Source organism: Zingiber officinale, chromosome 4A (genome assembly GCF_018446385.1).
Source record: "Zingiber officinale cultivar Zhangliang chromosome 4A, Zo_v1.1, whole genome shotgun sequence".
Taxonomy (NCBI): Eukaryota; Viridiplantae; Streptophyta; class Magnoliopsida; order Zingiberales; family Zingiberaceae; genus Zingiber; species Zingiber officinale.
In genome coordinates this window covers 13,775,876-13,847,600 of record NC_055992.1, presented here as the reverse complement: position 1 = coordinate 13,847,600, position 71,725 = coordinate 13,775,876, and the positions used below count along the sequence as shown (strand labels likewise).

General features: G+C 37.4%; 4 protein-coding genes across 9 annotated transcripts; 2 read left to right on the top strand and 2 right to left on the bottom strand.

The window, feature by feature from the left end:
* Nucleotides 1-43,516: 43,516 nt before the first annotated feature.
* Nucleotides 43,517-47,664, top strand: LOC121969587 (NAC domain containing protein 52-like). Its single transcript, XM_042519762.1, has 5 exons — nucleotides 43,517-44,096; nucleotides 44,204-44,389; nucleotides 45,776-46,495; nucleotides 46,571-46,709; nucleotides 46,898-47,664. Exons 1-5 carry the CDS (start codon nucleotides 43,611-43,613, stop codon nucleotides 47,329-47,331), a joined length of 1,965 nt encoding a protein of 654 aa, XP_042375696.1. The 5' UTR covers nucleotides 43,517-43,610; the 3' UTR covers nucleotides 47,332-47,664.
* A 636-nt stretch (nucleotides 47,665-48,300) lies between these two features.
* On the bottom strand, nucleotides 48,301-51,428 carry LOC121969586 (superoxide dismutase [Cu-Zn], chloroplastic-like). 4 transcript variants are annotated; one of them, XM_042519759.1, is made up of 8 exons: nucleotides 51,142-51,428; nucleotides 50,303-50,364; nucleotides 50,188-50,227; nucleotides 49,871-49,966; nucleotides 49,741-49,772; nucleotides 49,496-49,571; nucleotides 49,340-49,393; nucleotides 48,301-48,578 (listed from the first exon to the last, which is right to left on the bottom strand). In XM_042519759.1, exons 1-8 carry the CDS (start codon nucleotides 51,371-51,373, stop codon nucleotides 48,529-48,531), a joined length of 642 nt encoding a protein of 213 aa, XP_042375693.1. In that variant the 5' UTR covers nucleotides 51,374-51,428; the 3' UTR covers nucleotides 48,301-48,528. The 4 variants fall into 4 exon arrangements, with proteins under 4 accessions (XP_042375693.1, XP_042375692.1, XP_042375694.1 ...); XM_042519758.1 differs by having other exon boundaries at nucleotides 48,301-48,456; XM_042519760.1 differs by having other exon boundaries at nucleotides 49,496-49,543.
* A 3,048-nt stretch (nucleotides 51,429-54,476) lies between these two features.
* LOC121969585 (protein SOSEKI 3-like) lies at nucleotides 54,477-58,047 on the top strand. 3 transcript variants are annotated; one of them, XM_042519755.1, is made up of 7 exons: nucleotides 54,477-54,588; nucleotides 54,664-54,976; nucleotides 55,089-55,158; nucleotides 55,234-55,349; nucleotides 55,427-56,375; nucleotides 57,155-57,478; nucleotides 57,560-58,047. In XM_042519755.1, the coding sequence occupies exons 2-7, from the start codon at nucleotides 54,763-54,765 to the stop codon at nucleotides 57,630-57,632; spliced, it is 1,746 nt and encodes a 581-aa protein (XP_042375689.1). In that variant the 5' UTR covers nucleotides 54,477-54,588; nucleotides 54,664-54,762; the 3' UTR covers nucleotides 57,633-58,047. The 3 variants fall into 3 exon arrangements, with proteins under 3 accessions (XP_042375689.1, XP_042375691.1, XP_042375688.1); XM_042519757.1 differs by having other exon boundaries at nucleotides 54,477-54,976; nucleotides 57,233-57,478; XM_042519754.1 differs by having other exon boundaries at nucleotides 54,477-54,976.
* Nucleotides 58,048-59,891: 1,844 nt separating this feature from the next.
* LOC121969584 lies at nucleotides 59,892-63,361 on the bottom strand. Its single transcript, XM_042519753.1, has 6 exons — nucleotides 63,175-63,361; nucleotides 61,934-61,991; nucleotides 61,506-61,750; nucleotides 60,906-60,993; nucleotides 60,218-60,284; nucleotides 59,892-60,135 (listed from the first exon to the last, which is right to left on the bottom strand). The coding sequence occupies exons 2-6, from the start codon at nucleotides 61,987-61,989 to the stop codon at nucleotides 60,082-60,084; spliced, it is 510 nt and encodes a 169-aa protein (XP_042375687.1). The 5' UTR covers nucleotides 61,990-61,991; nucleotides 63,175-63,361; the 3' UTR covers nucleotides 59,892-60,081.
* Nucleotides 63,362-71,725: the final 8,364 nt, after the last annotated feature.

The following is a 71,725-nucleotide window of genomic DNA, read 5'->3' as shown; positions in this document are numbered from 1 at the left end:
AATATATATAAAATAAGTTTGATATGTACACTTAAATGATTTTGAATTATCATGATGACATTGTTTGACACAATTTGGTTATAAAATTAGATTGTTAGTGGTGGTATTTGTAGCGGTATTGGGAATGAATTTGGTAGCAATAGCGATATTAATATTGGTGCCAAAAAAAGTGGTGATTTTGGTCATGTTTTTCAGGTGATTATCATAAAATTATGTATTTCTGAATCACAAAATTGTTACAAAAATATATATGATTGAATTAATAACTTTGTATTGTTTATTTACAGTCAAATTCGAGAAATGTGAGTCGTGGAGATATATGTGCTAATACTAAATGTAAGCTGCTTCATTGGTCTGCTGATGAATTAGTTGTTGAAGAAGGTCAAATTGCATCCACAGATCCAAATACAAAAGTGCATCACGTTATTCTTGGTGGATCATGTTGGAAAGTTTGGGTTGATAAAGTTTTGGTGGAAAAGGTGGACCTAATTCGACCAAATGATGAAATGCAGTTTCTTGATGATGCAATAGGAAACACGGTTGCATGGTTATTGAAATTTATAGTATTGTGTGATTGATACATAATATACTAATTTGTGTCAATTGTAAGTTTAATTGTTGTTATGTAATAACTAGTTTGATAGAGATTTTGTATCTTGTTTAAGATCTTTAAATTTTTTTGGTATAATGAAAAACTATGACTTTTGTTAATTTTGTGGATTTATTTGCACTAAATTTATTGTAAAATTTTGGTTTATTATTTTCATCAAATTAATATTTTTTTAATATACTTAAGACTATCAACAGCGTACATTTATAAGCTGTAGATTATTATCCTTAGTGCATAAAAATGCTTTCCGCGGCGTGCTTTGTGCGCTACGAATAATATTATCTGCAGCGTGCAAAGCACGCCGCGGAAACTACTATTTGTAGCGTGCTTTGCGCGCTGCGGATAATACATTCCGTAGCGCGCAAAGCACGCCGCGGAAAGTATTATCCGCGGCGCACAACGCATGCCGCGGAAAGTATTATCCGCGGCGCGCAAAGCATGCCGCGGAAAGTATTATCCGCGGCGCGCAAAGCACGCCGCGGATAATATTATCCGCAGCGTGCAAAGTACGCTGTCAATAATTTAGGAGTTTTAACAGCTTTTAATTGTGCAGCATGCAATGCGCGCTGCGGAAAGCGAATTTGCGTGCTGCGAAAAGCTATTTTTGTTGTAGTGATTACTCATTACACGTTGTAGTAGCTAATCGTCAATAGCTGCTACAACGTGTAACAACTTATCGGCAGTAGCTACTCCAACGTGTAGCAGCTTATCCGCAATAGCTACTATAACGTGTAACAACTTATCGGCAGTAGTTGCTACAAGTAGGGGTGATCGCGGATCGGGTTGACTGCTCACCCCTAGGCTCAAGTGATCCGAAAACAGAGAAAGAAAGGAATCTCATGCAAAGCTTCGGGAACAAGGAGAAAATCAAGGATTAAACGTCGGAGCTATCTTACTGCAGGTGAGTAGCAACTTACCATGCTTTCTTGGACCTACTGCCGAGAGGGAGAGGCTGCTAGGGTTCCGGGTGCTTGCAAGCTTCCGGCCTCTTCTTGTGCCCGCGCGGTCACCGTGCCGAGAGGGGCTCGGATCCGTGAAGGACTCGCGGAGGAGGGCGCTCGCCGGCTGCCGGAGTGGAGCCCTAACGCCGACTTCGGTTTCGCCCAAGCAAAAGTCGCCGTCGCGTGAGAAGAGGAGAGGAAATCGAGAGTTTTTTTTTTTTTTAGGTCACGGTAAATCCTAAGTTCTCCCTTTATAACTCCATTATTCCATTAACCAACTACTACATATATAAAATCCACTCCTTCCTTAATTAGCAAAGCCCGCTAGCGTAGTCGGTTGGATGCGTTTTGCTTAAGGCTCGGTTTGCGGGTTCGAAACTCGGCTGCAACCATTTTCTGCCCATTAATTCTTGTTATTAACTTCTACTCATTAAATACAATTCTCCCTTTATTTGATTAAGTAATAACTGCTAGCCCAGTTGGTTAGTCGGGTTTTGCTCGGGTCAGGGGTTGCCGGTTCGAGCCTCGGCTTGGACATTTTTTTGTCACAACTTCTTTCTTTTGGTAAAAATACCAAACGACCTCCAAAAATTCCATAAAAATACTCTAAAAATCTCTAGAATTTTTCTATAGCATTTTAAAATATTTTTAAATTACTTTTAGGACTCTAATTGAGAAAATTTGGGTCGTTACAAAACATGAGCATGAATGTAATGAAACATATGCTATGCTCCTCCTTTCATTTTGTTTAAATTCTTAATTTACTTTTTCATTTTTATTAAATCTTAATTTGCTTAACTTTTGCTTAACTTTGACTTTTCTTTCCCCCTTTGACATAAATCAAAAAGAAAGAGTAGAGAAAAAAATAGAAAAATATTCTATGTAATTCTAAGCTCCCCTGAAGAGTATCACTTAACTAAATTTAGCTTTGAAAATACTTAACTAATTTAGAAATGCTTTGAAAAATATTTAATTTTTTCAACAAAAACTTAGATAAACATAAGTTTTGAAACTCTTATATCTTTTTTGAAAAACAAACTTAGCTCAATTTTTAGCTTTAAAATGGTTGTGTTGATAAAACACCTTGCTAAATAGCTAAGTTTAGAAAACATTTTAATTAAATTTAATGTTTAATTTTGAAAATTACTTAGTTAAAAACTTAGCTGAAAGGGAGTTTAATAAACACTTAAGTTTGAAAAAAAACTTAGTTAAATTTTTGCTTTGAAAACACTTTTATCAAAGTCTTAGCTAAACTTTTGAAGATAATTGTTTTGTCAAGTATTTAGCCTTAAAAAGACTTGCTTTAAAAAGACTTTGAGAATTTAAATACTTAGCTTCAAATGTAAAGGTTTTGAAGAAGGACTTACTTAAAAGTACTCAACTTAAAACAGATTTTGATAAAAATTTTAGCTTAAAAAATATTTTGATAGAATCTTAGATTTAAAGTTAAAAACTTAACTTAAAAAAATATTTTCTTGTAAAAATACTTAGCTAAGTAAGTGATATGAAAAATACTTAGCAAATACTTAGTTTTTGTAGATAATTTATTTTTCATTTTTTTAAAATAAATTGGAATTTTGAACTTTTAAAAAAAAAAACTTAGCTCGACTCCCTTCACTCCCCCTTGATTAATGTCTTAATAATTTTGAGGATTCTAGAGTCCAAGCATATAATTAAAAAAAATAGTTCTTTTATATTTTTCTAATTTTCCATCTCACTCATTCTAGGTTATCAAGTATGTTCAGCTTATGAGTGAGTATGAGACGGAGTTAACTTTATTTTAATTTTATCGATATTTAAAAAAATATTGAGATTTAAAATATAAGTTTAAATTTTCAATGAGTTTGAATTTTTTAAAAAATGAGTCAACATTTAAATTTTTGAAGATTTTGAAAATATATTAAAAAAATTGAAATGATAATTGTTGAAAATTAATTAAGATTTTTGAAAGTCTAAGAATTAATAATTTAAAAACAAATAATTATAATAATTAAGATTTTTGAACTTTTACTATGATTTGAGATTTTAAATTAATTAAAGATAATTAACTTTTTGAAATTAATTATGATAATTATAATGATTTGAAAGTAATGATCATTTTGAAAAAATAATTTGAAAATATTTATAGAATTAAGTAAGATTTTAAATTTAATTATGATTTTAAAATTAATTATAAAAATTAAGTAAGATTTTGAAATTAATTATGATTTTAAAATTAGCTATAATTTTGAAATTAAGATTAAAATTAATTAAGTTAAATTTATTAAATTTATTAAATTGAATTAAGGTTGATTAATTAGATTAAATTAAATTAGGTTAAATAAATTCGATTAAGTTCACCCTAAGTCCATCTCACCTGATTCTAAGTTGTCAATCAGGAAACCTTGTATGTTGTGAGATGGTTAACTTTAATTTAAATTATGTCTAAGGATTAATTTACATTTGAGTTATACTTAGATTTACCAATTAGTCAATTAAATATATATTTAAAGATTGGCTTCCAGACTGTGGCGAGGCACTAAGCCTTCTTGGGTATGGGATCATCCACCACTTCTAGACAAAGTCTTTCAAAGAAATTACATATTTAATTTTCTTTTTGAAACTCCTAGGACTAACCAATCAAGTGTAAATTATGCTTGGGTCCTTAATTTATCCTAATCTAAGCATTTAATAAAAGCAAAAGAAACAAAGCAATCATCAAACAATTCTATTTATTTATAACGATGGTTTTTCTATTGGCTCCCCCGGGATCATAGCCTTAATATGGTCTATCAAGGTAATATATCTGATCCTTGGAGACCCAATATAGTCCAAGTCCAACTTGATTAACTAAGTTCAACTTGGGGACTCATGCTTGGACTTTGCTTCTGTTTGATCTATTCATAATTGACAAATACAATTTTTGTTTATACTTATATCCAAGTCCAGATTTATTGTAAACGGCTCTTTGTTTTCCAAGAATCAGATTAAGATTCTTGGAACCCAACGTGAACCGTTCCAACGTGTCCTTAAGTTCTTTAACTTGAGTTTTCAAATTAGAATTTTCTTCCTCAGGTTGTTGGACTTGAGTTGAACTTCTAATTTGAACTGGCTCGGTCAAAGGACTCGAGTTAGTCGCTTCCTTAAGGGTTGTTGCCTCCTTTTGGAGTGACTTGACCCAGACGTTGGATTTAGCCAATTTCTTTAACAAATAAGGAACTAAATTTTCTAGATTATCTATGTTAATACTAGAAATTAAAGAGCTTACAGTAGGTTTGGGTCATTTGAAAATGGATACGGATCCGTGGCTTCGCTTGGACTCAGTTTCTGATTCGCTCTCGATTTCAGACTCAAACTCGGACTCGGTTTCGACAATGTTTGCTTGTACTGGTAGAGTGAGGAAGCTTGCTTGTTCTTCTTCGTCGAATTCGGATTCGTCTGATGACTCAGACTATGTTGCCTTCAACACCTTCCTCTTTTTAGCCTCCTTTGTCTTGCTTGTACCTGCAGCCAACGCAATACCTTTCTCGGCCGGAGTAGTGTTAGTCTACTCATGCAATTCAAATTCAGTAAACAATTCGTCTAGTTTAATTAAAAATAGATCCTTAGATATCTTGTAAGCATCTACCATGGATACCCACAAGGTATTCCTCGGAAAGGCATTTAGGACGTACCTTAGGATGTTGTGGTTCTCCACTTTCTGTTCGATTGCATGGAGTCCATTGAGCAGATCTTGTATATGGGCATGGAGCTGGCTAGCCGTCTCACCTTCTTGCATTTTAATATTATATTATTTATTAAGTAGTAAGTCACGCTTACTTACCTTTGTATCAGACGTGCCCTCGTGCAACTCGATCAACTTTTGCCACAATTCTTTGGCGCTCGAGAACGGGTTGACGCGGTTCAGCTCCTCCTTGGTTAAGCCGCATTAAAGTGTACAGGTTGCTTTGGCGTTTTCTTCTACCTTCTTTATCAGAGTTGCATCCCAGTTCTCGCATGATATCAGTTTGTCGTTGCCATCAGTTGGAAGTTCAAGACTGATTTTGACGATCATCCAGACTTCGAAATGTATTTGAAGGTACGACTTCATTCGGCTCTTCCAGTAGCTGAAGTCTTCTTCGGTGAAGAGCGGAGGTCGAACTGTACTGTAGCCTTCTTGAAGAGCCATAGAAACTTGCACAAGGAAAACAACAAAAAGAAACTTGTCCCAGGACTTGATCCTGGATTAGTAGTGCGGGTTAAAAGAAAAAATAACAAGCGATCTCGAGTGGTGTTGCACCAACTTCAAGAAAAATTCGATTACGGAAAAACTAGATCAGAAGGCGGCAATAATACTGATTCCGATCGACTCCGAAAAACTGAAAATCACCATGAAAAAATGCTTGATTGGTGGTTGCACCAAATCGAAGCGACCCCGCCCTGATACCAATTGTTGGATCGAAACGCACTAGAGGGGGGGGAGGTGAATAGCGCTCGTGGCTTTCACTTTTCGTATTCAGAAAACTTATCGGATAATGCAGCGGAATAATAAATAAAGAAACACAGAAAGACACTAACATTTACTTGGTTTGGAGCCTTGGGCGACTCCTACTCCAAGGCCCACGCTTGTTGAGCGTTTACTTTGGGTAACAACTATATATAATTGCGCAACTATTATAAGAATTATTACAATGACAGTATTGAAAAAGTTATACCGACAACAAAGAATAGAAATTTCGCATCTTCAGGTCATCGGGATCTTGTTGTAGCTTAGCTGAATCGTCTCGGTGACAGTGCGCTGAAGAAAGATTGCTTAGAACTTGATTATCCAAACTGCTGCTCGAGATAGGTATATAAAGCCCGTTGAGGGCGCCTTCAACCTCCTTGAGGGCGCCCTCAACTCTGCCGATTCCGCAGCAAAGATAAGGGTTGAAGAAGTCACCGCTCATCCTCTTGAAGGCGCCTCCAATGCCATGGAGGGCGCCTTTAAGCCCATCCGAGGCGCCTCAGCATTCCTTGAGGGCGCCTCCAGCTTGACTTCACGCGCTCCTTCTGCCAAAGCACCCGAGGCGCCTCCAAGCTCCATGGAGGCGCCTCGGACACTGTTCATCCGAGAAGTTGAGTTCTTTTTACGTCCTGCAAGATACGTTAGTCCATAAAACAATAACATATCCTGCAAAACAAAGTTAGCACATAATAATAACATAAAAATAAATGTCCGACAGTCACCAGACTGTCCGGTTCTGACTTCGGATTTCCGACCGGAAACACTAGGTCGAATTAATGCCTACTGTTCCCTCAGCGGGGAATGCGTCCTCACCTACTCCACTCAGGAGAGTATACCTGTTGCCAGTTCGATCCTCCAGATCGACTGGGCTTTTGCTCAGCACCCGAGTATTCAGGTCTTTCTGTTGGACGCCCGCTCCACGACCTACCCAGACTTTCCACCCAATCCGCAACACCGGGATTTTCACATAGAGTATCCGACTCTAGGACTTTTGCCCGAAGGCCTTGACCCGCCAAGGCTTTCCGCTTAGGGTTACCACCCCCTAGAACCTAGGGTTATCACCCCTTAGGGTTTTTCCTTTGCCTAACTGCAGCTAGGACTTTTCCTTACCTTGGGTTACCACTCCCTAGGATTTTCTGGCTGCCTAATTGTAGCTAGGACTTTTACCTAAGTACACTTAGGACTTTTCTACAAACTCATTCACACATGTTAATAACAAGACAACTTAACTTTGAACCCTTTGACATAATCAAAACACAGGTTTGATCGTCGGATGCTTCCCGCACCAACACGAACTGTCTTCCGTTATTGGACACGAGTCGGTGCGGGATGCCGAACCGGCAAATAATATTTTTCCAGATAAATTTGGTGACCATCTGCTCGGTGATCCTTGCCAGTGGCTCGACTTCTACCCATTTGGAGAAGTAGACCACCACAACGAGTAGAAACTTCCGCTGACCGGTCACTATGGGGAAGGGTATGATGATGTCCATACCCAATTGATCGAACGGGCATGATACAGTGGATGCTTTCATTTCCTCGGTCGGTCGGTGTGGCATGTTGTGGTACTTCTGGCAGGACAAGCAGGTGGCCATCATCCGAGCGGCATCCTCCTGAAGGGTCGGCCAGAAATATCTGGCCAGAAGTATCTTTCGAGCTAATGCTCGGCTGCCTGAATGACCTCCGCAAGAGCCTTAGTGCACCTCCTTCAGGATGTACTCGACGTCTTCTGATCTGACGCACTTGATGAGGGGCCTAGAGAAGGCTCTCTTGTAAAGTTGGTCATCGATCAAGGTGAACCGCCCGACCCTCTTCTTTAATAAACGGGTTTCCTCCGGATCGGCTGGTACGGCTCCTGACCGCAAGAGCTCTGTTACGGTCATCCTCCATTCATTCGGGAAGGTTATCCCTTCTATCCGGTCGATGTGCACTACAAGCGAGACTTGCTCGATCGGCTGACCTATTACGATCGACATCAACGAACTGGCTAGTTTAGCTAACTCATCCGCCGCCTAGTTCTCCGATCGGGGCATCTTCTGGATAACGACCTCCTGGAAGTTGGCTTTCAGTTTCTCAAAAGCCTCTGCGTAGTGCCTCAGTCGTGCGTTGCTTATCTCAAAGACCTCGGATAGCTGCTGGGCGGCGAGCTGGAAGTCTGAGTGGATGAGTACTTTAACTGTTCCCACGTGTCGAGATGCTTATAGGTCGGCTATCAGCGCCTCGTACTCTGCTTCGTTGTTAGTGGCTCGGTAGTCCAGCTGGACGGACAACTGCATCTGATCCTTCCGTGGTGAGATGAGCAATATGTCGATCCTACTGCCTTACCGAGTGGATGATCCATCCACATGTATCTTCCATGTTGCTGCCAACTCGTCGCTCTGGACTTCTGTGACGAAATCCGCCAAGGCTTGAGCCTTGACCGCTGATTGGGGTTAATATTGAATGTTGAACTCATTGAGCACTATCGTCTATTTAGTCAGCCGTCCGGGTGCCTCTGGATTAAGGAGGACTCTTCCCAAAGTACTGTTAGTCATCACTATTATTGAGTGCACCAGGAAGTACATGCGAAGCCTCCACGCGGCGAGTACTAATGCATAAGCCAACTTTTTGAGACCAGTGTAGCGGGACTTAACATCTTTTAATATGTGGCTCAAAAAATACACAGACTGTTGCTCTGGTCCATTCTACCTAATTAGAGATGACCCGAGCGCCTGCTCATTAGATGACAAGTAGATCCAGAGTGGCTCACCCACAACTAGCTTGGCTAATACAGGTAGCGAGTTTAGATACTCCTTTAGCTCCTCCAGCGCCCAGTCACACTCGACGTCCCATTGGAATTTCGTGGCTCGGCGAAGCACCTTGAAGAATGACAGGCTCCAGTTAGATGACTTGGATATGAATCTGGACAGCGCTATGATCCGACCTGTTATCCTCTAAGCTTCCTTCAAATTCTGAGGCGGGAGCATGTCTTGCAAAGCTTGGACCTTGCTCGGATTGGCTTCGATGCCCCGCTCGGTGACGATGTAACCTTGGAATCGTCCGCTCTTTGCGCCGAACAAACACTTGCTCGGATTCAGTTTTATTTCGTATGTCCTTAGCGTCTGGCAAGTCTCGTCGATGTTTGCACATAGGTCAGTAGCTCGAAGGGATTTAATCAACATGTCATCGACGTATACCTCCATATTACGACCGATCTGCCGTCGAAACACCTTGTTCATCAACCTCTGGTAGGTGGCTCCGACGTTCTTAAGTCCGAACGACATGATATTGTAGCAATATGTCCCATCGATCGTAATGAAGTAGATCTTCTCTTGGTCTTCCCGAGTGAGCGACACTTGGTGGTAGCCTTGATATATGTCGAGCATGCAGATGAGCTCGCATCCCACAGCCAAGTCCACCATCTGATCTATCCTGGGCAGCGGATAGAAGTCCTTCGGGCACGCCTTGTTTAGATCGTGGAAGTCAATACAGACTGCCATTTATTGCCCGACTTGGAGACTAGCACAACATTAGCTAGCCAGCTCGGAAATTGGATTTCCCTGATATGGTCAGGCTCCAGTAGCTTCTCTATCTTTGTCCAGATGATCACGTTCTACTCCGCGCTGAAATCCCTTTTCCTTTGTTTGACTGACCGAGCGTCCTGTCGGACGTGAAGCTCGTGTCGAGCAACGCTTGGGGAGATGCCAGGCAGATCATGTGTCGACCAAGCAAACACATCGTGATTTTGTTTGAGGTAGGTGATCAACTCTGCCTTCTTTCTCTCCTCCAAGTCGGCGACGATGAAGGTTGTATTGGTTGCTATGCGGAATATCATATCGGTTCCCCTGTACAAAAATTTTGTACAAGTCCTGAACCTTTACTAACAACCTATTGTGTTCTTTAGAAATTAAATTAGGAATCGCAAACGGAACTTAACATTATTGATTGCAAATTTAACATATCTGTTCTTAGTGGTTTAGACTTGAATCACAAACGATGCTTAACATTATTGATTCAAATCCACCTATGTTACAAATTCAATTAAATATTAATTTCTAAAATTGGCTTCCAAGATTGCATGGCGAGGTACTAGGCCTTCTTGGGTATGGGATCATCCACCACCGCTTAAACAAAACCTTTTAAAGAAATCTAATACTTAATTTCCTTATATAACCCTAGGTTTAACCAAATAGAACAATCGAATCACATATTCGAAAAATAAAAAAAACACAAACTTGAATCACAAATTCGAAACCTAGAATCGTATGCCTCTTGTGTTTGGTATTTCAAAAACTATACAAAGAAAAGTAGTATGATGCGAAAAATAATTACTAGTTATACCTTTCTTTATAATCAACAACCTCTTGATCTTCTATCGTATTCCTCTTCTTATCTCGGACGTCGTGTGGGTGACGATCTACCGAGACGAGAACCACCCAAGCTTCCTTCTTTTTCTTGTGAGTTTTAGCCACCACAAGAATTCCAAGAATAGATGAGGTTCGGCCACACCACCAAGCTCCAAGGGATGCTAGAAACAAAACCTCCTTTCTCTCCTTCTCCAAGCAAAATCCGGCCACCAACAAGCTCCTTGAGAGTTGATGTCGTCGGCCACCAATGAAGAAGAAAAGGAGGAGAGGAAGAGGATGAGAAGGGCCGACCACCAACCAAAGAAATAGAAGAGAGGAAAACTAGAACATAAGTTATGAGGTGACACCTCTACCCTCTTTTTTATATTTCTTGGTCTTGGCAAATAAGGAAAGTTTTATAAAAAACTTCCTTATTCTCTTAGCCAATGAAAGGAAAGTTTAATAAAAATTTCCCTTTCAAACTTAATGTGGCCGGCCACCTCTCAATCATCCAAGCAAGGAAAGTTTTAAACACAAAATTAAAACTTCCTAATTTGTTTCCGGAAATAAAAATTTCTCTATTAATTTTCCCTTCATGGTTGGTTATAAAAGGAAATTTTATAAATTAAAATCTCTCTATTAAAACATGTGGATGATTTCCAAAAATGAAAGTTATCTTTAAAATTAAAATCTTCCTCTCAATCTACAAATAAGGAAAGATATCAAATCTTTTCTTAATCTTTCGTAGAAACTATAAAAGAAACATTTTAATTTAAAAACTCTCTTTTAAATTATGAGGATGGTTAAGAAAGTTTTATCAAAAATTAAAATCTTTCTTTCAACTACAAATAAGGAAAGATTTCAAACCTTTCACTTAATCTTTTGTAGAAAGGTATAAAAGAAAATATTTAAATTTTAAACTCTCTTTTAAAACTATGGAATCCATATAAGAAAAATTTTAAAAAATAAAATCCTTTTAATTTTATTGTGGCCGGCCACCTAAGCTTGGACTCAAGCTAGGGTCGGCCACACTTCAACCCATCTAAGTCATGTCTTGGCCGGCCCTTGCTTGGGCTCCAAGCTTGGCTTGGCCGGCCACATAAGGATGGGTAAGAAGGTGGGTATGGGTGGGTATAATACTTTATAAATAAGATGCTACGATAGGGACCGAGAGGAAGAATTGGTTTTGGTCTCCCGATGAAATTAAGCTTCCCGTGTTCGCCCCAAACACCCAACTTAATCTCATCAATAATAATTCATATCACTAAAGAATTATTATTAAACTACTGCACCAATCCCAAATTATATTTTGGGCTCCTTCTTATTATGAGTGTATTAATCTCCTTGTGTTTAAGACATAAAATGTCCACTAATTAAATGAGTTATTGACAACTTACTTAATTAATATCTAGCTCCAAGAGTAGTACTACTCAACTTCATTATCATATCGGACTAAGTCCACCTGCAGGGTTTACATGACAATCCTTATGAGCTCCTCTTGGGGACATCATCAACCTAGATTACTATGACACAGTTTCCTTTTATAATCAACAACACACACTATAAATAATATCATTTTCCAACTTATCGGGCCTTTTGATTTATCGAACTAAATCTCACCCATTGATAAGTCAAAGAAATAAATACTAGATATATGTGTTTATTATTATATCAGGATTAAAAGCACACACTTCCATAATAACAAAGGTCTTGTTCTTTTATTCAGTCAGTATAAAAAGAACTTATCTTAAATGGTTCAGCTCAATACACTCAGAGTGTACTAGTGTAATTTAATAGTTAAGATAAACTAATATCAAATTACAATACGACTACTCCAATGATTTGTTCATTTCCATCTTAGTCATGAGCTACTGTTTATAATTTATAAGGAATTGATAACATGATCTTCTGTGTGTGACACCACACACCATGTTATCTACAATATAAATTAATTGAACAACTACACTTAATATATAAATGTAGACATTTGACCAGTGTGATTCTTATATGTTTATACAAAAAGCTAGACTTTTAGTATACACTCTAACAATCTCCCACTTATACTAAAAGACTATGTTGCCATATACCCTGCCATACATCTGATTCCCAACCCTTCAACATGCCCATCAAAAGCTCTTGCCTTAAGGGCCTTAGTGAAAGGATCTCTCAGGTTATCATCTGATGCAATCTAGGCGGCAACAACTTCTCCTTGTTATACGATGTCTCGTATTGGGTGGTACTTGCGCTCTATTGTGTTTACTTGCCTTATGGACTTATGGTTTCTTCGAGTTTGCTACTGCACCACTATTATTACAATAAATTATAATAATTTTAGACAAATCAGAACTCATGTCTAAGTCCATCATGAAGTTTCTGAGTCATTCAGCTTCTATGGTTGCCTCAGAGGCTGCCATATTCTTAGCTTCCATAGTGGAATCTGAAAAAGTACCAATGCTTAATATTCCTCCATAGTTATGACTTTACTTCCTAAAGTAAACACAAAAACCCCGAGATCGACTTACTATTGTCCCTATCTGATTGGAAGTCAAAATTCGTGTATCCTATAAGGAGCAAATCATCTACCTTGTAAACTAGCATATAACATCTAGTCCCTCTAAGGTACTTTAATATATGCTTTACGGCAGTCCAGTGTTCCTGTCCTGGGTTATTTTGATATCTGCTAACCATGCTCATGGCAAAACAGATATCCGGTCTCGTGCATAACATAGCATACATTAGGCTTCCAACAGCCGAAGCATAAGGAACTGCCTTCATGTCCTCTATCTCCTTTGATGTTTTCGGAGACATCTCTTTAGATAAAGCTACTCCATGCCTAAAAAGTAAAAAACCTTTCTTGGAGTCTTGCATGCTAAAACGAGAAAGGATTGTATCGATATATGAAGCTTGGGACAAGCACAATATCCTTTTCTTGCGATCCCTTATTACTTTGATCCCAAGAATATGTGCGCATTCTCCTAAGTCCTTCATATCGAATTGCTTAGAAAATCATACCCTTACTTCCGACAATACTTTAATATTGTTTCTAACTATCAAAAATGTCATCTACGTATAGTACAAGAAATATCACCACGTTTCCATCACACTTCTTATATACACAAGGTTTATCCGTACATTGAATAAATCCATAAGACTAGATTAGTACTGGATGTTCCAAGACCTTGAAGCTTTGCTTCAGTCCATAAATAGATCAATTGAGCTTACATATTAGATGCTCTTTGCCCTTTGCAATGAACCCCTCTAGTTGCTTTATATGGATGCTTTCTTCAAGACTTCCATTAAGGAAATCTGTCTTGACATCTACTTGCCAAATCTCATAATCCATATGAGTAGCAGAAGATAAAGAATTTGGATAGACTTAAACATGGCTATCGATGAAAAGGTTTCCTTACCCTTTTCAACAAGCCTTACTTTGAAAGTTTCCACCTTCCCGTCTGTCCTTCTTTTTCTATTGTAGACCTATTTAAACTCAATGGCTTTTACACCATTTGGTGGTTCTATAAGCTCCCAAACTTTATTAGAATACATAGATTATATTTTTATATTCATTGCTCTTTGCCAAGATGCTGCATCTTTATCTTGGAGTGCTTCATCATATGTCCGAGGATCATGTTCATGTTTGCCAGGGATCTAGTCCAAAGACTCTCCAAAACATGAATCTTTCAGGTTGCCTAACAACCCTCCCACTGCGACGAGGCACTTTGTGCAATTGTGTATCATTTGTGATACGTGTTGCAGTTTCTTGTGATATTTCATCTTATACAGTTGGTACTAGATTAGACGTGTCCTTTATTATTTCCTTAAGAACAAATTTACTTATGGGTTTGTGGTTCATTACATAGTCCTCTTCTAAAAATCAGGCATTGATGCTTACAATAACCTTCTGATTTTTAAGGACAATAAACCTCCTTTCATTTCTCTAGGATAACCCACAAACAAGTGAACTCTTGTCCAACTTATCAGTGTCTCCCTTCAGCACATGTGCTGGACTACCCCAAATCCGAATATGCTTCAGACTAGGCTTACACCCATTCTACAATTCTATGGGAGTAGAGGATTTTGACTTTAGAAGGTACTATGTTCACTTCCGTTTCCAAAGTATATCCTCAAAACGAATTTGATAATTCTGAATAACTCATCATTGATCTAACTATTTCCATAAGAGTCATATTCCTTCGTTCTACTACACCATTTTGTTGGGGTATACCAGGTACAGTCAGTTGGGATTGAATCCCGACTTCTGATAAGTGACTCATAAACTCTCCTAAGAGATACTCGCCACTACGATCTCACCGTAGTGTCTTGATACTTTTACCTTGACGTTTCTCCACATCATCCTTTTACTCTTTGAACTTATCAAAGCACTTAGACTTGCGGCGCATCAAGTAAATATACCCGTATCTCGAATAGTCGTCTATAAAAGAGACGAAATATTTGAAACCACCTCTTGCCTGCATAGTCATAGGTCCACACAAATCAGAATTAACCAATTCCAACACTTTTTTGGCTCTATACCCCTTAGACTTAAAAGGCCTCTTGGTCATTTTTCCTTCTAAGTAAGACTCGCATGTTGGAAAGTTTTCCACCACCAATGAACCCAAAAGTTCATTGGCTATTATCCTTTGAATCCTACTCAAGTCAATATTGTAACGACCCGGCTCTCTTGGCCCATTTGGCGGCCCAATTGGCGACCCTCGGGTCGTCGACCGTCGGCCCTTACGTCGTCGGCCCATTTGGCGACCTCTCATGTCGTCGACCCTTGGCCGTGCCGTTACTCACTAGGACTTTCCACCCCTGGTCAGTGGATTTTTGCCTCCCCCAGGATTCGAACTCTAAACCTCCAAGCTTAAGTATTAGAGTTTATGAATCTTGGTAACCAAGTGAGATTCATCTCACTTGGTTACCAGGATTCATAAACTCTAATACTTAAGCTTGGAGGTCTAGAGTTCGAATCCTGGGGGAGGCAAAAATCCACTGACCAGGGGTGGAAAGTCCTAGTGAGTAACGGCACGGCCAAGGGTCATCGGTCGATGACATTAGAGGTCGCCAAATGGGCCGACGACATAAGGACCGACAGTCGACGACCCGAAGGTCGCCAATTGGGCTGCCAAATGGGCCAAGAGGGCAGGGTCGTTACAAATATGACCTAGCCTTAGATGCCAAAGATATGATTGGTTCATTTCCGAACGTTGCTTTCTCTTATTAGAGTTAGAAGATGTGTTATTAATTTCCATTTGTTGCATCGTGGGAGTTATTGGATTATAAATTGTCAACCAAGGTACCAGAACAGATAACTTTTCTATTATTCTTGATAACAACTTTGTTATCAAAAGAGACAGAATATCAAGTTCTTTGGTAGTTTAGAAACCGAAATCAAGTTCTTTCTAAACTTGGTACGTAAAGACAATTTCTCAAAATCCATATTTTATTCCTATCAGAGGATAAACATCTCTCACTGCAACAGTTGCTACTTTTGCAGTAGTGCCCATGTAGACAGTGTTTTCCCTTTCATATAGTTGTTGGGTTTCCTGGAACCCTGCAATGAATTGCAGACATGATCAGTGGCTCCTCATATCTACACACCAGGTACCGGTAGATAACACCACTAAACATGTTTCAACAACTAATGAATAAAATACACTTTTATTGTTCTCATTTCTGAGAGGGCAGTCCACCTTAGAGTCTAAGTTTTGTTTCCAATCATAATTGGGACTGCTAAGTCTATTCTATAGTATAACAGCTAGGGGATTGACTAACATTTGAAATCATAAGAATCATAAAAATATTTGGTCAAGACCAATACCTCAAAATTCCCGTGAATTTTGTATGTCACGTCAGTGTGGACGTATACAAATTCAATTTTTAAGAGGAGATTTTATCCATTAATTTTATTATCTCATCAATCTAACTTTATGACAAATAAAATTAATAGTTGGTCTGTCTTTAATCAAATATTTGGTCAAAACTTTGAATTTAAAATAATATTGATTCCTCAAAATAATATCATTTAAATTCACCAACACCTCAAATACCGTGAATTTTGTATGCCACGATAGTGTGGACGTATACAAATTCACACATTTGTAAGAGGAGGGTTTTACCCATTAATAACCTTGTCAACCTATCTTTATGACAAATAAAATTACCTCAAACACCGTGAATTTTGTATGCCACGATAGTGTGGACGTATAAAAATCCAAACATTTGTAAGAGGGGTTTTACCCATTAATTTTATTATCTTGTCAATCTGACAAATAAAATTACCTCAAACGCCGTGAATTTTGTATGTCACGATAGTGTGGACGTATACAAATTCAAACATTTGTAAGAGAGGTTTTACCCATTAATTTTATTATCTTGTTAACTTGACAAATAAAATTATCCCAAACACCGTGAATTTTGTATGTCACGATAGTGTGGACGTATACAAAATCTCAACATTTGTAAGAGGGGGTTTTAATTTTATTATCTTGTCAACCTATCTTTATGACAAATTAATAGTTGGTTTTCCTTCGGTCACACAAATAATAGCAATGATTCCGATAGGGAGGATACTATTAAATATGCCTAAGTGTATATCATTACTTGATACTTAGTCCATTAAATAAGATTGTGCCCCTTTCGATGGGGAAGATCACACACTCCTAATTAATTTCCTATAATCATCCAAAATGGAAGTTTGATCTAGTGATCTGCAAACAAACTCATCCGATGGGGAGGGAGGCACTCAGAGCCAACACGCAAGTTTGTCGCATCACTTACATACCAGTAATGAAGACCATGGAATTTATTTACTAATCCCTCTCCCACTTAGTTATTTAAGGTGATGAATTTTAAACTATGCACACACACATCACAGTAAATAAAAGCAATAAATATGGAAATTAATTTTCCAACTATTATGGTATTTTCCGTCACTGTTCTCCGTGTGCTGCTAACCCTAGCTGCTGCCATCTTTAGCCACCGCAATCGGGTCTAGTCGCCGCATCTATCTTGCTTCTTTTTTCGCTGCACCTCTAGTCCACAAATAGTACCACGCCTCGCAAGGATACAATCCGCGACAAAAAATAGAATTTTACATATATCAATCCTATATTCCACAAAGGAATGTACATATAATCTAAATCGAAACAAAAATGTAAAATCCTAATAACTAATACAGCTCCTGCTATATTTAATATTACAATCATGCACATACAATAAAATGCCCTTGACATGTCCAAGGGTCCAATCACACACAATATCTATAAGCCATAATAGTTGGAGCCTGCAACCACAAAGTTAGCACATCCTACTATTATCCTGCCTAAATTATGTATGACATGTGCATAATTAAATTGAAAATCAAACACACCGAGGCAAACTCTAACTCTGATACCAATTGTTGGTTGCTATGTAGAATATCATACCGGTTCCCCTGTAAAAAAATTTTGTACAAGTCCTAAACCTTTACTAACAACCTATTATGTTCTTTAGAAATTAAATTAGGAATCGCAGACGGAACTTAATATTATTGATTCCAAATTTAACTTATCTGTTCTTAGTGGTTTAGACTTGGATCACAAACGATACTTAACATTATTGATTCAAATCCACCTATGTTACAAATTCAATTAAATATTAATTTCTAAAATTGGCTTCCAGGACTATATGGCGAAATACTAGGTCTTCTTGGGTATGAGATCATCCACCACCACCTAGACAAAGTCTTTTAAAGAAATCTAATATTTAATTTTCTTATATAACCCTAAGTTTAACCAAATAGAACAATCGAATCACAAATTCGAAAAATAAAAAAAAATACAAACTCGAATCACAAATTCGAAACCTAGAATCATATGCCTCTTGTGTTTGGTATTTCAAAAACTATACAAAAAAACTAGTATGATGCGAAAAATAATTACTAGTTATACCTTTCTTTGTAATCAACAACCTCTTGATCTTCTATCGTATTCCTCTTCTTATCTCAGACGTCGTGTGGGCGACGATCTACCGAGACGAGAACCACCCAAGCTTCCTTCTTTTTATGAGTTTCGATCACCACAAGAATTCCAAGAATAGATGAGGTTCGGCCACACCACCAAGCTCCAAGGGATGCTAGAAACAAAACCTCCTTTCTCTCCTTCTCCAAGCAAAATCCGGCCACCAACAAGCTCCTTGAGAGTTGATGCCGTCGGCCACCAATGAAGAAGAAAAGGAGGAGAGGAAGAGGATGAGAAGGGCCGACCACCAACCAAAGAAATAGAAGAGAGGAAAACTAGAACATAAGTTATGAGGTAAGGCACCTCTACCCTCTTTTTTATATTCCTTGGTCTTGGCAAATAAGGAAAGTTTTATAAAAAACTTCCTTATTCTCTTAGCCAATGAAAGGAAAGTTTAATAAAAATTTCCCTTTCAAACTTAATGTGGTCGGCCACCTCTCAATCATCCAAGCAAGGAAAGTTTTAAACACAAAATTAAAACTTCCTAATTTTTTTCCGGAAATAAAAATTTCTCTATTAATTTCCCCTTCATGGTTGGTTATAAAAGGAAATTTTATAAATTAAAATCTCTCTATTAAAACTTGTGGATGATTTCCAAAAATGAAAGTTATCTTTAAAATTAAAATCTTCCTCTCAATCTACAAATAAGGAAAGATATCAAATCTTTTCTTAATCTTTTGTAGAAACTATAAAAGGAAAATTTTAATTTTAAAACTCTCTTTTAAATCATGAGGATGGTTAAAAAAGGAAAGTTTTATCAAAAATTAAAATCTTCCTTTCAACTACAAATAAGGAAAGATTTCAAACCTTTCACTTAATCTTTTGTAGAAAGGTATAAAAGGAAATATTTAAATTTTAAACTCTCTTTTAAAACTATGGAATCCACATAAGAAAATTTTTAAAAAATAAAATCCTTTTAATTTTATTGTGGCCGGCCACCTAAGCTTGGACTCAAGCTAGGGCCAACCACACTTCAACCCATCCAAGCCATGTCTTGGTCGGCCCTTGCTTGGGCTCCAAGATTGGCTTGGCCGGTCACATAAGGATGGGTAAGAAGGTGGGTATGTGGTGGGTATAAATCTCTATATACAAGAGGCTACGATAGGGACCGAGAGGATAAATTGGTTTTGGTCTCCCGATGAAATTAAGCTTCCCATGTTCGCCCCGAACACCTAACTTAATTTCATCAATAATAATTCATACCACTAAACAATTATTATTGAACTACCGCACCAATCCCAAATTACATTTTGGGCTCCTTCTTATTATAAGTGTATTAGTCTCCCTGTGTTTAAGATATAAAATGTCCACTAATTAAATGAGTTACTGACAACTCACTTAATTAATATCTAGCTCCAAGAGTAGTACTACTCAACTTATATATCATGTCGGACTAAGTGTGGGAGTGTATACTAAAAGCCTAGCTTTTGTATAAATATTTATAAGAATCACATTGGTCAAGTATCTACATTTATATATACCAAATGTAGATGTTCAATTAATTTATATTATAGATAATATAGTGTATGGTGTCACACACAAAAGATTGTGTTATCGGTTCTTTATAAATTATAAACAGTAGCTCATGACTAAGATGGAAAGGAACAAACCATTGGAATAGTCGTAGTGTAATTAGGCATTAGTTTATCTTGACTAATAAATTACACTAGTACACTTTAAGTGTATTGAGCAGGACCATTTAAGGTAAGTTCTTTTTATACTTATTTAATAAAATAACTAGACCTTAGTTATTATGGAAGTGTGTGTTCTTAATCCTAATATAATAACAAGCACATATATTTAATATTTATTTCTTTGACTTATCAAAGGGTGAGATTTAGTTCGATAAATCAAAATGCCCGATAAGTTGGGAAATGATGTTACTTATAGTGTGACTTGTTGATTATAGAAGGAAACTGTGCCCTAGTAATCTAGGTTGATAATGTCCCCAAGAGGAGCTCATAAAGATTATCATGTTAAACCCTGCAGGTGGACTTAGTCCGACATAACGATAAGGTTGAGTGGTACTACTCTTGGACTAAGATATTAATTAAATGAGTTGTGAGTAACTCACTTAATTAGTGGACATTCGACATCTTAAATACAGGGAGACTAACACACTCATAATAAGAAGGAGCCCAAAAATATAATTTGGGATTAGTGCGGTAGTTCAATAATAATTCTTTAGTGGTATGAATTATTATTGATGAAGTTAAGTTGTGTGTTCGGGGAGAACATGGGAAGCTTAATTTCATCGGGAGACCAAAACCAATTTCTCCTCTCGGTCCCTATCGTAGCCTCTTGTATATAGAGATTTATACCCACCACATACCCACCTTCTTACCCATCCTAATGGGGCCGGCCAAGCTAGCTTAGAACCCAAGCTAGGGCCGGCCAAGACCAAGTGGATGAGCCAAGTTGGTGGTCGGCCAAAGCTTGGGTCCCAAGCTTAGGTGGCCGGCCACTAGAATATTAAAAAGGATTTTTATTAAAATTATTTCTTATGTGGATATCATGTTTTTAAAAGAGAGTTTAAAATTTAAATTTTTCCTTTTATAGCTTTCTACAAAAGATTAAGAAAAGATTTGAAATCTTTCCTTATTTGTAGATTGAAAGGAGATTTTAATTTTGAGAAAACTTTCCTTTTTAACCATGATCATAATTTAAAAGAGAGTTTTAAAAATTAAATATTCTCTTTTATTAGTTTCTACAAAAGATTAAGAAAAGATTTGATATCTTTCCTTATTTGTAGATTGAAAAAAGATTTTAATTTTTAGAGATAACTTTCCTTTTTGGAAATTATCCACATGTTTAAAAGAAAGATTTTAATTTATAAAATTTCCTTTTTATTAACCAATCATGAAGGGATTAAAATTATTGGAGAAATTTTTATAAATTTCCGAAAAAAATTAGGAAGTTTTAATTTTTGTTAAAACTCTCCTTGTTTTGGGGAAATAAGTGGCCGGCCATTGATATTAAGAAAAGAAACTTATTTTTAATTAAATAATTTTTTCTTTTTCATGGCAAAGGAATTAAGGAAGTTTTTATTAAAATTTCCTTATTTGCCAAAACCAAAGATTATAAAAGAGGGGGTAGAGGTGCCTTCATGATGAACAACTCTATTCTTTTTTTCCTCTCTTTTTCTCCTTGGTGTGGCCGGCCCTTAGAGGTTCTCCCTCTCCTCTTCTCTTCTTCTCTAGTGGCCGGTTTTATCCCCTCTTGGAGCTCTTGATGGTGGCCGATTCAAGCTAGGAGAAGAAGGAGAGAAAGGAGGTTTTGTTTCTTGCATCCCTTGGAGCTTGGTGGTGGTGGCCGGACCTCTACTTCTCATGGAGAATTTTTGGTGGCCGAATCTAGCTTGGAGAAGAAGGAGCTTGGTGGTTCTCGTCTCAGAAGATCGTTGCCAACACAACGTCCGAGATAAGAAGAGGAATACGATAGAAGATCAAGAGGTTATTTTGCTTACAAAGAAAGGTATAACTAGTAATTATTTTCCGCATCATACTAGTTTTCTTTGTATAGTTATTTATGGAAATACCAAACACAAGAGGCATATGATTCTAGAGTTTTCAAAATAGTCTTTTCGAGTTTGTGTTTTCTTCTTTTTCGAATTTGTGATTCGATTGTTCTTTTTTGTTAACCTAGAGTTATTTAAGGAAATAAATATTAGCTTTCCTTAAAAGGCTTTTCCTAGGCAGTGGTGGTTGCTCCCATATCCAAGAAGGCCATATGCCTCGCCCTACAGTCCTATAAGCCAATTTTGGAAATTAATATTTATGGAATTAATAACTTAGGTAGATTTGAATCAATAGTGTTAAGTTCCGCTTGCGATTCAAATCTAAACCATTAAGAACAGATAAATTAAATTTGGAATCAATGATGTTAAGTTCCGTCTGCGATTCCTAATTTAATTTCTAAAGAACACAATAGGTTATTTAAGGAAAGGTTCGACACTTGTACAAAAAATTTTGTACAGTGGAACCGGTACGATTTTTTTAGGACTAACCAACACTAAGTCCACCTGCAGGGTTTACATGACAATCCTTATAAGCTCCTCTTGGGGACATCATCAACCTAGATTACTAGGACACAGTTTCCTTCTATAATCAACAACACACACTATAAATAATATCATTTCCCAACTTATCGAGCCTCTTGATTTATCGAACTAAATCTCACCCATTGATAAGTCAAAGAAATAAATACTAGATATATGTGTTTGTTATTATATCAGGATTAAAAGCATACACTTCCATAATAACAAAGGTCTTGTTCTTTTATTTAGTCAGTATAAAAAGAACTTACCTTAAATGGTCTAGCTTAATACACTCAGAGTGTACTAGTGTAATTTTATAGTTAAGATAAACTAATATCAAATTACACTACGACTACTCCAATGGTTTGTTCCTTTCCATCTTAGTCGTGAGCTACTATTTATAATTTATAAGGAGTTGATAACATGATCTTCTGTGTGTGACACCACACATTATGTTATCTACAATATAAATTAATTGAACAACTACACTTAACATATAAATGTAGACATTTGACCAGTGTGATTCTTATATGTTTATACAAAAAGCTAGACTTTTAGTATACACTCTAACATGTCGTGGCTCCCAACCAGCTTAAGTGGATCTGGACCTCCTCTTTTTCTTTATATATTAAAGGGGGAGGTTTTTCGGTGATAGCATTTACCTCTAGCCGTGGAGTCTTCCGAGCGGCCTTAGCCTCGGTTTTGACCATCTCCATATAGTAGTGTCGAGCAGCCAGTTGATTGCCCTTGACCTCACCCACCTGGTCGTCCATTGGGAATTTTATCTTCTGGCAGTAAGTTGATACTACCGCCCGGAACTCGTTAAGGGTCGGTCAGCCCAAGATGACGTTGTAGGCCGATGACGCATCCACCGCTATGAAGTTGGTGGTCCGAGTTCTCCTCAACGGCTCTTCTCCCAGCGGGATGACCAATCTTGCTTGGCCGATCGGTAAAACTTCGTTGCCTGTGAATCCATAAAGCGGGGTCGCCATGGGCAGCAACTCGCTTCGATCGATCTGTAGTTGATTGAACGCCTTCTTGAAAATGATGTTCACCGAACTCCCCATGTCGACGAAGGCCCGGTGAATGGTGTAGCTGGCAATCACCGCTCAGATGATCAGTGCATCATCATGAGGGATCTCTACACCTTCCAGATCGTTGGGGCCGAAGCTGATCTGAGACCCTTCGGCTTTCTCCTTACTACACCCCACGACATGGATCTCCAACCGCCGAGCGTATGACTTTCTAGCTCGGCTGGAGTCGCCGCCAATCGGTCCACCGGCTATCATGCCTATCTCTCCTCGAGAAGCATTATTCCTATTTTCTTCTTCCTGAGCGGATGGCCTATCTCGCTCGGCTGGTGCCCGGGACATATCAGTGTCTTCCCTCCGCTGATGCTAGCGGTGGTGATGATGGTCGAGCGTCCTTCTGTCGTCCTGATGCTCAGCGGATCTATGTCACGGTCGCCGATCGAGCGAAGGTGATTGGCGGTGGTATCCTCTTGGAGCCGGTCGGCTGACAATCGGTGTCGGTCCTCGACAATCCCAAGTGTTGTGCATCGCCAATTGGTGGAATGAACAAAACATAGGAGTCCATACCTTGTCCTTTAACTCCTTAGGCCGACCGGACGTCACATGTTGTACGACATGTGCCCTGGTCTCCTGGTGCGGTCGTGCTCCTTCAGCCCTCGGCCCCTTAGGTGGCAGATGGATGCTTACCAGTCGACACTCAGTTGGTGTCATACTCTCGGTCAGTGCCTCCTTTCTTCTGGCCGCATGTGCTTCTTCCGCATTGATGTATTCGTTGGCCTTCTTGAGCATATGGTCGAAGTCCCTGAGTGGCTTCCAAACGAGTGACCAGAAGAAATCTCCCTCGGCGAGCCCTTGGGTGAAGGCGTTCATCATGGTCTCGGACGAGATCGAGGGGATGTCCATGGTCACTTGATTAAAGCGCTAAATGTATGCTCGGAGCGCTTCCTTAGGCCCTTGCTCCAGGGTGAAGAGGTTGACACTTGTCTTCTGGTAGCGTCGGCTACTGGCGAAGTGATGCTGGAACGCGGCTCGGAAATACTTGAAACTTCATATTGAGCCATCCAATAGTTTTCTGAACCAGCGCTGCCCCGATCCGGAGAGAGTCGTGAGAAAAACTCTGCACTTCACTCCATCCGTGTACTGGTGCAGCGTAGCATCATTGTCGAACCGATCTAGATTATCATCTGGGTCGGTCGACCCGTTGTACGTCACAATCGCCAATAGGGTGTAGTGTTGGGGCAGAGGGTCTTGTAGGATCTCCTCTGAGAACTGCATGTTGATCTATTCGGGAGACGTGGCGTTTTGGGGTGCTTTACCTTTCCGCGCATCCCGAACGGGCGCATCGTTTGAAGATGATCTCCGCTCCTGATATGCTTATGCTATCTCCGAGGGGGTTTGGAACAGAGCCCGATAGAAGGAGATTGCCACGGGCGGCGCTTCCCCTTGTGTGTTGATCGACCTTCTGTTCTGTCCCCATACGGAGAGTTGCTCCGCTTAGTCTTCTTGCCCTGCTCGCCTATCAGCCGCTGATGTTGCAGGCTGCGATGCTAGCCGATCGGCTAGTGCCTATTGTTGTTGTTGCTCTATCATTTTTGTTGCTTGTGCTTGCACAAGCATCTCTAGCTCCTCTTGAGTGAGCGTCACGGTGGTTAGTCATCCAGCGTCTTCAATCTTCTCGGCTCAAATTCAGGTGACGTTCCCACAGACGGCGCCAAATATGATCCTGTCTGAAAGTCGGGGAGATGGATGCTGGGGATGTGGCACTCCTGCTGACCTCCTATGGACTTAGCTCCCACCTGTAACATAAGCAGCGTCAGTGTCGAGCCAGGGAGGGGGTCTCTGGCGATGGCCCTCCGACACTCAAGTCAATCTCCGACGAAGTAAGAAGAAGAAGAAACGAGAACTGTAGCGCAACTGTAGAAATCGCGTGTCAAAACATACCTCCGCCGATACTTGGACCCTCTTTATATAGAGCTCCGGGAGCGCGTGTGCATGCTTCCCAAGGCGAGCACGCATCTAAAGCTTTCCCTAAAACGACTTGTCAGTAAAGTGTCTCTGACACCGTACCTTAACGGGCCAAGCATATCTCTGAAGTGACAGTGAAAGTTTCCGTCATACGATCCATTGTCTGACCATGCTGCCTGTCAGCGGCACTAACTCCCAAAAGGATGTCGCAAGATATCCTATTGCGCTTTCTACCTGGCCAAGCGGGCTAGCCACTCGGCCGGAATTTCGTCGTCCGCGTGTTGTCCATTGTCGATCCGAGCGGGATAGTCGCTCGGCTGGAGTTCCACTGTCCAAGTGTTATCCGTCACGAGCCGAGCGGGATGGTCGCTCGCCCGAAAATCTATCGTCCACACGCTCAGTTGATGTTGAATTTGCTATTCGACCGAGCGAAGGAGCCGCTCGGCTCAGCTTCTGTGCGCCCCTTGAGCGTCGGTTTGATTACTCCCTGTGTCGAAGACTGGGTTGGTGCTTAATCCCCGGTCAGAATATGCTTCAACCAACCGGCCAACACCGTCCGCCCTTTGACCGTCTTAACTTTGACCTCTTTGACCTCCACCGTGGCAGCGGGATGGGCCCCCTCATCACCACCGTATCACTATCCATGCATTAGGAAAAAAAATTAATTTTTTTTATAAGGTTCAATACCTCAAGTGCGATTTTTAACTCTGGATTTATTATTTCTTTTAAAACTTTTAATTCTAAAAATAAATCTAAACCATCAATATCAGATAACATGTCATGTGTTAAAAAGTTTTCAAGATTTAAAGATTTTATTTTTAAAAACTCATCATCAAGCAATTTTAACTTTTCTATATCATATAAAAATTAAAATTATCTTCATATATTTTAAATTATTCAAATCTATTTTGAAGTGAAGAAATGACATGGTCAATAATATAATTAAAGTAATTAATTTTAAAAGATTATTCAAGTGAAAGCTTCACTTCATTAATTTTATTCTCATCAAATCATTTATTTCTTCTTAATTACACGTTTTTCACGAAATTTTGGTTCTATATTCATTTCATTTGCAATCTCTTTGGCAGAAATCACAGCAAATATAAATCTATTTTCTCTATAATCATTAAAAAAAAGAAACAAGATCTTTTAACTGATCTAATACAATAGCAATGTTCATATCTTTATATTGTAAAAATTTACTAACAGTGTTAACTACAAATAATATATCATACCAAATAACCATACCTAATAAAAATTCAAAATTTTCAAACTCATATGTTGCTAAAGAATTTGCTTCACTTTTTGTTTTAAGATCATCACTAATTTCTACAAGTTTATATAAAGCTTCTTTTATCTGTGGAGCTTGATATTTTATTGCTTTAACGCTTTCAAGATGACTTTCTCAACGTGTTTGTGATAATGGTTTAAGAGTTAAATTAGAAACATGGTCTTGTAAAATTTTTCATCTTTTTATAAAAGAAGAAAATAATGAGTAAATACGTTGTATCACACCAAAAAATGTTATAGCACTATGACAAGAATTAGCCATATCACATAGTACTAAATTAAGACTATGACAACCACATGGTGTATAAAAAGCCCTAAAATGTATATCTAACCATCTCTTTTGTACACCTTATTATTTACCTTTCATATTAGCCCCATTATCATATCCTTGTCCTCTTATGTCATTTACATCCAGTTTAATTTTCTTTATTATATTAATAAGCGTATCAAAAAGAAATTTTCCTAATGTATCATCTATTTTTAAAAATTCTATAAAATATTCTTCTATTTTAATTGGATTTGTTAAAATAATATCTACACATCTTAATATTAGAGATATTTGTTTTTAATAACTTACATCGGGAGTACAGTAAGTATAACTTAAAAGTATTTTACTTCTTTTACTTTTTTAATTATAATATTATTTACTTCTTTTCCTAATATGTTTATTAACTCATTTTATATATTATGACCAAAATAATGATTATAAATTTTACCATTTTGAATACGTTTAAGGTGTTCTTACATTATAGGATTAAATTCTGCTATCATTTCAATTAAACCTAAAAAATTTCCATTGTTATCATGATAAATTTTCTCATTTGTACCACAAAATGCCAAATTAATTTTTGCAAGATTTTTAACTATAACAATAATTCTTATTAATACATTCTTCCAATGTTCTTTTTCCTTATTTTATTTTTTCTTGTAAATTTTGATCAATGGTTTTATTTTTAAGCAATCTCATTTCAATATCAAACCAAATATTCATATTTATAATATGTTCACTACTTGTTTCATGACTTTTAAGCTTGGCCCTAAGATTTTTTCAATCATGACACCCTTCGTTTGCTAATTGAATTGTAATTGATTTTTGACTAAATAAATTACAACAAAAACAAAATACTTTATCTAATTATTTTGAATATATTAACCATTTTCTATCATTTTTTTCTCTATTTAGTAATTTTCGAATGTAATGAATCATAGAAAAATGTCTAGAATTTTCATCATTTGAAAAAGAAATATTGATTTCTCTAATTGAACCCTTTTCAACTAATAAATCTATTAAATTTGTATTTATATTTTTCCATTGTGCTGGATCATATATATTTTGATTAATAGTTTCATCAATATTATTAAAAAAATTATCTTCATGATCTATTAAATCGCCTTTTTCTTCTTCTGAATTATAATTATTTTCTTCATTAATATTAATATTTAATGAATTTTGATTTGTGATCATTAGAAAATTCTTGATAGATTTTGTTTGGTCCCCTCGGATATTTAATATTTAATCTTTTTTTTTGTCCCCTCGGATGGGTCTAGTGGCTAGCGCATGAGGTGTTGCCACAATGAGGCATGGGGTTCGAATCTCAGCAAAGCCGAGGTAAATACATCCCTTATGTGCTAGTCATTATTCCAAAGGCTAGTAGCCACCCGTGATTTACCTCCTCCGTGTTGGCCCTGGGACGGGTTGGCGGGGGCGCTGGGGGCGAGCGTATTCGTCTTTTGCCACAATTGATAGATTTTTTTTTGTCCTAAAGCATTATCTTCCTGTGAAAATTTAATTAGTTTTTCATTTAAATTTTCAATTGTATTATTTTCTGAGTTTTGATTTTGATTATTAATAATAAATCTATCGAATGCGTCTTTTTGAGATTGAATAAATTCTTCTATTTTCTTTTTTTTCATACGTTTCATATATCCAGAATCATATTTTCTTCATAGACATATTTATATTAAAATAATAAAAAAAGAAAATATAAGTCCTTATTATTTTATCAAAATAAAATTACTTACAATTAAATGAACAATAAAACCTTATTTACGTTGTGTAGTTTTAATTTGATGATATTTCAAACTGATGGCTGAGTATTGTTGGTGCAATCATGCCCTGGAAGTTTTAATGTATTGACAATTGTTTAAGTTTAGGTTAATACGTTGGATCTAACATGCATTGTGAGTTTGCAGGAGAAGTCCTTGTAGGTCGGAAGACCGGATGTAAGGCAAGAGAAGTCCAAGAAAGTCGAGGACTAGATTCTTGGCAAAAAAAGTCCTTGCAGGTCAGAAGACCGGATACAAGGCAAGAGAAGTCCAAAAACGTCGAGGACTGGATTCTTGGCAAGAGAAACTCCTGCAGGTCAGAAGGTTGGGTGCGTGTTGACTCACTTATCAGAAATCGATTGGTAAATCGATTTAGATATAGTTATAAGGCAGAATGCCTCTGAATCGATCAGCCGATTGATTGGAAGGAAACCAATCGATCGGCCGATCGATCGGGAAGTTTCTGCGCGAAGCAGAGAATGCTTCTAGATCGATCAGCCGATCGATTGGTGTAAACCAATCGATCGGGCGATCGATTCAGGAAGCTTCCGTACGAAGCACAGAATCCTCCTGAATCGATCAGCCGAACGATTGAAGTTATTCAATCGATCGGCCGATCGATTCACAGAGCATTGCGATTCTGCAATTCCACAAACGTGTGTCTGAATCGATTCAAGCACTACCCCAATCGATTAAAGATCAAACGAACTAATCTACACCGTTGATCTTGACGCGATGGCTTCCAACGGATACTTGTGAATCGATTGGAATATAAACACAATCGAGTCACGGCGACGTCTATGTGAGAAACGGCTAGTTATAATGAAGTTTAAAAAGCTAGAAGAAAGAGGAACAAGATCATCTGAGAAAAATACACTGTTCTATTGCTCTTGGGTGATCAATCTCTGAAGTGCTCAAGACCTCTCAAGGGTTTGAAGCTCAAGCTCTCCATCTTGCCACGTTTTCAAGTCTCACGTTGCAAGGAAGAAGGACTTCAAGTTTGTAATCCCTCTTTTCTTCTTCATTGTAGTGGGTGTGATCTTTTTACCTTGGAGAGGGAGAGTTGTAAGTCTTGTAAGGTTTCTCCACCTTCGGTGTTATTCCGAGAAGGAGAAGTTTAATAGTGGAAGGGTGACGGTGGTGTGGATCCTTGGACTAGTCACCTCCTTGAGGAGGTGGATACCAAGTAAATACAAGAGTTAGCATTGATTCCCAGTTTCCGCTGTGCAAAATCAAGTCGATCAACAAAACGAAGTGAGCCATTCACCCCCCCCCCCTCTAGCTCAACCAATCCTAACAAGTGGTATCAGAGCAACGGTTTGCTTTTGAGGATTCATCGCCAAGAAAGCACAAGTTAAGAGCTACAAGATGTCATTGAAGGAGGGGCATAGTACTTCACGACCACCGTTCTATGAAGGCAGCAACTTCGCTTATTGGAAGAGTCGCATGGAGCATTATCTCATGACCGAAATTGACATGTGGTTCTCAATCACGGAGGGATTCATGGCGCCAACCGAAAATAGAAAGATGCTTGAATCATCAAGGTGGACCGCTGAACAAAAAATGAAGGCCCAAGCAAATGCTAAGGCAATCATGACTCTCCAGTGTGGGTTGAGTTCAGAACAACTCAATAAGGTTGGTCCTTTCAAGAGTGCCAAGGATTTATGGGATAAGTTCATTGAGCTAAATGAAGGCATCAAGGATTCAAGAATTACAAACAGAGATCTCTTAATAAATCAACTTCAAAATTTCACAATGAAGGATGGAGAAACGGTAAGCTCACTACATGAGAGATTCAAGGAACTTTTAAATGGTCCCCATTCAGCTGGAGAGAGTGTGGAGAACCAGGATCTCATAAGGTATGCCTTAAAATCTTTCCCAAGAAATTCATTATGGTCATCCATGGTGGATGCCTATAAGGTTTCAAGGGATTTGTCAATAGTAAAATTGGATGAATTATTTTGTGAACTTGAATTGCATGAGCAAGCTAACACAAGCCACAAAGAGAAAGGTATAGCCTTGGTTGCAGGAGAAAAGAGCAAAAAGAAGCACAAGGAAAAGAAGAAGGAGAAGAAGGAGTCATCTTCAGAATCTGAGCAAGATAGTTATAGTGATAGTGATGAAAAGCTATCATCAAGTGAAATGGCAAACTTTGTTCAAAGAATGATGAGACATTCAAGGAAGTTTGACAAGAAGGATGTCAAGAAGATTTTCAATGACGAAAAGAGAAAAGGTAAATCTCTTGTGGATTCTAAGACTAAAACTGATGTAATTTGCTATGAATGCAAGAAAAAGGGGCACTATAAAACGAAGTGTCCAAAATTGAAGAAGCAAGAGGAAAAGATCAAGAAAAAGAAGAAGGCTTTGAAAGCCACATGGGACGACTCATCGTCAAGCTCATCGGAAGAAGATGAAAGGAAGAGCTCAAAGCACATGGCTCTCATGGCCTTGAGCCATGTTGAAGAGAGTGAAGATGAAGATAGTCATGGGGAGGATGTGGAGTCTTCAAGTGAGTCATCATCTAGTGATGATGAGGTAATTTCTCCCAAGCTTGATATGATGTATGTCACCATTGCATGCTTAACCAATGCACTAGCTAAATCAAAAGGGAAGGTTAAAAAATTACAAAATGAATTGAAATCACTTAAGGATGAAATTGTGTCATGTGAAATTTGCATGCTTCATGAAAATGACAAAAATGATTTTGATGATCTTAAAAAGGAAAATGCATCTTTGAGATTACAAGTTGATGATCTTATAGGTGTGCTAGAAAAATTTACTTCAAGCTCAAAATATTTAGACATGATTCTAGGAGCTCAAAGGGGTGTGTACAACAAAGCGGGATTAGGTTTTAAATCATAACATAAGGAAGTTAAATTCATATCTCTAATTAGTGGAAATCATGCTTCAAGGGCTAAGTTTGTTCAAGCTTGGGTACCCAAGCAATTTGTTATTGATGCTACCGGACCCAAAGTTTGGGTACCAAAACATTTGGTTCATCGTGTTTAAACAGGCATGCGCCAAGGGGGAGCATCCAACAACATGGTTCGTAGATAGTGGATGCTCTAAGCATACGACGGGGGACTCTTCAAAATTTTCATCATTTAGACACAAAAATAAAGGTACCGTTTCTTTTGGTAATAGTGGTGAATTAAAAGTTATAGGAATAGGAGATATTAGAATTTCTGAAAATTTTATTATAAAAAATGTGTTATTAGTGAAAGGCATGGTCCTTAATCTTTTAAGTGTTAGTCAACTATGTGATTCGGGTTATAGAGTTGAGTTCAATTCATCTCAATGCCTAATCAAGCATAGTGAACTAAATACCAATATTCTCATAGGCCATAGAAGAGAAAATATTTATCAAGTTGAACTATTTGGTGCTACTAATGTGTTTGCTAAGTGTCTCATGTCTAAAGAGGAGGAGACTTGGCTTTGGCACCGGAGACTTGCTCACACCAACATGAGGAATATCAAAAGACTTTCAAAGAAGGAGTTGGTGCAAGGATTGCCAAAGTTGAAATTTCAAAAAGACAAAATGTGTGATGCATGTCAAATGGGCAAGCAAACCAAAGCTACTCATAAAGGTAAAAATATTATAAGTTGCTCAAGTGCTTTGGAGCTCATTCACATGGATTTATTTGATAGTAGTAGACATATTTCTTTAAATGGTAGTAGATATTGCTTTGTGATTGTGGATGATTACACTAGATATACATGAGTGTTTTTCTTGAAACATAAGGATCAAACTCTAGATACCTTGATTGCTTTTTGTAATAGAGTAGAAAATGAAAAGAATCATAAGATAAATAAGATAAGAAGTGATCATGGAGGTGAATTTGAAAATGATAGATTCATAAGTTTTTGTATGGAAAAAGATTATAAACATGAATTTTCCACCCCTATGACTCCTCAACAAAATGGAGTTGTTGAGAGGAAAAATAGGGTTTTGCAAGAGGCCGCTCGGAGCATGTTAAATGAATATTCACTTCATAGTTTCCTATGGGGCGAAGCAATTAATACGGCATGTTATGTGCAAAATCGAACATTAATACATAGGTTTCTAGGAAAAACACCTTATGAGTTGTGATTTGGTAAACCACCTACAATTAAGCATCTTAGAGTGTTTGGATGTAAGGCCTATATTCTAAACACCAAAGATCATTTGGGAAAGTTCTCCGCTAAGGCGGATGAGGGCATTCTTGTATGTTACTCAAGTCATAGCAAGGCGTATCGAATTTACAACAAAAGATCTAAAATAGTTGAAGAATCATTAAATGTTGTATTTGAAGAGAATCCTTCTTTGAATCCTATAAGAGCAACCGATGAAGAATTGCAATTTGAGTTAGAGAAATTAACACTAAACAAATAAAATGATCAAGGGGGAGAAAATCAAGAGAGTGATTGTGAGAAAAATGAAACTTTGCCACTTGAACCAGAAAGTGTAATAAATCAAGAATCAAGACCTACTAGGATTCATGTAAACCATCCCTTAGATCAAGTAGTAGGAGACATTACTCAAGGTGTGAGAACTCGATCTTACTTTAGAAATGAAGGAAGCCAAGTAGTCATAATATCCCAAATAGAGCCAAAGACTGTTGATGATGTCTTGTTTGATCCGGATTGGATTTTAGCAATACAGGATGAACTATCTCAATTTGAGAGAAGTCAAGTTTAGGATTTAGTTCCTAGGCCTACCAACAAATCAATTATTGATACAAAATAAGTTTTTAGAAACAAACTTGATGATAAGGGAATAGTTGTGAGAAACAAAGCTAGATTAGTTGCTAGGGGTTTCAATCAAGTAGAAGGATTAGATTATGATGAAACTTATGCACCCGTAGCAAGATTGGAGTCTATTAGGATGATGTTGGCCTTTGCCTCCCACAAGGGGTTCAAATTGTATCAAATGGATGTGAAATCAGCATTTTTAAATGGTGCTATAAAAGAAGAAGTATATGTTGAGCAACCGCCGGGGTTTGAAAATTTGGAGTGTCCAAATCATGTATATAAACTTTAAAAGGCCTTATATGGGTTAAAACAAGCTCCCCGGGCTTGGTATGAACGATTGTCAACATTTCTAGTATCAAAAGAGTTTTATAGAGGAAAAACTGATCCCACTTTATATTTAAAAAACAGTGGTAATAATATGTTTGTGGCCCAAGTATATGTCGATGACATTATTTGTGGTTCCACATATAAAGATTTTTTAAATGAATCCATTAATTACATGGAGAGTGAGTTTGAAATGAGTTTGGTTGGCGAGTTGACATTTTTCCTAGGGTTACAAATTAAGCAAACAAAAGAGGGCATTTACTTTCATCAATCTAAATATGTCAAAGAGCTATTTAAGAAGTTTGGAATGAAAAATGCAAAGGAAATATCTACTCTCATGGCCACTAGTACTAGATTGGACAAAGACATTGAGGGGAACGAAGTTGACTCCAAGGTGTATCGTAGTGCTATAGGAAGTCTTCTCTATCTCACGGCTAGTAGACCCGATATACTTTTTGTCATAGGTATATGTGCAAGGTATTAATCTTGTGCCAAAAAGTCACATTTGAGTGCCGTTAAGCGAATTCTCCTATATCTTAAGGGAACTCAAAATGTTGGCCTTTGGTATCCTAGAACCGAAACTTTTGACCTAGTGGGCTATACCGATTCCGATTATGCCGGATGCAAATTGGATCGCAAAAGTACTAGTGGTAGTTGTCAATTTCCAAGATCCTCACTAGTAAATTGGTCAAGTAGAAAATAACATTGTGTAGCTCTCTCCACAACCGAAGTGGAATATATTACCATGGGAAAGTGTGTATCACAAATATTGTGGATGACTCATACTCTAGAGGACTATAAACTTACCTACAACAATGTTCAAGTTCTTTGTGATAATGTGAGTACCATCAACTTGACCAAAAATCTCGTCCATCATTTAAGAATGAAACACATAGAAGTTAAACATCATTTTATCCGTGATCATGTAACTCGAGGTGACATCATTTTAAATTGTGTTGAGTCAAAATCTAACTTAGCCGATATCTTCACTAAACCTCTTCCCGAAGTTGAATTTAGTTTTCTTAGAAGGGAATTGGGAATGTGTTGTATTGATTAAATCACATCCTCCATGATCACCTCATAGGTAAAGCTCTTTAAGTTTTCCTCATCTTAGTTTTGCCTCTCACAAAAACATAGGATTGTCCTCTTGATATGATTTAGATGGGGTGAGAGGTTAGGGGTCTTTCTCTTGGTCATAATGCTTGTTATGATGCATTATTTTGGTCAAGACAAGAGGTTTTCATATGAAACATTCATTTGTCCAATCATAGGGAAAGCTAGTGTACAATCCATGTGCATTTAGCCAAAGATTATGATTGGATATTTCTATTTTGAAATACATATCAAACTCATTTTTGAAAAATCCTGTTAAAGGATGTGTTTGGATAAGCGTTACTCGTGTGTTGTTAAATATGAACTTATAAAAATCATTGGCAGTTTAGATGAGTCCCAATTAGGTGTCAATCCTCGGCCACAAGCATAAGTTTTGTCAATATTTATTTTTCCCTGATCATAATCAACGTTTGTAGTGCTCACCTATCATTTCACAATTTTTGCCCTAGTGTAAAATTGTTCATGCATTTCTCAAATTCACCCTGAATGTATTCAGATTTGCAGCAGAACTCCCAATCGATTCGTCAATCGATTGGGACGCTGCTGCTCCCACGGAATGTCGCTGAATCGATCACTGGATCGATTCATCACGTATCAATCGATCGCTCGATCGATTCACTTGTTCTCTGGATCACACAGAATCTCCGCGAATTGATCGCTCGATCGATCCACTTGATCTCAATCGATCAAGCGATCGATCGGGAAGTTCGAAATTTAACTTAAAAGACCCTGTTGACCTAGGTCTCCTCACACTTCAACTTTTCCCTCTGTCGACTCAGCCCGTGCCCTAAGGCGATTCCTCCGGTGACACACCCACCCTCTTAAGTCGTCAACTCCGACAGTTTTCTCTGGCACCGAGTGCCATTTTTCCTCTCCCATTTCTGCTCTTCTCCTCTTGGCGAACAAGGCTCGCGATCTTTGACTCCCTCGTGTCCTCCTCGCAGACCTCACGATGCGGATTCAAAACCCTAGGTAACTCCTTCACTGCTTCTTTCCTTTTTCTCTCTAATCTTTGCCTTTATGATCTAAATATGGCTAATCTTCCTGTGTTTTTTTGGTGCATCTCATTCTTGCATCATGTGCACGGCATCACCTTCGTTGCATATTGTTGCATTGTGTTGTTTCTGTTCTTGTGCATTTTCTTTCCATCCACATCCTTTAGGAAGAAACAGAAGGTTGGAGAGTCCGGTGAGAGTTCCTCCCGCCCTCAGCCTCCTACTAATCAGCATTTTCCAAATGCTACCTTGCAACAAGCCTTTAACCGAAACACTTTCAAGTTGATTCCCCCACGTTCCATTGATCACAAATTCTATCACGACTCCTGCTTTGAAGTGTTTTCTTTAATAGAGCATTATCACCTTTCCTCCGTTGTATATTGTGAACGCAGTGTCAATCCCGGGTTTGTCTCCGAATTCTATAACAACTTGCATACCTCGAATGGCGTTCTTTATCGCACTCGTGTTGCTAAGCGCAGTTTGGATTTTTCTTATCAGATTCTTCAGGAGTTTTTAGGGTGTTGACCGTCGACGGATGATTTCGTATTTTATCCTACCCTGCCAGAGCTCTTGCCTCCGCCATTCGAGCATATCACCATTGATTCCATGCATCAAGCTCTTTTTGGTCGTCCCCGTCCAGATGATCCACTTGCGTATATCACCACTTTCTCATCTCTTGAATTATCTGCCCTGGACAATGCCCTATTCAAAGTCGTTATTAATTATCTTTTGTCTATCGTCTCTCGTGCTTTGGCCCTCCTCCGACCCTCTCACATGTTCTTACTGTTCACCATGCGGCACCGCCTTGATGTAAACATTGCCTTGAACATCTTTCACTGCATCATTCATTTCACTCAGCCTATGCAGCAGACAGTTCATATGCCTTTTGGCAATATCATTACCGATTGGTTAGAGTCCATGCATATAAATGTCTCACGAGGGAAGCTACAGCATATGACAGCTTCGTATTCCCGCATCTCTGCATGATCTTTCATGAAGGCCGGTATTGAGGCTAGGCTGGATAGCGTCAGATGGATTGACCGACGTGCTCTTGGTAAGGGACCACAAGCTCAACCTCGGGGGGCAGGACAGGCGCCGGCTCCAGAGGCTGCTGATCCTCCGGCGGATGTTGAGGCACCTGCTTCTCCAGATCCTGCTGTGGCTACTCAGATTCAGCTGCTTGAGGAGACTGTGGACACTCGCCTTGAGGAGCTGTCCATGGTTGTTGCTGAGATGCGCACTGAGATTGCCACTTTACGGACGAGCGTTGAGTCTTTGACCGAGCTGATGCGCTCTTGGATATCAGGCCGCTCTCCTCAGCCCCCTCCTCCGGCAGAGGATGTGCCCCCTGGTCCTGCTGATTCTTCCAAGAGTCCTGTTGCTCTTGCTAATGCTGCTACTCCTCCTGATCCTCCTGAGGGCACCATGATTGAGTTTTATATTCCCCTATGATTTTTGGTTTCCACTTTTTGTATGTTTTTTGCTGTTTGCCTCTTAGACTCTGGTGTGCCTTTTCGGTACTCTTTTGGGTGTGTATCTATGTTATGACTTGTCGATTGGACATTTGTGTTATGGCACTACTTGTTTTAGTCTATGGTATGCATGATTCCTCTATGTTTCTTTGGTTGAGGGGGAGTATCCGTCCAGTATATTGTCTTTGCTTCATGCACCCATTAAGGGGGAGTGGTTCTAGTTGCTTTTTGATATTTGGCAAAAGGGGAGATATATGTTGAATTTTATGCTTAATTTAATTAAAATTTTAAAAATGAAATTCAAGCTTACTGCTTATGTTCATGATTACTACTTATGCTTAATTTAGATGAATTTCATGTGTGGTTGAAGTTACTAGTTACCATTCCATTATTATTATGGTGTGTTGGAAATTAGCCTAAACTTAAATAGATTGTCAAACATCAAAAAGGGGGAGATTATTGGTGCAATCATGCCCTGGAAGTTTCAATGTGTTGACAATTATTTAAGTTTAGGTTAATACGTTGGATCTAACATGCATTGTGAGTTTGCAGGAGAAGTCCTTGCAGGTCGGAAGACCGGATGTAAGGCAAGAGAAGTCCAAGAAAGTCGAGAACTGGATTCTTGGCAGAAAAAGTCCTTGCGGGTCAGAAGACTGGATGCAAGGTAAGAGAAGTCCAAGAAGGTCGAGGACAGGATTCTTGGCAAGAGAAGCTCCTACAGGTCAGAAGGTTGAGTGCGTGTTGACTCACTTATCAGAAATCGATTGGTAAATCGATTTAGACACAGTGAGGCAGAATGCCTCTAAATCGATCAGTCGATCGATTGGAAGGAAACCAATCGATCGGCCGATCAATTGGGAAGTTTCTGCGCGAAGCACAGAATGTTTTTGGATCGATCAGCCGATCGATTGGTGTAAACCAATCGATCGGGCGATCGATTCAGGAAGCTTCCGTACGAAGCACAGAATCCTCCTGAATCGATCAGCCGAACAATTGAAGTTACTCAATCGATCGGCCGATCGATTCACAGAGCATTGCGATTCTACAATTCCACAAACGTGTGTCTGAATCGATTCAAGCACTACCCCAATCGATTAAAGATCAAACGAACTAATCTACACCGTTAATCTTGACGCGATGGCTTCCAACGGATACTTGTGAATCGATTGGAATATAAACCCAATCGAGTCACGGCGACATCTATGTGAGAAACGGCTAGTTATAACGAAGTTTAAAAAGCTGGAAGAAAGAGGAACAAGATCATCTGAGAAAAATACACTGTTCTATTGCTCTTGGGTGATCAATCTCTGAAGTGCTCAAGACCTCCCAAGGGTTTGAAGCTCAAGCTCTCCATCTCGCCACGTTTTCAAGTCTCACGTTGCAAGGAAGAAGGACTTCAAGTTTGTAATCCCTCTTTTCTTCTTCATTGTAGTGGGTGTGATCTTTTTACCTTGGAGAGAGAGAGTTGTAAGTCTTGTAAGGTTTCTCCACCTTCGGTGTTATTCCGAGAAGGAGAAGTTTAATAGTGGAAGGGTGACGGTGGTGTGGATCCTTGGACTAGTCACCTCCTTGAGGAGGTGGATACCAAGTAAATACAAGAGTTAGCATTGATTCCCAGTTTTCGCTGCGCAAAATCAAGTCGATCAACAAAACGAAATGAGTCATTCACCCCCCCCCCAGCTCAACCGATCTTAACAAGTATTACCTGCGCAAATATAATAAAAAATATAAAATATTAAATTTGATTTGAATCGATTAATTTAAGTAGTTTATATTTTATAATAAACTGTACTTAACAAATATATAATAAATGAGATAAATGCACTTAAATATTATTAAAAATATATGAATCATATTTTATGATTTTTTTAGTGCATAAATCAGGTTTGCGATGGTAGTAATTTGTTTGCATCGAGAGAAGAAAAATGAGAAAAAAATTTCATACAATTGCTAATAATATATCAACGATATTTGGGTCTATTTCATCCATAATTTATTATTTATATAGAACAATAAAGAACATTTCAAAAATATAGAAAAGATTAAAAAAAAATATTACCCGACGATTGAGGAATGCGAAGGGCGTTTTGTCGTATTCTGAGATTGAAAGAATCACCGAATGAGGGACAAAAAATACAGATTACAAAGGATGAGACTTAGAGAATGAAAATATGACTAGGATGAGACTTAGAGAATGAAAATATGAGCAAATCAAATTCTGCAGTGGTAGTTTTATATAGGATTCTAAGAGAATATAATGATTATAATTAATATATAATTAATTGAAGTTTCGTTTCCCATTGGAATAGATGGTTGTACCGTGTGCACTACTATGCATGAAAATCGAAGTGGCATTCTTGAAATTGAAGCATCAATACTAAATAGGGGTTCTAATTAGAATTAAGTTTCAATTATTAAATATATTTTAAAAAAATGTAATACTAATGGGCCCTAATTTTATTAGGGCCCTAGGCATAGGCCTATAGGCCTTATTGACCTATGCCTTCAGCCGGGTCTAGTTTAGTTTAACGAGCTGTTTAAGCTTGTTTGTTTAATTAATCTTGTGTATATTGAACGAACATAAATAAGCTCTTACCAAGTCGAACATCAAACTTGTTCACAAATGCTTGATTCATTTATAGCCCTAAATGAAATGTAGCCATTCTGTATTGATTTATTATTAAAAGAGCACTCATCCCTATAAAATGATGCAATTATCTTTTACTATAAATTAATAGTTTATTCTCATTATTATCTCTCCTATTTTTTTCCACCTAAATTGATGCTTTGTAGCAGCTATGAACTTATAGATGTTACACGGTCATAGTAATTATAGTATCGTAGCTGCTACAACTGAATTGTCACGCGATTATAATAGTTAATGTTTCGTAATTGCTAAAACATGAAAAAAAAATAAGAATAAAATTATTTAAAGCCTCCAAACAAAATTTAAATGATATTTTTTAACATAAAATTTGGTCGTTATGGGTTTCACCTCATAACAAGATGTAGATATTTGAACGATCTTCAATTTAATATATTATGCATCTCATGGTTCAACTCAAGTCAAAAGTTATGATATCTCAAAGTTTAAAGTTTAACATTCACATTATAACAACTACGATTTTGTAGTTGTTACAATTAAAATGTCACGTAGTAGTAGCAGCTACGATTTCGTAGCTGCTACAACGTGAATATTAAAACTCTAAACTTTAAGAGATTATAACTTTTTATTAGTGTGTGTACTTATATGTCAAGATACTCCTTATGTATTTTATGAATAATTATTTCATAAAGGTAAGTATTTATCGTTAATCATTTACTTTTCTGTACGTATATGATTAATAATAAAGTTCCATGGATTAATGAGTATATTAATCTTAAAGTAATCCTTGATCGAATAGATATCTAAAGGGGAGATGGATATTTAGATCAATGCTGAGTATGATTAGGTCAAGATAGACTGAGGGATGAATATCTAAATTGTATTTCGAGGTGCCTTAAGTTTAGAGGTATACTGGATACGACCTGCTTAAGAGGAGACCACATATTAAACATCATTAGTCATTCCTTTTATGAACGAGTGTAAATGATCTTTTGACTTGAGACCTTCATTTATTCTATGGGTAGAGTTATATACTTTGATGTCGTTAAAAATAATCTTTAATTGGATTGTGATTAATACAAAAGTTAGGTGTATGACAAAATGTAGAGAGAATAGTGTTGAGTCAATAAAAATTCATCGCTTTCTTGGATTAAGAGTTAACATCCTAACCGCTTGATAGAGATATTAGTGACTTGAAATTCATGACCATGGGAAGAATTATTTTATCATTCAAGAGAAGTTTATTATATCTTGAAAATCAAGTAAAATAATTAATTTGATAATGATGCATAATGTACAGAATTAATTGGGATGTAGGTTAAATAAGGAGATTAAATTACACAGTAATCGATTTATGGTGGTTTATAGATTAAGACTAATATTAATTTTATCATGTTAAGTGACTAAAAACTGTTACTAGATGGTTATCTTAGTCTGTGTATGGATTTATATTGCCTTCATGTATAAAACCTAGATGGTCGCATGCATAGCATAGACGTGAACATTATCTATAATTGATTATTTTAGTAGATACTAAAATTAATCAATAATAATTAATTAGATTTTTAATTAATTCTGGAATATTGGAAGCTAATACGAGTCAAGATCAAATATGATTGTATTTTATTCAAAAAAAGGGAGTAGAGAATTTAGATAGACACAATCATGGTGATCCTTGATAAATTTGAAGAGTCATAACTCTTCATCTTCCTTGAAATATTAATGGAGGTCATAATTCTACTTAAATGAAGAATTAACGGAGGTCATAACTCTTCATCTTCGTGATTAATGGAGGACATAATTCTACTTAAATAAAGAATTAATAAAGACCTTAACTTTTCATTTTACTTGGAGGCTATAAATAGCCACCTTTAGAAAGGTTGGAAGGATGAGCTCTTTTTTTTTTCTTCTCTCTTTCTTCCATCAAAAAGATTCGATAGTGCTTTCAAAATATTTTGTTGATCCAAGAGGTTAGCACTTAATAAATCGTATTAAGTTTGTGATCTAGTGCGCGTGGATACCGCTAGAGAAATCACACATGAGGCTCTTATGTGTTTGTGATATTATTCACGCCTATTAAGAACTCAAAATATATGTTTATGTTATTTTGTTTAAAACTATATGTACTATGAAGAGATCTATGATTCAAGAGAATTCTGCTACGCTCCGAATCCATCACTTTTTACTCGGGTTGAACCACAAGACTAAAAAAATATTAAATTAAAGCTCGTTCAGATATTTTTGATTTGACATATTGTGAGTTTTATAGTTCAAACTGAATCAAAAGTAATGTTCTCTCAAAATTATAAACTTTAGGAGACTTAACTTTGACTCTGATTGAACCATGAGATACACAATATATCAAATTGAAAATCTTTGAATGAACTTTAATTTGATATATTATACATTTCATAGTTCAATACAAAACAAAAGTTATGGTCTCTTAATTTTTTTACCATGTTATAGCAGCTACGGAATCATAGCTATTATAACTATGTAACAGTTATGATACTGTATCTATTACACTATATCGATTTAGATAAAAAAAAATAAAAAAAATATAATAATAAGAATAAATTATTATTTTACAGAAGAGGAGAATTGTATTATTTTATAGTAGAGGATAGGTGGCCTCTTAAAATAAATTAAGGAAAAATTTGCATACACTCCACGATCATAATTTTAATTTTACATGCATTGTCCATATCCTAAAAACTTTATTTCCATTCCCTAGCCAAAAATAATAGACATCTTATATTTTTTAGATGCAAAAGTCCAAAAATAAATATAATTCCTCTTAAATTCAGTACATTAAAATAGAATCTAGTATATTTTCTATCAAATTGAATATGCCTCTTTTTCTGCCTCAATTTGATAGAAAATATGTTAGATTTTTTTTAAATGATAGTCAATTGGATGGAAAATATATTAGATTATTTTTAAATGATACTGAATTTAGAAAGAAATTATTTTAAGCGAAAAAAAAATCATGCTCAATTTGATAGAAAATATATTCAATTCTAATTTAAAATATTGAATTTAACAAAAAGTATACTTATTTTTAGATTTTTTTTAACCTAAAAAATATAAGGGATAATTTAGATATAAAATATATTCGATTCTAGTTTAAGTGTTGAATTTAAAAGGAATTGTATTTATATTTAATTTTTTTACTTATTTTAGATTTTATATATTTAGGAATAATTTGATAATGATACTATTTAGAAAATAATTTTTTTTAAATAGGAAGATTGTATATAAAATTAAAATTATGATGGGAGATTTTTTTTTTCATTAAAATGCGAAAAGGTCTGCACTGCCCTGATCTGACCGCTCATCAAATGCATCACGACTCCTAAAGGCAACTACTTACGCAAGCGAAACAACTTGACATCTCACCGTGGAATCATCACACGATCGGACCCGATTACGTGGCATTTGAAAGAACCTTAGATGGTACGCGTAATATTTCGCGTAAGAAAGATAAGTGGGCGTAGGTTTCGTAGTCTCACGGGAATCAAAGGATCAAAGATAAATTAATGAGAAATTTCTAGAAGCTGTGGGTTCCGATCCTTTATTTCTTTCCTTTTTGATCGAGTCGGAGCCCTCGACTTTTACTTTCTTATCCAATCCCTAAATCGATCCGGCTTCCTTCCGATTCATGAACGCTGACGTCGCCTCTTCCTCCGATCTCCCGCCGCAGCCTCCGCCCCCTGTTGCGCCCTGCCTCGCCCCCGGCTTCCGTTTCCACCCCACCGACGACGAGCTCGTCTCCTACTACCTCAAGCGCAAGGTCCGCGGGCTACCGCTCCGCGTCGATGCCGTCGCGGAGGTCGACCTCTACAGGTGCGAGCCCTGGGAGCTCCCGGGGCTCTCTCGGATCCGCAGCCGCGACAAGGAGTGGTACTTCTTCAGTTCCCTTGGCCGCAAGTATTCCAACCAATCGAGGACCAACCGCGCCACCCCTCAAGGGTACTGGAAGACCACCGGGAAGGACCGACCCGTCCTCCGCGGCACTCACATGATCGGCATGAAGAAGACGCTTGTTTTCCACGCCGGCCGGGCGCCCCGAGGCACCAGGACCAACTGGGTTATGCACGAGTACCGTCTCGATGACGTGGACTTGATCAAGACTGGAATTCCTCAGGTACTTCTTATGACCGATCGATCCTTTTTTTCCCCCTTTTCAAAATTGGAATCAAACTGTTTTGATGATCGAATCAAGTATTGAAACAAGAGTCATGGGTGGGGAAGGACGCTTATGTTATTTGCAGGATCTTTGAAAAGAGTGGCTCCGGGCCAATGAACGGGGCTCAATATGGAGCACCGTTTCTTGAAGAAGAATGGGAAGAGGAGGCCGACGGTGTCGTTTTGTTGCCAGATAGTGGGGATTATGTAGCCACAGAACAGGAATATTTTGAGCTCAGCGATTTCATGCAGGTTTGAGAACTAGTTACTTCGTTTTCATTTGGATATTTATCTTTCGTTGTATAATTATAACATAAGTTATAGTACAGTTAATCATGCGGCCTGGAACTTGCATTTGTTGATTAATTTCATTTTGCTCGATAACATATTTTTCTACGTTTATATAAAATTTAATCGAGACAAATTCTCAATTCTTGGCGCCATCCCCTCTAACTCTCTCTCTCTCTTTGTTTGTAGATTATTTATGTTGCTGTTATGCCTCTATCGTTTTTTTGTTATTCATATAACGCATTAGTTCAACAATCATGAGTTAACTGCTTGTCCTACAGTCTATTGCTTTGTTTCATCTGTTGCAAGCTGATTCGATTTCGAGCGAGAAACAACATGCTATTTTTAGTTTATGCTTGAGTTTGCATAATAACTCCCTGCTCCTAGGCCTGATTGCACAAAGATCACTGTTGACTTCTCAATCTATCTAACATCCCTTTTCAAATTGTTGATTTATATTAGTCCGTGTGATAGTTTTCTGAATTAAGATATTAGTTTCAAGTTTGACACTTGTAGATGCGTAAGCAATTCTCTGATGTTGAACGTGTACACGACAAATTGGAATCTTCAAACTTTAGGAAGAAGCCTATTTGATGTATTAGTAGTCGTTGTATTTCAAATTAAGCCTCACATTCAAGTATCTGTCAAGCTTTGCACTATTATATCACAATGATAGAAGTATTAAGTTATGGGTTCATTTTTTTCTCCTGTACAATTTATAAAGTGAAAGATCTGCTAGATGTCTTGAAATGTTGATATTCTGAAACCAAACACTACTATGGACTGTTTATGGGAAAAAACATTACTTTGACTTTCTTCCAGTATATCTGTTACAAATCTGTTGGGATTAAAAGTGTGAAGGTTGGAGAGACCAAAAAAACTATATGTTATTTAAAGAGTTGTAAATGAGTTGGTGTCGCTGAAACGCCCTTAGATATATTGATAATTGGCTAGAAAAGTAATGTAACACCGGAAATAGTTAGGACTGAGTGTCTTATAGTGTGCAGATAATAACTCACTTTGTTGGATCAAGGGAGGAATTGCTTGTCTACACTTGTTGTTGCTTCAGCATTATTCATGTGGAAGTGCCTGCATCAGCATAACATGGGGCCACTTCTTTCTAATACCATTGTAATTGGCATGAATTGATGCATGTAGCGGTTTTTTCTAATAATTTATTTGTGCATATGACTAGTTGCTGTGTTGATTGTTATCCACAAAATTATTCTGACAAAAGTTCCTTGACAGAAGTTTGTCTAAAATAGTCTCAACCAGGTGTCAATCTCAATTTCCAACTTGGTTTGACAATGAATTCTTACTAAATAGTTTGCATTTTTCAATTGTTTTCAGAGTGAAGATTCAAAGAATCAACAGGAGAATGCTTCCAACTTTACAGAAGATTTAGACAGGAAGGAGTGTGGTAGCCTTGCTGAAGATGCAACCAATTTCCCAGATGAAATAATTGAAGATGATAATTTTACCAACTTGGTTGATGAGCCTAAGCAGCAGAGTGTAGCTGCTGTTGCTCATGAAATGGAGAAGCAACCTCCTGCTGATGATTGTATTCATAATCAAGACAATCCAAATATCAAGGAAGAATATGTGGAGTTGGGTGATACCATAAATGCCACAAATCTTTCCTATCAGGAATATGATAATTATCCTATGAAGACTTGCCATGCACAGGACATGCATGTGATTCATGAGAATATCAATTTACGGAAAATGTTTGAAGTTGAGGAATACTTTGACTTTATCAATGAAGATACTGAGCAACCAGAACAACAACAAATATTCCAGCCGGAGGATAATATCTATGTTCAACCAAATAATTTGAATTTTGTATATGATGGTTCCCTTTCTAGTCAAGACAAAATGGCATTATGTAATGCACCTAGTGATGATCTTTTCCTGCATGAAAATACAGAAATCAATGGACTTCTCTACTCACCCACCTTGGGACCGTCTGATTTTGAGATGGTTGACGACTTATTAGCATTCTTTGATGCAACCAACGATACTGGTTCACGGAGCATCAGTCCACCAGACACATTTGACTTTGTTGAAGAGGTAAGATCCAGTATATATCTGATATAGCTGCCATAATAAGACTCGGAGCATAATTTATTCCTTTTTGCTCTACAGGTTGGTTGCTCAACTAGCAAGGCAACAACTATGGTGCCACATACGACTATTATTGATGGAGCCTCATCCTCGGGTTCTTCTGGTGCTCATGTTGAGTCTGGGGATGAATATAAGGAAATCGTCATAAAGCCAAAACCAGGTACCATAGTGTTCTTTCTTAATGATAACACTTTTTAAACAAATATACTAACTGTACGTCTGTACCTACAAAATGTATCATCTACTTTGCCAATGGTTTGTTGGGTCAGTTAAACTATCAACCACTCTTGATACGTTAAGTGAACATTAGGTTATTTGGCGTTTGATTGTTAAACTTTTTTGATCCAGATAACCCTACCGAAGAACCTAACAACAAAACTGCAAAGAAGCATCTCATGAGCGTGCTAGGTGCAATTTCTCCACAGGCGCCATTTTCTGAGTGGGATTCTCTACCTGGAAAGCTGTCTACTGCTCATTCGGCTAGCCCGGTCCATGTCACAGCAGGCATTATCCAAATCTACGGTTCAACCATGCCTGAAGATGCTGCCAACTGGTCCTTGCAGAAGGATGGGCGTGTGCATTTCATCCTTTCCTACAGAGTAGCTGATGATATGGTTTCAAAAACTGCAGGCCATGATCTTACATCAAAATACCAGATTAATCCGAATTCAATGGCACTCCGAGGTGGCCTTTACTTGACCTTCGTGTCATGGCTAATTCTGGCAATCGCCTATGGTGTGGGGATGAGATACATGGGGAAGAAGTTGGTTCTATACAACTGATTCACAGTTGACCGTAAGGGAATTGAAGAAACACAAATGCCACCGATTCAATGTTCTGCAAATGTCACGGATAAACAATTAATTGTTTCATCGCTGGAGACCACACCAATTCAAGAACTCAAGGTAGCTGACTCACTACATTTCATTGTTGTGTCTGCTTGATTGAGCTTTTGTTTTAGTTTTATCAAACCCTGATGTGTAGTTATAGCTTCAACTATCTGTGGTTTTTAAAACCCAAGTGGACCGGCAGTCCAATCGGTTGAATCCAAAAAGTTAATTGTGATGATAACTGATATAGAAAAAGAAGAAAAAACCAGATTACTTGGCTTGTCATTAATTGTAGTTGACGCTTTGCCTAGACTATTTATTATTTTTCAAGTCGGTATTTTGCTCGGTGGAATCAATTATACGTTAATAAGTTTACTGGTTAGTTCTTTAATTTCGTTATCAAAACATTGACCATCGTAAGTGCCATGGCTGTGCCCTTCTGAGATTTGTTGGAAAGTTCTTGTGCTACTGCAGGGGAAAGAGTTTCTACTATTCCCAATATGGCTATCAATTTTCTTCTTGAAGGGCTAGTTATTCTTTTACATGAAACGGAATCATGTTAAGACATTTTGGATCAAGACTATCGCAGCACTATTAAGGTCATGAAAATCATTGAATTATAATTTGATATTCATTCATAATTTTTTTTTTATGAAATGGGCAAATCTTTTTTAATTCCTGCATTATCTACTCTGTCAAGCTGTTTTTCTTATAAAACATTTTTATAATTTTCTATTTGTCTATTTTTATTCATTTCTTTTAAATTTCTATCAGATTGCATTTGAATGTTAATAATTTATATTCAATCAGTAGGCTAATTCTCTGAAGAAAAACAATCGTGAATAGGAAAAGAGGAAATTGATGATAATAAATTAAACAAGATTTCCTTTGAAAAGAGGAAAGCTTCAATGTTTAAAACGGTTTCTGAAAATGGATTAATTTATTATACTTGAAAAAGATATTCTGCACAGTCACTTTTAGACAAGTAAAAGTACCAGTTACGGCAGCATCTAAAGAAACTTTTCAACGCAATTCCTTTCCATCTCGTCGACCGGATTTCATTTCCAATCCACATGCCTGAAAATTGTGAAATTTAATCTAATGTATTTGACATAAAAACAAGATTCGATCTCTGATATCATGAAGCCACTAAGAAAGCGTCTCAAGTAATGACTCCAGTAGAGTCAAACCGACAACACCTGCACAACAAATTTTACAAACTTAAATCAAGAAGTCCATACGGATAAGCAAGAGCTAGTCAATCAATCCGCTTAATAATTAATATCAAGAGCAGTCCAAATCTCACTGGTTCCTGGTAAAAATTGTTTGATAAAGGGGGAAAAAAGAATTCCTGAAGAATGTATACCTGCCGTTAATGGAGAGACCCTGGCCATAAGCCGAGTGAAATTTGATCAGGAACAGGAGTCACCCGAACTAGAATTTGTCTCTCCAAAGTTGACGGGTGAGGTTGAGACATTTGTTAATTCGACTGAATTACTTGCGGGTTCAGTGGAAGTGTTTATGTGTGAGGACGTTTGGAATGAGGTAGATAGTTGTGATGGTATTAACGAGACTAACAGGGTGTTGTCTTAACTAAGGGCCTAGATGCTTTCTGTTAGTTTAATTAACTAGCCTCTATTACTTTACTCGTATTCTCCATCTAACAATCCATTTCACTAAGTAGGTATTTAATCTACGTTAAAGGGCTAACTTTTGAATAAGAAACACGAGTAATATCAAAGCATTACACTTGTGCTTGTGTTTGAACATTCAATGTATCATTAGATCCATCAATGCATAGCAGATGCTCTTGACTTGTGTCATCCCCTCTTCTTAGACTAAGACTACTCCAAATCCTAAGCTTCTATTTTCCTAGTGAGCCTTACAAACTAATTCTCCTTGCATTTTTTGCTACTTAAAAAAACAACAAAATAATTCTTGCAAAATGTGTATTACATACCGCATGCCAATCTTCCTCCAGCATTTCCAGTGGTCAGGCTAAGTTCATGACCACCTAGAAGAATCAAAAGAAAGAGTGACGAAATTCAATAGAGATCATGAACTGATAAATTTGATAGCAATAGATCATTGAAAAGAAATAGCAACTATCCAGTACCTTTACCAAGATCATCCTCAAGTTCATGGACCACGAAGGCACGGCCAACTACAGAATTCGGGCCAGATAATGGTATCTACACATTCGTTGAAATGAAACAAAAAAAAATGGAAACAGATGCAAAAAAAAATTTAAAAAAAAAGAAGTCAGGAATCTAAAAGGATTTGGCAGTGTAGATAGTAAAAAAGGAAACTACAATAATGCACGGTAGTGAAACCAAATAACATTAGAATCAAGAGTAATACCTGCTTATCCACAATTGTAGCCTCAGCCACACCTGCATTACCGGAAGAACAATCATAATGCAACTCAATCAGCTCTAAATTAGTACATCAAAAATATACATGTAAAGGAAAATTATAGATGGATGTCTACCTTCAAAGTCAGCAACAATATTTCCTAGGTCACCTGCATGACGTATTTCATCTTCAGGAGCACCGTGTGTCATTTTGTTAGGGTTGAAATGAGCCCCTATTAAAGTGGATTGGTGTTCAAAAGCAAAAACGAGAAATGAGAATGAGATGGTAACAAATGAGCAAAAGACACATACCCGTTAACTAAGAAACCGTAGTAAGTATATGGAAGCTAAACTATAAACCATAAGAGAATCAAAACCACAAGAACTCAGTGACCAGAGAAACGAGAAATCTATTACACAAGCAATAAGAGTCCAAGGAGTAGCTAAGCAAGACCTGTTGATATGCAACCATTAGTTGTATCACCATACTCATGCTGCAAAAGAAATACATTAGAAATTATTGTTTACATTTTGAAGTGAAGCGATGAGTATCTATGCATAGAACTCACAAGATGAAAACCATGAAGTCCAGGGGTGAGTCCAGTGACACGAACATTCACAATTGTAGGACCTAACGCAGAATTACAAGGAGTCAAATAAAAAATTAATATGCATCTTACTCAAAAGATAATAACAAATTCTGTACAAGTTGCATTAATATGGTAAGAAAACTTTATATTTGAAACTCTTTCTATCATTAGAGGACATGTCCTAATTCACAACTAAGAGATGCACAAGAAACTCAACTCTTCTCATTTTGCCAATAACCTAAAAAAACAAAGGTGCCATATAGAACAGTTTTTCCCAGCATTGAAAAAACATGTGAGCTCGGATAATTTATAAAACACTTAATTTTTGTGTCTTAAGCTAGAAAATTATGGGTACCATCTCTATCAAACAAAAATCTAAAAATCTAATGAACAAGTATAATTCTTGCTACTGCTAAACAAAACACGGAGCATACAAAGGATTTCAATCTATGACTTCTTCATGATCTAGAACTTTAAATTCAGCTTTGATTTTAAGCGTAACTACCTTTGTTAGAACAAATATGAAGAAATATTTTTTCTGATCCGATAATCAATTGGCACACATTAAAAGTCTCCTAGAGATAGTGAGCCCTGCAGACAACAGGTATTCAATTCATTATGTTTGACCTCATTTCATTATCTAACAAATCAAAAACTTTCTGCGATAGCTAATTTCAAGCCAGTATAAATCCAAATCAGCATCCAAAAAGCAAATGCATTTCACTCAAAACGACCCAAAATCACTCTCCAGCCTTTCGCTAAGCCCCAAAACCAAACGAAACAGAAGAACAAGGAAGCGAGCTACATAATTAACTGACCATCATTTTCCTGGACGAGGGTGACGACCCCCTCTACGTTGGAGGTACCCTTGAGGACGGCGACGGCCTTCTTGACTGCAGCGACGACCACGAGGCGCCTAACAGCGGCAGCTCCGGGGGCGAGCGAGGAGGTCGAAAGGGAGAGACCGAGCGGCCGGGCGAGGAAGGCGGCGTGTAAAGGGCGAGCACAGGAGGAAGAAGAGAGACTGAGGGTTTGGTATTGCGCTGCCATGGATGGCTGGAGCAGGTGTCCACGAGAGCAGCAGCGAACGGTCGAAAAGATAAGGAAGAAGTCACTCCGCTTCGCCAAGAAGCGGCGTCGCTACTGCGGAAGGCCCATTAGGCCCAGTTTGTGAAGCTTCATTCTGATTAATGGGCCTAGTTATGGCCCTTAAATGGGCTGCCTTACTGAATTACTTAAGTTTGTTGAACTAAAACCCGTTTGTCTGTGAGAACAAATATTTTATTTTCTCTATAAAAAAATTGATCGAAAATTATTGAAAGAAAGAGTATTTCACGCACACAAAAATGGACCTTAATATTTAATATTTTTGAAAAATTATTATTTAATTTCAAGTTAAATAATCAAGTTTCTTCTTCACATAATTAACGTGTGACAATAACGCTCACCTTAAGTATCCCTTCATGGTCCATCCTAAAATTTATAAAAGGATGGTATATTATGATATTGAACTATGGGTAAAGTAGAGAAAAATTTTCAATCATAATTTGAATTTTGAATGCAATCCCTACTCATAAAAAAGTTTGTTTCCACTCTCTGCATGTCAAGTTTTATTTGCTTCAATTCCCTCATGCAAATATTGTGACCTAATTGTCCTTAGATTTTTTAGGTACAAAAGGTCCAAAAATGAGTATAATTCCTCTTAAATTCAACACTTTATATTAGAAACGAGTATATTTTCTATTAAATTGAGCATATTTTGTTTCCCGTTTTAATATAATTCCTCCTAAATTCAGCACCATGTAAAAAGAAAATCTAGTATATTTTCTATCCAATTAAGTATCATTTAAAAAAAATATAGTATATTTTCTATCAATTGAGTATCATTTAAAGAAAATCTAGTATATTCGAGTATATTTTCTATTTTTTTAGGTATAAATAGCCTAAAAATGAGTATAATTTCTATTAAATTCAGCATTTTAAACTATAATTGAGTTTATTTTCTATTAAATTGAGTACGACTTTTTTCCTATTTAATATAATTTATCCTAAATTCAATACCATTTGAAAAAAATTTAGTATATTTTTCATCCAATTGAGTATAATTTAAAGAAAATCTAGTATATTTGTTGGAGGATCGGTGGCCGGCTTGAAGGGAGGTTGGATAGACGGCACCCCCAAATCGTTGCTTCCTATGATGTTAGCACAGCGGAATACAAACAAACACAAATAGAAAGCTAAACACTAAATACAAGAATGGAAATGCAAACCGCTAACACGTTCATTTACGTGGTTCGGAGATAACTTGCTCCTACTCCACGACGTATCCGTAAGGTGGACGATCCCTCAATCCATCGGTGGATTAGTCCCCGGCAAACTCCGGCTAGCTCAACCTCCTTGTGGGTGGAGAAACCTCACCACAACACTCACCAACAACACTTGGACACAAGGGAACCTTGAGCACTTTGGTGACTACTAATTAGGCTTTAACCAAGTCTAATTTCGTCACCTTGGCCGGTCATACCAAGCTCCTTCTTATAGAGCTTGGAACAAATCAGAACCTGATTTGCCTGTTACCAGTCGACTGGTCCTTGCACCAGTCGACTGATGTCAGCCCAACGGCTCTCTCAACGGCTATCTGCTACAGTGCACTACAGTAGCTGCTACGGTGCCGCTACAGTAAAACCCTAAAACTAGGATTTTACTCCGAGTACAATCTCTCATGCACTCGTACCCTCACAACTCATTCGACTCTTCTTTGCAACCTTGACCTCTTGCCTTCAAGCCTACTTCCTTTGGCTCTCGTCCCTCGGATGCATCCAAGCCCGCGGCTTGTCTCCAATGTCATCCTTCGTGTATGTCTCGAAGTCGCTTCCCTCGGCCATTGTCCTTGCTGCCTTGTCCACGGTCCCTCGGATGCTCCATCCTTTACTGGACCCGAAGCCGTCAACCTGAGTCACATGTGTCACCTGCAGTCCTGCACAACTCAAGTACACATATCAAATAACAAGGGTAAACCTAACTTAAATCCTTTGCCCAAACACCAAAACACATGGTCCCACGAACCATTGGGATTGCTCCAACAATATTTTCCATCCAATTGAGTACCATTTAAAGAAAATCTAGTATATTTTCCATTAAATTGAGGTGGGAAAAAAATCGTACTCAATTTGATAGAAAATAGTTTAATGTACTAAATTTAAAAGAATTTATACTCATTTTTAGACTTTTTATACTTAAAATATCATGGGTAATTAGGTAAGTATATTAGACTAGGGAGTGAAAATAAAAAATTTTTCCAATGAAAAATATATGTAAAATTATGTTTATCAATAGAAACTGCATGTAAATTTTCCCTTACCTATCTCATAGGTGGGGTATAAAAACCAACTCTACTCTATTTAGATGGGGGAAGAGAGAGATGATTGTTGTTGAAGGAGAAAAGGACAATGATTCATGAGTTGTTGCCTGGTCTACTGAATTTCTAAAACCATCAAAATTATCTTGTTCAATTATTGCAATAGAACCATGCTCATGGCATCATAAACCCTAAAAATAGGGATGGCATCACTGTAAGACAACCATGACATCACACACACGATCATATTTAATTTTAAATTTTCTCCGTAAATTATGTTTCAGATTAATTATATTATCAATATGATTAGTAGTAGATTTCCATGTTAGTGTTAATATAAATCTTGTGTGAGAAATTCTTTGTAATTATTTTATTTATTTATTTGTCCTGAATTTTACATCTTTAAAAAGTAATTTAACAATATACTAAATCTCAAAAAAACAGCAGTAAAAATAATTAAGGCTAATTTTGTTTTTATGAAGAGATACAGACAAAACTTTTAAAAATAACCAAACATGACAGACCAATCGCTTTCCTGAATCATATTGATTGTCTGCTTCTTTCTTTCTTCATTTAATTTTTAATTTAAAAGCTTAATTAGCCCCACAAATCCAATTTTATTGATTGCTTAATTTTTTAATTCCTTCGAGGCAAACAAACAAAAAAAAAATGGAAAGACCAGATATTTTAATTTTTAAAATTAGCTTTATAATTCATAAAAAAAACTAAATATAATATAAGTAAATTGCATGTCTATAAATGAAGAATTACATCGTTCCCTCCCCTCCCATAATAATAAATCACATTTCATCTCGCTCTTCCCTCGTCGTGTTAGAAGGAGGCGACAGCGAGCTGCTGCCCACCACCAGCAGTCCACTACCTCCTCATCCTCCTCCGCCACTCCTCCGTCTCACCTCCACTATTTTATACTTCCTCTCCTCTTTCCGCTTCCTCCTCCTCCCTGATTCCTCTTAATTCGCAGCCATTGTCGATTTCTCCGTCCAATTCCACCAATGGCCAGCTCCTGAAGCATGGCGTGAGGGAAAGGACGGGAAAGGGGTTTGAAACGAGGAGAGTGTCAATGGACGCCAGGATGAGGAGGTACGCGCCGCAGGTCAGCCCGGACCGGACCAGAGTGTGGGCGGAGCCGCCGCCGAAGCACCACTTCCACGCGCAGGAGCGCCAGCAAGGGGGGAAGATTCCGGTTGTCTATTACCTCTGCCGGAATCGACACCTCGAGCACCCTCACTTCATTGAAGTCCCCCTTTGCTCCCCCGAGGGACTCTACCTAAAAGGTAAAAATTGGAACTTTCTTTTCTGTTGAGCGGATGAGGAAGGGGTTTGCTCCTTTCTTTTTCTTTAAAAAAAAAAGGCGTTTTTCATTCTGTTTCGTGTTTGATTTTGCAGATGTGATCGAGAGGCTTAATGTGCTGAGGGGGAAAGGGATGGCCGCCATGTATTCGTGGTCTTGCAAGAGGTAAGCTATCGAAATTTGAGATTGTGAGAACCCTAGTTTGCTCGAGTTTGGTTGGATGATTGGGTTTTGGTGCAGGGGCTACAAGAATGGCTTCGTGTGGCATGATCTCTCCGAGGACGATCTGATTCTGCCGGCACAGGGAAATGAGTATGTGCTCAAGGGTTCCGAGCTGATGAATCAAACCCCTCCAGGTACATTGCAGACTTGTATCCCTCTCTAAATTTTACAGTTCTAAGGTCGGGTATAATAATGCGTTTGTTCGATTCAGAACGGAACAATCATGGAATGGGCAATGCTAAAATTCAGAATCTGAAGCAACCCCCTCAGGATCCATCACCGAGCAGTTATAAGGTCCAAGAAGCTTCTTGTTCTCCATCTTCGGTCGGGTTGGTAACTAAGGACACAAAGTTTCCCCCACCGTCACCTAAATATTCATCACCTCCTCCTGCTATGCAAGATGCTGAGCTATTCCCCTCAACCCATCAATTGACTTCCTCGGGGAACTTTTCGCCAGAGCCTGGTGGTCAAAGTGCCCCACGTTCAGCTGTGGGCTCTCCGAACCCGGACGAGTACAAAATCTGCAATCCTGTGGTTGGATCTCAGGATGCTTCAACCCAAACTGAGGGTGGAGATGTACAAAGAATCAAAAATAAACTGCAAAATGTTAGTGTCTCTTTCAGTGATGGTTCTCCACATAATGGCTACAATGAGAGCCAAAATGAGCAGACTCTACGTTTTAAGTTGGAACCTGAGATTGCTATAGTTGGGAGATCACCAGCAACAACAATTTCAAGTGATATTTCTTCTGGGAGGATGAATACGTTAGAATCCTTGATACGAGATGAAGTGAACAGGAGGAATAATCTTAGTGTTCTGGAAGGCGAGGAAGATTTCCACCTGAATGGACCGAAATTTAAAACCACAAGTATGCTTATGCACCTAATCACTTGCGGGTCAACCACTGTTAAAAACCACTATGGCTTTGGATTTGCGCCAACTTATAGACCAAGGATCACCAATATGAACTTCACCTCACCATTGTCTACCAATTCACTTGTTATGGGTGAGATAAACTGCCTTGCAGAGAGCCAAAGAGAAATAGGGAAGGGGCTAAAGCTGAACGAAAGTTTTGGAAGGAGCATGAATGAAACAAAGTACAATGAAGAAATTGGCGGACTTCCTCATATAAAACAATCTTCATCTATCGATGAGGACAGGTAGTGCAGAATTGAACTCAAGATTTTATTTTATTTTATTTTATTTTATTTTTTAAGTGAGATATTTCTAGTGTTGATTTTTCATTTTGTATAAAAAAACCACTAAATTTGTTTACTTTGGAGTTTACTTGAGTTTGAAGCTCACATGGAAATGTTGTTGCCAATTAGCTTGTTCCTTTTTGCTTAAGCTATGATTATTTACTTGTTGCAAAGCAATACCTTCATAGCTTAGGAGCTCAATAGGTTGCCAACTATCCCATACAGTCATTTGTAGCTGAGAAGATGCTAATTGAAATTTTTTGTTCTTTCTTGGTATACCAGGAAGAGCAACATCGCCTGATTTTTTAGAACAAGACTAGGACTCTTTTCAAATTGTAGTTCTTATCTCCTATCAATTGATCCCCTTGTTAATGTAGCAATCGGGAACCCGAAATTCTGATTTGTCTGCGCAATCATCTGTTACCCAACTATGTAGATTTAGTACATTTAGACATCCTGATTTTTGTTAAATTCTGTGTTACATTCATCTCTTTTCTCTTTTAGCATCTACATTGTCAAAGCTAATTGTGTCTGACAAATTCACAGAATCAAAATCTCATATGTATCATTCTATGCAGTAGCAAGAAATGGTGGCCCAAAGGCTCGACATTTAATACCCATCTTTTTTTTTTTCTAATTTTAATGCCGTCCTTGTACCATCCTACATTAATGATGTATAGCACCCTTGTTATCTAATTTGAGATTCATATAAAAGAAGTAAACACAAACTTCCAATGCAGAATTCTTGACATGCCTTATAATTCCAGAAGAGATGGCAAAAAGGCTGTCGATTTATCTGAGTCTAAGTTTCTCCTTAGGACCATCAAACTTGCAACCTCGAAGCATTCAAGGAACGATCAGAATGAATCAGCAGTGAGCCCAGTTTTAGATACAAGGATGTCTCCTGCCATGCCAGCTATTTGCAAATCCTCACCACTCAATTCATCAAACGGGGGAAGCAAACGGATTATAGAGAGTTCCTCAATAAATGGAACATCTGCTAGGTTAGAGTCTTTTAGAAACAGGACTCCTTGTCAAGAAACAGTGATTCAAATTGAAGAAAGGTTGAATTATATTGCCCTCATTCCCTGCCACTTGACATTTATGATTCTCATGTTCTCATTCTTCTTGTTTTATTCCTTCAGGCTAACTTCAGGAGCTCGAGTTATCATCCAATCTGGATCTCGGAGTGACAATAGTGAAGGTAGTTCTGATTGACAACAGGATCTACTAATGTCTCTCTCATTTCGCAACCGGTTGTTTTCTTACCAGCTGTAGTTGGAGGGAAGACAGTCTGTGGCATTTATTAAAGTTAAATCCTTTCTCCATTTAATTCTAGTTGTTTTGAGTTGCCTTCACTTCAACAACACTTGTAAGGAACTTTATAGTTCCCGACCTGAAAAGGAACCTCCTTTTTTCCATAAATGCCTTCTGAACTTCTAAGCCATCTTGAAACGATTGTGCGGGAAGAATAGTGCGTTCATTGTACATCAGCAAACTGAGTTTCCACTCAGTTATTTCCGGAATGAAGAACAAGCAAGCGGCACAAGCTACAAGACTGTCTTGAGATTTTGTACAGATGTAAAACACTACAAAGATGTTGCAATCTTTGAGAATTTGTATCCAAGAGTAATTCTAGAGCCTATTTCTGATAGTTTGTAGTTTCTATAGATGTATGATATCTATGAAGCAATTCTTTCAGTAAATGATCTAGAAGACTGTATTACTATCGCTTTGATAGGTTATGAGTCAAGTGCAACCCTCTTCTGCAGGTTGTTCACCTGAAACAAGCTGCGAATTTAACTGATACTTCAGAAAAAGGTTAGAAATTATCATATTTAATATGAGCAAGTCCAAAGCATGTCCCTGGGCCCTGGCCATGTAGATAGTTGCCAAAATAGACAATGTTACAGCATCATTAACATCAGTTTTAGTTTTTTAGAGACCTCTAAAGACATCAACCAACTAAACTGTCCTCATTTTGGCTATATGCTCATTTTTTAATGAGTCTCATCAATAGATTACATCTAACAATTTAATATTTTTTTTTATTTATTGCATGCTATCTTTTTTTCTTTCCTGTACTTGCATTTTGAATTCAAGATATGTCCCTATATTGGTGAGGCCACCAGCAACAAACAGTTCGAACTAAAAAGGACATTTGTTATTGTGGATAACATAGAAAGACGATATGGATAATTAATCTTAATTTACCTTAAAGACTTTGGGCATTAATTAAACCTGTCGTTTTCTGCTGCATAACTACTATTTGTCTTTTTGATTTGCTGGCGCAGGGAAAAGACAATGATCATGTGACGAAGCACATCAATCTTCTTCCAAATTATATTTAATAAATGCCCTCTTTTGCATAATTTCTTAATTTCTCTTGTTTAGGGGCATATAAATTCCTTATCTGCTCGAATCAAGCTGGTGGTCCTGCTAAACAAAGATTTTCGAGTTCAGATTTTCCTTTCTAAAATGTTCAATTCAGATTCTATCTTATCGATAAGACCAATTTTTTTTGTCATCAAAATGGTCCTCACCAAACACTGTGATAGACAAAAGACAATTAATGGGGAAAAAAACAAAGTTGGTATTTAAAAATTATAGATCCATTTTTCTCTTAGTTCATTTTGTAACTTAAATTATGAAAAATTATAGGCAAAGTTGGAATCTAAAAGTATAAAATAAAATAAAATCAAACCAAACTCCCAAGTTACAAAGTTCCATTTATTTGTGTTCTTTTTTAGTTTATGCCAAATAATCAAAACCAAATAAACTCCCTAGTTACAAAATTAAGTAAACTTTTTAAAGAACTTAAAAGTAATACTTAAAAAATAGAAAGTGAAATCTCCTTGTTCACACCAAAGCAATGTTTTTCTTAGTTAGCATCAATTATCAAATTTACGTCGATTAATTCTAAGATGATCATCTAGCCCTATAAAAATTTTTCATCGACTACTAAAGTAAATCAAAAAAATATTCACAAAAAATGTCTCATCAATTTAACATTCTTAAATCATCTATAGTAAATATGATCGTAAAAGAAATATTATATTGTGTGAAAAATTATGAACCAGTTTAGTCAATTAATATCTTTCCTATACATGTAGGGTCTTGTGACCTTATGCTAGAGTAGTGGATCTTATACTAGAGTAGTTGGTACGGCATACAATTAATTATATCATGTTAAGTCATTGCAAGTATATATAATTTATGATTTTACATAGTTTTTTCTAATAATAATTGCATAAAATATAAGATTCATAATTTAAAATAGGAACAATAAATAAAATCCACTACCCACCAATTGGCATACAAAAAGGAACAATAAAATTATGAAACAATAAAGCACATTGAAATTGTCTAACACTCCATTATTTTCACCTTCTCCCATCCTTGCACAAGCAAATCTTATTAGCATACCTTTTTTTTTAGTATAGCAATGAGTGGCTTGAAACATATTTAACGTTGTAGTATTTGGAAATCAAAACTAATATATATATAAGTTCCATGAGCAAATTTTGTACAGTAAAATGATCATTAAAACAGAATCTTAGAATCCAAATAGATTAAAATTATTACATAAAATCTTCAAATATATTAAGGCAAATTTGGTTGTTATGTGAGATAAGCTTCCTTGCTTCTGAAGATATTAAATCATCAGCTAGTCATAGAGACCTTCATCATGCCAAATGTCAACTAAAAAATCAACCATTTCCTGCAAAATAAAGTAGGATGTTCAAGTATGTAGCAAGATATAAGACAATGGCATGGAGTGAGTTAGAAAGAATTTGACTCACAGATAATGGAATTGCCTGCGGGAAGGGTCGACTAGTGGATAGCAAGTCATCGTATGTTGAGAACCAGCTGAAAAGAAAAGACGAGAAGGTTAACAAGACGAGGAAGAAAATTTTAGCGAAAAACATTAACACATCGTTGCAAGATTTTACATATTGCATGGGTCAAAATGTAGCACACTTAAAAAATAACATAAAAATTACTGTAATAGAATGAATTCTAAGATGGAGAAACAATGTAATTAGAAGTGATTTAAGAAATATGAATTACTAGTGATATAGTCTTTATCCGTAGTTGATCCTAAATGGTTGCAACAATTATGACTTCACAACATTTATCAAATTCTAAAGATTCTGAAAGACGAATTCATTTGTATTGTGTCCTACGCATCAAATTTCTCTAGTTACTCCAGCATGGATTTAATTCCAAGTCAAACTTTCTTTGGTTCTAAGATAACCATAGCTGAGGTAACTATTTAAGAATAACTAATGTCTAGATTATTCTAACAACCATAATAAAGTAAGAATACTATAAATATGAAAATGCCTTTAAAACTATTGGAAAGCTAAAATGGAAATTACATTATTACAAATAGAAAATAGCCAAATATCAATGAATGCAAATGGTTCTATACAATACACAAAAATGCTAAAAGTGACTCTTACAGCTAGAATAACATATATGTCTTACGTTATTGATGGTTCACTTGGTATTTTGCGGCATTTGTTTGAATTGTCTCCTAACCATTCTCGTCTCATCTCATTCCAAGCTATAGTGCCTAAAAGAGATGACATACATTTTTGCATAAAGACAGGTTTATTGCAAATTTTTTACATAAAACTAAAAGTAAACCATGGAACAAGAAAGGATGTCAAACAACAGAATTTTATTGAAAATTTTGTTGTATAGATACTATCACTAAGGCCATATACCGAAATGATAATAAATCACTGAATCACCGAATAAGAAAGTTATCATAAGATGTAAAAAGAGGTCTTTTCAATTGATCAAATAGTCATCTCTGTTGATCACATTCTTTTCTTTGCAAAATGTTAATGAACATCAAATTTCTAGGTGAGTTGGTCATGAGAACTAATTGTTGGTTATGAGAACAAAGGTAACATATGTAGGAACAAAGTAGACAGATAAAGACCACGAGCATAACCAAAAGCTAATAATAATATAGTAGATAATCTGCAATCTGTTAGCTGGGCAAAGATGAATTTTGTCCTAACTTTTGCTAAGATTTTGAACAGATATGGATATTCCATTCAACTATTTGAGACGAACCTTGGTTAACAAAGGAGTCATTTTTTGTATTCTCAACTGCAACTTTTGTGTCCTCACAAACAGATGTGGGACTTGAAGGTAGGTGTGTATCAAGCAAGCTAAGGCTGTTGACATTATTCTCCATATCTATAAGGCTTGATGAGCATTGCCCTCTCCAACCTCTTGAAGGCTGATCCCTTTTGAAGGGTGACTTCAGTGTCCTTTCTAAACTTGATCCGACATCACCTAGGAGTCCCAAACAACAGCTGCTCTGCACAAACTTGAAAGAAAGTAACTTGTGTCCATGCTATGCTTTTATGACTAGGAAATACAAATTACACTTGAAGATAATTACAAGATTGCAATTTTAATATTATCCAAAATAGACAAATCCAAACTTAACAGAATTAGAAAGAATAGTCCTTATTTTGAGAAACAGAAACACTTACCCCATGAAAGCTAAAAGCAGGTGTCTTTTGAAGCAGCATCCATCCATCAAAATCATGCCTAAATGACAACTCAACTAGTGATGCAGAACATAGCTTCCAAATTTCCCATTCAGTGAAAAGTAAAAAAATGGATAAGTTTCAAATAGGAAGTAGCTGATGAAGCATTTTATTGGGGTAATTAAGCCCATACATAACAAGTTGTGATTTTAATGCTGAATTAGCACAATCTAGTCAATTGAACACAAATCACGATTCAGTGGTAGACAATGTATCAGTCACTTATGGATACTAATAGATGAAGAGAATAAATCTTACTTAGATTTAATATGCTTCCATAATAATAAAAATAAAATCCAATCCTATAACTCAACGTGATTGTTGGATCATCAGAATAGTAGATTGGGGAAAAAGGTAAAGAAGATGGGAAATAGCTCTACTAGAAAATGGTTAGCCAACCACTTATTGGAATATTTCAATCAACTAATATGCATGCCATCATATCCTGCAGTGTTGGACTAAAGAAACCAATCGACCCAACCAAACTAGCTAATCATCTTTGCATTGTTCGACTGATGGTATCCAACGATGATATTTGACAAGGATCCTGGTGATCGTATGTTATCCTGCTGGTAATCCTGGTTAGCTAGGCATGTGAATACACTACGTATAGGCAACTACCCGCATCATTTTGCTCTAATTCAAACCAAAATTCAATCTCGAGCTGGGCTTAGTCTAAGGTCCTAAGTCCAAGCATGACCAACGGAAAAAGGGCTCATAGTCATCGCCCAATGCAGACCTTCATTAACCATCAAACAAATGTAGATTGGACAGAACCCTAATCCAAAATTATGAGCCAAACACTTAGAGAGATCTTTCGACCTATTCATATGCATATCACCAGATCTTGCATTTGGCAAGAGTTAAATAGCCGTAAAACCAAACTAACCAACTTCATCCCCTCCGCCCCGTTCATCAAATCTAAAAGTGCCCAATTTGATGTCTGCCATGGACCAGAAGGATGCTTCGTTTTGAGAGAGAAAAACAAAGAATAAAAAAAAACACATCGTAACAAAGATAAGCCTACTGAGCAATCCAAAAGAACATTTTGATAAGACGAGCAGACAATCATCGAACCGAATCGAGATTTCAGGGAGAAAACCAACACATTTCATCATCAATTCCCGAATTTCAATACAACACACGGGAAGAAGGGCGGCGAGTCAAGGAGCAGAATTGCATACCTTCGGGCCTTCGGCGAGATCGGTGGAATTCGGATCGGATGGGGTTGAACGCAAGGATTGGATTTGCTACTTGCCTGGATTCCGCTCGCTCGCCCGCCCGCCCGCTCTTCTTAAAAGGCCGCGGTATTGCGGCAAATCGAGGTGCGCGACGCTGTTTCTTTGCTGCTCGATTGTCGAAACTCCAAACGCATCTGAACCTTCCCATATCGAACCCCCCTTTTGTTCCTAGAGAGAAATCTGAGCCGTTCATTGTGCTTGAAAACTACACACGTAATCTGAGCCTTTGATTGTTTTGTGGTAATTTTTTTTTCCTAACAAGGATTTACATAATAATATAAAAATCATGAATCTTCCATTAAAGAATTAACGTGAATAATGCAATACCGAGTAGTAAAATATTATTTAAATTTTATAAACTTTCTATTTAATTAAAATTAACTAATGCATATATTAAACTAATTGTTATAATAATAATTATTAATGAAAAAAAATCAAATACAATGGGTGATTTGGTGGGAAAAGCAAATTAAATACAAGAGAACTCAGAATGTTAACCATTTAATCGTTTCTCCTATCTAATGATCGAGAAATTAAAAAGATACATGCTGTGTGCAGAAAAATCCAAAAGATTTTCTTTACTCTTTGCTTGTACTCACTAATATAACATATTTCTAACATATTAAGACATTTTCTTCCTAACATTTAATTTTAAATGTCACCATAAATATCTTTTAATGATATTTATCAAAAATATTATTTTAAATATAAAAATATTATTTTAGACAATACATAGTTACAGATTTTATCAATATTACCATATACCATCCTAATAATAACTTAATTAAACCATCTTTTTATTTTTGCCCTACTCTAATCTAACGCTAAACCCTCACGGCGTCGATTGTGGAACATTGCTGAATATGGAAGGAAAAATAAAAGATAATCTTAAATCACGACTTGATTTGTAAGAAATGGGGATAAAAACATCACTTCATCCTATTGAGAAAGGACCAAAGAAAGTTTATTTACCTCCAACATCTTTTTCAATGGGAAAAAAGAGAAAAGCATATTTTGCAAGGTTCTAAAGCAAATTAAAGTTCCAGATGACTATGCATCTAACATATCACGATGTGTTCAAATGAAACCGTCAAGATTAATTAGTCTAAAAAGTCACGATAATCACATTTTGATGTAGTAATTGTTGCCAATAGCACTACGTAGAACCTTATCTAAGTTAGTTTGAGTTCTGTTGATTAGATTAAGCAGATATTTTTTAGAGTTATGTAGTAAAGTAATTTCTCCTATGGATTATGATTTGTTTGAGAAGAAATATTACAGTGATCCTTTATGAGTTGGAAAAAATTTTTCCTCCATCATGTTTTGACATAATAGTTCATCTAACTATTCATTTGGCTACTGAAGTACAACTTGTTAAGCTAGTTCACTATCGTTAGATGTATCCAATTGAAAGGTAATATATACATCTTTTTAATGTTATTATATTTATAATATATTATTTGTTAAATAATACTAATTATTGTGTTTTTGACATAAGGTACCTAGGGATATTAAAGTCCTATGTTCGAAATAGAAATAGGTCAGAAGGATCTATTATTGAGGGGTATTTAGCTGAGGAATGTTTGATATTCTGCTCTTTATATTTAACAGATTATGTAGAGACAAAATATAATCAATCATCAAGAAATGATAATCAAATATTGATTCAACATTTGCATTAGATGTGTTTAACATATCTGGCTATGCACTTGGAAAGACCATTGCAACTAAGTTTGATATTGAGATATTAAATAATGCACATCAATATGTGTTATTCAATTGTCATCGCTTACAATCTTATATAGAGTATGGTTTTATATAATAATTCATGTTGTTTAAATATATAACTATTTAGTCATCATTATTTATGAAATTAATATTACTAATTTGCAGTGAACATCGTGAAATTGTGCAACTTAGTCATTCTCGTCTGCCACTACACCAAATTGAATGTATACATAGTGAAACTTTTACCTCATGGTTTGTTAATCATGTAAGCTGTGTTGTATAGTTATTAAAAATACATATTACTTTTTTTCAAATATAAATGAGTAAGTCCTTCTTGTATGATAGATCAAAGATACAAATCTTTCAGAAGATGATCCTATTTCAAATGATTTGAGATCACTTGCAAAAGGCTCGAATATCATTAGGATACAATATCATAAATTCGTTTCAAATGGATTTAGGTTTCATACAAAAGAAGTGAAACGTAAGAGAAAAACTCAAAATTGTGGTGTGACTGTTAGGGCAACTACTTCAAGTTATTCAAGTATAAAAGATCACAATATAGTATTAAGTGAACTTGATTATTATAGGATTTTGCAAAATGTAATTGAGTTGGATTATGGGGGAGGTCGAAAAGTCGCTTTATTTGAATGTGAGTGTGTTTCCAAAGGTAAACGACTAAAATCGAATGAAGATGGTTTATGTTGACCAATTTTAAAGATGTTAGGTGTCATAATGAGCCTTATATTTTAGCATCTCAGGCTATGCAAGTATTTTATGTGGAAGATCTAAATGATTGTGATTGGCATGCCATAATTATGACTGATGCACGAGCGAAGTATAATATGCAGCCTATGACAAATGTTGATACATACATTCAAAGTTATATTTCTAATTTAGAATATTGCAATGAACATGAAGTAGTTTGGGTTCGTGATGATATTGCAGGAGTGGAAATTGATACTGATTTATGAAGAGATTTTATCTAGTCTATGCATTATATTTAGTCCATTATCATTATAATAACAGTAGAACATATTCTTACTATATATGCTTGGATAATATACGGTGATATGTATCTCCTTTTCATTTTTAACTATTGACTTTTTATTATTTATAATATGTTACTAACTATTATTTGTAGTAGGAATGACTCCTAAGCGCCGAACTAAGAGGAAATTTCATTTTAAACTTCAAAATGAGATAGATATGCAACCACCAAGTATAAGTAAAAATCACATAGATCATGAACAAGGTAATATCTCATTTTATGCATGACAAATTTAATAACGGATTGTGTTTATTCATATTTATCTTTTCTTAATGGAATCAATACTTTTATAGATAGTCAAAGCATAGAAGGTATATTGAATAACCAAAGAGATGTAGTTTCAAATCAACTACATTTTGATGTGCAAGGTAATGTCTCACTTGTTGAAAATATATCATCAGTTCTAGACCAGTTATGAGACTATCACCTGTGAAAAGAATTGAAAATAAGCTTTTGTGACTTTTTGGTTGTGTAAAATAAATTTATTTTATAAATTGAATCTTTAAGGATTTTTAATGAGCCAAATTTCATATTTAGAAAATATATAATACAAGATGTAGTCTCTGCATATGCCTACATCAATTTTAAACATTGCTATCAGTATCTCCATCAATTGCAGTTCCACAAAATGTTTCTTCATATTGACAAGTCGTATACTACATGCTTATTACGTGTCTAGCAAGACAATCATAGTCCTTTATTTGAGTTTTGGAGATGCAAGCACCGCCTTATAGCTAGTATCACAGTTGTCAACAACTTATATGCATATACAATTTCTTGGATACAAATAGTGGTCCATTATGCATTTTATCAAATGTATGTCTCCAGTATTTTGTATCTAATAGTAGTCCCATGCCGGGTTGAACCGAATAACTATTTCATTTTTTACTATATATGTTTGAATGGTATATAATGACATGTATTTCCTTTCCATTTTTAACTATTGACCTTTTATTATTTATAATTTGTTACTAACTATTATTTGTAGTGGGAATGACTATTAAGCGTCAAACTAAGAGGAAAACTCATTTTACACTTCAAATTAAGATAGATATTCAACCACCAAATATAAATACAAATCACACAGATCATGAACAAAGTAATATCTCATTTTATGCATGACAAATTTAGTTACTGATTGTATTTCTTCATATTTATCTTTTCTTAATAGAATCAATACTTTTACAGATGGTCAAAACATAGAAGGTACCTTGAATAACCAAAGAGATGTAGTTTCAAATCAATTACATGTTGATATGCAAGGTAGTGACCCACTTGTTGAAAACATGTTTTCAATTCCAGACCAGAATGATGATATGAACCAAGAATAAAATGAAGGTAACATATATGAAGAATGTAATAATTTAATTGAATCATTATTTTAAAGTTGTAGTATAATTTTTTTTGTACAGCTAGTGAAAATGAACATAATACTAAGAGGAAAAAAAGAGATCTTACATTTACCAAAGAAATTTGGGGTCGACCTAGCATACTACCACGCATTAAAATTATATGTGATGATATGGGACGTCTTATAGGAACAAAAAAAAATAACTGATTTATCGAGTTCTTTGGCAAGGAATGATAAGTATTGTCTAATTGATGTAGAAGATTTATATAAAATGCAATGGACAAAAAGAAAGATATGTTAAATATTATCAAGGCAACTGAATTACTTTGTATAATCTTAGTATTTGAAACTTTTAATTTATGCAATAATAATTTGTCTATATATTTGTTTACAGGATAAGTATGACCTTCCTTTAGGAACAGAGAATTGAACATTATGCTCAATAGCAAAAAAAATAGAGAAATTGAAAGTCTGAACTAAAAAGAAAGAACTATGATCCTGAGTTGTCAATTCAAATTCTTTTACAACAAAGAGATGAAAGAGTTCAAGTACAACAATATATAAGACTAGTTGTTTTTTGGAACAAAAAAAAACAAATCTATATATTTTATTTATTTAGAATATAATGTTAATAGACTTTTATTTTATGTATTATGTGTAATTTAATATATTAGGAAAGAAGTGAAAAGAATAAAAATGCTATACAGCAAAGGATAATGAATAAGACCACGGAAAGGATATCTTTTTCTCAAGTGCAACACACATTGGTAGATCTTTTTATCATATTATAATTTTATGTGCATTTGATTATAGAAATTAATAACCAAATATATTTTCAAGAAAAAGGAAAGGGGCATCCTCCAACACGAGTTGAATTATTTCATGCATGTTTTACTTATGCTAATGAAAGTCTCTCAAATAATATTGTAAAAGAAAAATTGGTAAGATACTTTATACTCTTCATTTATTTTATTTTAAAGTATTTTTTAATTATCATTATGTATTAACTAAGTATTAACATGTCTTGAAGGTTGCAATGAAAGCACTAGAAAATCAACTTCCTGAAGATTACAATGATCAAGTGAATCCGAATTGATCCTGTCCGAATCACCGAACCAAAGGACGCTGGGCACGTGGCACGCTCCTAGTCGAGGACGTAGGCCTCCGTCTGGTCGCACGAATCTCCGGCGAACCTGCACAGAAGTCGGGCCGGGAAGGGTTCCCGGCGTCGACCCTCCGACGCTCAAGTCAGGCAAGCAAATAACGCAAAAGGTGGCTCCAGAGATGATTTCTCGCGTACCTGCGGCGAAGTAAGAGGCTCTATATATAGAGCGAGGAGAGAACTAAGGCACGCTCACCGAGGTGCAGACGTGTCAGCAACCCATACCTCGGTATGTACTTGTCAGAGAGCTTACCTGACACCATACCGCTACAGTCAAAGCATGTCTTCGATGGGACAGCAGAATCCCCTGTCACAAGATTTGGGGCATGGCCTACAAGTGAAAGATACCTGCTGTCAGAAAAAGACCTCCCTTGTCCTTTTCCCCTTTACTACAGATCTAGCGTCCGGCCGGACAACTCCCTCAACATCCGGCCGGACATATGCGGTGGTTTACTTAGGGAGATTCTCCATCACATGCTTTATGGGGACTATTAGCAGTGTTACCTTATGGCTTTGACCGAGCGTGGGGTCCGTTCGGCCCACGACCTTTTCCCCTGAGCGCCGGAACCCTGCTTTCAACAGGGCGCCTTTAACCCTCAGCCGTATATCGTCCGGTCGGCAAGCCGATCAGACCCATCCCTCTCCGGGCGGACGACTACCACCATGGCTTCCACGTGGCGTTGACTTCCCATGGCGGGGCCCCCTTTCTTACTACCGGATCACTTGCCTCCCCTTCAAGTCTAGTCGAAGGAGGCGAATAGCCCGACTGACTGGACTAAGAATCCGGCCGAGCGGTTCCTCCGTGCTTGTATCATCCGCTCGGCCAACCGTAGAGGTAGCCTAAGCGAATCAACAATGGTCTTCACTGGATCTCCTCGTATTCTGTGTCAATCTTCGACATCAAGGTTGAGCACGCTTTCATTAAATGCTCCGAATGATTGAATGCCACGTGGAGCACTGTCATCGGTGTACGGCGGCGGTAGCATGATATTTTGACGTGATTGAAGCAATTCGAAATGGACGGCTAGATGCATGCTTTGATTCCCGTGACCTGGATCCGACGGTTGAGGCCGCCCGACCTTCACCCTATAAATTCTTCGTTTCCTTCTCCCCCTCACTCACCTCCGCGACTTCTGCTACTGCCCTCTGCGCTTTGGAGCTCCGGCGATCTTGTTTCTGCCCTCCGACGCTCTCCGGCGCCTTTCCTTAATCCCTCTCCCCGCAGTAAGGTTTTATATCTTTCGTCCCTCTTTTCCGGTGTCTCATTCGCATTTCTTTCCCTAGCTCCAATTTTTGAAACTTCTTTTCTTCGTCGGTTGTTTTCCTCTGGCCTTTCCACTCCTTTTTTGATTTCTTCCGTCCGGACCATGGCCAGTTCCTCTCATCCCGAAGAACAATCCCTCGGCCCATGGTACACTACCATGCGGTCCCGATTCGAACAACGGGATTTCGATATTTTGACAGACAATTTCGAAATCCCCGAGGATTTCAAAGTTCGCCTCGCTGGTCCCTCCGCTCGGCCAAACAGACCGCCGCGCGGCGCTTTCTGTGTCTTTCGTGACCAATTTACCGCTGGTCTACGGTTTCCTGTACATCCCTTCATAGTAGATGTCTGTAATTATTTTGGTGTGTCGCTCGGCAGCTTAGTACCCAATACCTCCCGTCTCCTCTGTGGCGTAGTTGTTTTGTTTAAGATTCACAACATCCCCCTCCGACCGGAGGTCTTCTTTTATTTCTACTACCCTAAGCAAGCCGAGCCGGGCACCTTTATGTTCCAAGCTCGACCCGGCTTGGTCTTCTTCAACAAACTACCCACTTCCAATAAACATTGGAAGGACTATTATTTCTACATCCGCATGCCCAATCAGCCGAACTTCCCGACCCAGTGGCAGGTCAGTCTACCTCCTCCTCCCGAGTTGAAGAAATTCAAGACCCGACCGGATTATCTTCATGCCGCAAATGCACTAGCCGGTTTGCGACTTGACATCAACAAACTTCTTCACGAGGGAGTGATGTACATTTTCGGGCTGAGTCCTATACGGACCCCACTTCCGACCGGCTTCGGTAAGAATTTTGCTTGGGCATTTGCTTTAATTGCTAACTGATTTCTTCTCCTTTCCATGCAGCTAACACTGTCATGGACTCGGTGATGGCCGGCGTTCTGAAGAGAAAGGCAGCGGCGTTGGAGGCCGCTGCGGCTAAGGAAATGGAAGCGTTGGGTATTCAGCCGGTCGGTTCTCACGAAGGAGAGAGCGGCACCCAGGCTGAATCGGCCGCTCAGGCCTCTCAACAGCAGGTGGCCAGCGGAACTATCCCCTCCGGGGAACCAACGGCCCCCGAGGAAGGGTCCGCTCGGGAGGAGGAACAGCCCCTGCAAAAGAGGCGCCGGGTGGAGACTCCGCTGCGCTCGGCTACCTCAGCGGTCCAACCCTCCGACCGGGCCGCCGAGACAGCTAGAGGCAAAGCGCCCATGGCAGAAACCCTTTCGTCCGACCGGACTCCTTCTGACTGGGATGAGCTGACTGCTCCGGTTGAGGCCACTCCGGTCAACACTCTCCCCCCTGCTCGCCATTCAGTCCAACGCTCGACCATCCATTCGCGGTTTTTCGCGCCGGCTTCTGATCCTGGTCGAGCGATCCCTGGTCACGACCGCACAATACGGGTCACTCTACATCTCCCTACTGAAGAGTTGCTACCAGAAGCCGATCGACCAACCATGCCCGAGCACACCATTACTTTGAAAGGGCCCCTAGCCGAGATGTGGGCCGACGCTCGGGCGCGAGTTGCAATGATCCCCCTCCAGAACTTAGCCAACAGCCACATGCGGGAGGCTACGGGGGTAAGTTCGTTTTTTTTTTTTTTTTTTGTTTCACTTGTAATTTTTCCGCTAGGCTTTTAACAACTGCGCCTTCTTGCTTCAGAGATGGGTGGAAGAGATAGCGGTTTCCAGCCGCCTGGCTATGGCGGACGAGGAGATAAGGCAACTGCGGGCGGCAGGAGGTCCGAGCGGCCCTCAAGGCCCCTCGTACGCCGAGTTACAAAAGGAGTTGAAGAAAACTCAAACTCTACTGGCGGCCGAGCAGAAGAAAACATCTGATCAGGCCCACGCCCTGGCCGAGTCCGAGCGACAAGTCAAGTCACTTGACACAAAAATAACTCTGGCTACCACTCGGAAGAATACTGCTATCTCCGACCTGGAGAA

What these genes read in the sequence shown, in the direction of transcription:
- LOC121969587 (XM_042519762.1), top strand. Translation starts at nt 43,611, where the DNA reads ATGAACGCTGACGTCGCCTCTTCCTCCGATCTCCCGCCGCAGCCTCCG. An exon ending in TCAAGACTGGAATTCCTCAG is followed by an intron (nt 44,097 to 44,203) that starts GTACTTCTTATG and finishes TGGGTGGGGAAG; the next exon opens with GACGCTTATGTTATTTGCAG. An exon ending in CATTTGACTTTGTTGAAGAG is followed by an intron (nt 46,496 to 46,570) that starts GTAAGATCCAGT and finishes TTTGCTCTACAG; the next exon opens with GTTGGTTGCTCAACTAGCAA.
- LOC121969586 (XM_042519758.1), bottom strand. Translation starts at nt 51,373, where the DNA reads ATGGCAGCGCAATACCAAACCCTCAGTCTCTCTTCTTCCTCCTGTGCT. An exon ending in GACTTCATGGTTTTCATCTT is followed by an intron (nt 50,228 to 50,302) that starts GTGAGTTCTATG and finishes TTTCTTTTGCAG; the next exon opens with CATGAGTATGGTGATACAAC. An exon ending in CTACAATTGTGGATAAGCAG is followed by an intron (nt 49,572 to 49,740) that starts GTATTACTCTTG and finishes ACGAATGTGTAG; the next exon opens with ATACCATTATCTGGCCCGAA.
- LOC121969585 (XM_042519755.1), top strand. Translation starts at nt 54,763, where the DNA reads ATGGACGCCAGGATGAGGAGGTACGCGCCGCAGGTCAGCCCGGACCGG. An exon ending in CGAGGGACTCTACCTAAAAG is followed by an intron (nt 54,977 to 55,088) that starts GTAAAAATTGGA and finishes TTGATTTTGCAG; the next exon opens with ATGTGATCGAGAGGCTTAAT. An exon ending in TATTCGTGGTCTTGCAAGAG is followed by an intron (nt 55,159 to 55,233) that starts GTAAGCTATCGA and finishes GTTTTGGTGCAG; the next exon opens with GGGCTACAAGAATGGCTTCG.
- LOC121969584 (XM_042519753.1), bottom strand. Translation starts at nt 61,989, where the DNA reads ATGATTTTGATGGATGGATGCTGCTTCAAAAGACACCTGCTTTTAGCT. An exon ending in TGACTCCTTTGTTAACCAAG is followed by an intron (nt 60,994 to 61,505) that starts GTTCGTCTCAAA and finishes CATCTCTTTTAG; the next exon opens with GCACTATAGCTTGGAATGAG. An exon ending in CGCAGGCAATTCCATTATCT is followed by an intron (nt 60,136 to 60,217) that starts GTGAGTCAAATT and finishes TTTATTTTGCAG; the next exon opens with GAAATGGTTGATTTTTTAGT.